At 36.6% G+C, this 72,089-nt stretch overlaps 4 protein-coding genes and 1 pseudogene across 4 annotated transcripts; 2 read left to right on the forward strand and 3 right to left on the reverse strand.

Moving 5' to 3' along the window:
* Positions 1-11,467: 11,467 nt before the first annotated feature.
* Positions 11,468-14,633, reverse strand: LOC102908542 (olfactory receptor 5D13-like). Its single transcript, XM_006997565.3, has 2 exons — positions 14,605-14,633; positions 11,468-12,401 (listed from the first exon to the last, which is right to left on the reverse strand). The coding sequence occupies exons 1-2, from the start codon at positions 14,631-14,633 to the stop codon at positions 11,468-11,470; spliced, it is 963 nt and encodes a 320-aa protein (XP_006997627.3).
* A 2,495-nt stretch (positions 14,634-17,128) lies between these two features.
* LOC102908860 (olfactory receptor 5D13-like) lies at positions 17,129-25,510 on the reverse strand (annotated as a pseudogene).
* Positions 25,511-37,089: 11,579 nt separating this feature from the next.
* Positions 37,090-38,070, forward strand: LOC102904546 (olfactory receptor 1165-like). Its single transcript, XM_006997555.2, has one exon. The coding sequence runs from the start codon at positions 37,090-37,092 to the stop codon at positions 38,068-38,070; it is 981 nt and encodes a 326-aa protein (XP_006997617.2).
* Positions 38,071-44,941: 6,871 nt separating this feature from the next.
* Positions 44,942-45,886, forward strand: LOC102904844 (olfactory receptor 1165-like). The gene has a single exon (XM_006997556.2). It carries the CDS (start codon positions 44,942-44,944, stop codon positions 45,884-45,886), a length of 945 nt encoding a protein of 314 aa, XP_006997618.1.
* A 3,548-nt stretch (positions 45,887-49,434) lies between these two features.
* On the reverse strand, positions 49,435-51,939 carry LOC102909169 (olfactory receptor 5D13-like). Its single transcript, XM_076568679.1, has 2 exons — positions 51,911-51,939; positions 49,435-50,365 (listed from the first exon to the last, which is right to left on the reverse strand). Exons 1-2 carry the CDS (start codon positions 51,937-51,939, stop codon positions 49,435-49,437), a joined length of 960 nt encoding a protein of 319 aa, XP_076424794.1.
* Between the last annotated feature and the right edge of the window lie 20,150 nt (positions 51,940-72,089).

Raw genomic sequence — 72,089 nt, forward strand, 5'->3', positions numbered from 1 at the left:
TATATATTTAAATTCCCTTCATGATGTTTAGTTATGTCCCCTATACCCCAGACTTCGCCAGGACTTTTACAATATGATGAGCATTGAATATTGTGAAAGGCCTTTTCTGTATTTCATCAGATAACCATGGTTGCTTTCTTCAATTTGTTTATGTTTTGGAGTACATTGGTTTTCTTATGTTGAACCATTCCTGCATCTGTGGGATGAAGCCTACTTGAGTATGGTGGATTGCTGGGGAAGTCTTTCTTTATGCTGTGAATGTGTTGCTCTTATTGATTGACAAATAAAAAGCTGATTGTCCAGTAGCCAAGCAGGAAGTATAGTATAGGCGGGACAAGCAGAGAGGAGAAGTCTGGGTACAGAAAAGCTGAGTTAGGAGACAATGCCAGCAGCCACTGCCATCAGAATCAAAATGTAAAATACTGGTAAGCCACAAGCCACATGGCAACTTATAGATTAATAATGGGCTAATTTTAGATATAAGAACTAGATACAGCAGGAAGTCTGCCATGGCCATACAGTTTATAAGTAATATAAGTCTTGGTATGTTTACTTGGGTCTGAGTGGCTGCAGGAGCCTGGTAGACACAAGAAAACTTCAATTGCAGTGGATGATGGTTTTGGTGTGTTATTGGATTCATTTTACATATATTCTATTAAGAATCTTCACACTTATATTCATAAGGGAAAATTGATTGTACTTCTCTTTATTTGTTGAGTCTTCATGTGGTTCGGGTATCCATATAACTGAGTCCAAATAAACTGATGAGGATATTTTGGCAAGTGAATGGAGGAGTATTGGCATTAACTCTTTCTTGAAAATCTGGTGGACTTTTATGCTAAAATCATATTGTCCTGGACTATTTAGGGTTGGAAATCTTATAATGACTGCTTCAATTTCATTGAGGTTATAAGTATATTTAAATTGTTTATTTGATCTTGATTTAACTTTAGTAAGTAATACCTAGTAAGAAAATTATCCATTTCTTTTAGATTTTCTGATTGTGTGGATGAGAGGGGTTTTTGAAGTATGTCCTCATGATTCTCTGGATTTCATTGATATTTGTTGTTATGTCCCTTTTTTTGTTTCTGGTTTTAAGAATTTGAATATTCTCTCTCAGTCTTTTAATTTGTTTGATAAAAGTTTGATATCTTGTGTGTTTCTATTTTCTCTCAAAAAGTCAACTATTTGTTTCATTGATTTTCTGTATTATTCATTTGTTTCTACTTTATTGACTTCATATCTCAGTTTGATTATTTTTTTGCCTTCTACTTCTCTTGGGTGTGCTTATTTCTTTTTGTTCTAGAGCTTTCAGATATGCTGTTATGTTGCTAGTATGAGATGACTCCAATTTCTTTATGTAGGCAAGTAGTGCTATGAACATTCCTCTAAACACCTTTATCACTGTGTAGCATAATTTTGGTTAGGCAGTCTATTCATTGTTCTGAAATTCTAAAGAGCCTTTAGTGTTTTTCTTCATTTATGTCTTGATGCACTTTTTATAGGAGAGAGTTGTTCAGCTTCTGTGAGTTTATAATCTTCTTGTTGTTTCCTTTTTTGATGATGAGCCTGCATTAATCTATGGCAGCCTGATAATATGCAGGGAGTTATTTCAATTTTCTTGTATTTATTGAGACTTACTTCATGTTTGAATATGTGGTCAATATTGGAGAGAGTTTCATAAGGTGTGAAGGTATATTATTTTGTGTTTAGGTGAAATGTTCTGTAAACTTTTAGGATCATTTGCTTTACAGCATCTGTTAACTTCAATATTTCTGTTTAGGATTTGTCTGGAGGACTAGTCCATTGGTGAGAGTAGCATATTAAAGTCTTCTACTATCAGTGTGTGGGGGTCGATTTGTGATTTAAGCTGCAGAAGTGTTTGTTTCACAAACCATGGTGTCCATATGTGTAGGTCGGGTATTTCATCAGGACTGCCAGTCAGCTCTGTCTTGCCAGCTAATGCCCATATACCCACACAGAGACTTATTATTAAATATAAATGCTCAGTCAATAGCTTGGGGTTGTTGCTAACTAGCCCTTACATTTTAAATTAACTCATATTTCTTGTCTAGTCTCTACAACCTGGCAGTACCTTTTTTCAGCACTGCATGTTCATCTCCTGCCTCCTTTGCATCTGCCTGGTGATCCCTCATCTCCAACTTTCTTCTTCCCACAATCCTCTATGCTCCAAAAATCCTTCCTAACTGTTGGCCATTTACAATTTTATTAAACCCATCTGAGTGACAAATCTTCACAGTGTGCAAAAAGTTTATTCCACAGAATATGTTTAGGGAACAGATGTTAAGAATTGAAATGTCATATACTGGATTTTTCCATTGATGCATATGTAGCACCCCACCATATCCTTTGATTAGTTTTGGTCTGAAGTCTGTTTTATTATACATTTAAATGGCTACACTGTTTTGCTTTTAGGTCCATTTATTTGTTATATTTATTCTAATATTTACCCTGAGGTGTACCCTTGATGTGGAGGTGTGTTTTGTGGAAGTAGCAGAAGGATGGAAGCTGGTGTATTTTTACTGGGTAATTGAGACCTTTGACATTGAGAGATCTCAATGACCAAGGATGGCTTATAGCTGCTATTTTGTTGTTGTTGTTGGTTGTGGTTGTGTATGTGTGTGTGTATTAGTTTCTATGTGAGTGTGTGTGTGTGTGTGTGTGTGTGTGTGTGTGTGTGTGTGTTAGTGTCTGTGCTTGATGGCGGCAGGGGGGGGAAGGGAGATGCATTTCTTTTCTTTTGGTTTTGCAGCTATGAGATTACTATGTTTGTGTGGGAGTAATTTAACTCCTTACGTTGGTATTTTCTTCCTAACACTTTCTGGGTGGCTGGATTTATTCAGATATGTAGTGTTTAAATTTGAATTTCTCATGGAATATTATATTTTTCATCTTTGGTTATTAAAATTTTGATGGGTATAGTAGTCTGGCCTTGATTTGATGGTCTCCAAGAGTCTGCAGTACATTTGGCTTTTAGACTCTCCATTGGGAATCCAGAAATAATTCTAATAGGGCTGCCTTTATATGTTACTTGATCTTCTTCCCTTGATGCTGTTTATATTATTTTTCTGTTCTTTATGTTTAGTGTTTTGATTATTGTGTGGCACAATTACTTTCTATTCTAGTTCCATCTATTTGGTGTTCTCTATACTTCTTATATCTGTATAAGCATCTTCTTTTTATTCTTAATTTTTTCAAATTTATTCCCTTATATATTGCATTGAACTGGAATTCCCATCCCCAGTTCCTCCCTCCATGTCCTCTCCTGCCCCCATCTACTCCTTATCCATTTCTCTTCAGAAAAGTTCAGGCCTCCAGTGGATACCAACCAAGCATGACATATCAAGTTGCAGTAAGACTAGGCACTTCTCATATTAAGTCTGGATGAAGCAACCTAGTATAATGAAAAAGGTCCTAAAAGTGTCAAAACAGTCAGAGACAGCCCCTGTTCCCATAGTTAGGAGTCCCACAAGAACAACCTACACAGCTGTAATGCAGAGGACCTAGAGTGGTTCCATGTAGGTTCCCTGGTTGTCCATTCCGTCTCTGTGAGCTCTTAAAGACCCAGGTCTTGTGTGTTTTCTTGTGGTATCCTTGACCTCTCTGTCTCCTACAACACTTTCTGACCCTTTTCCACAGGATTCCCTGAGCTATGTTTATTCTTCTCTCATGTAATACCTCTCAACTGAAGATGGAGAAATGGCTGATCTATTAAAGGCTATACTCACAATCACACTCTTTCTTTAGTTTAGGTAAATTTTTCTATGCATTTGTTGAAAATATTATGGGCTTTTAAGCTTTGATTCTTCTCCTTCCTCTATCTCTACTAGTTTTTGGTTTGGTATTTTAATAAAGTTCCACATTGCCTTGATGTTTTTTGTGTCAGGAATATTTTAAATTTAACATTTTCTTTGACTTGTGTATCCATTTATTCTATCATATTTTCAGTGCCTGAGATTCTCTCATCCATCCCTTTTAATCTGTCAGTGAATATTGGCTTTGTTATTCCTGCTCAAATTGCTAAATTTTGCATTTCTAAAGTTCCTCTAGTTTCTTCTCAGATTCCCATTTCCTCCCTGTATTTTCAGATAGCATAATGGTTGTGTGTTACCTGTTTTCCTGGTTTTCTCAGCTCTTTTGTATACAGGGAATGCTGTTGGTGTTGAAGGCTGGCTTTCTGTCAGACAAGGTCTGTGATGAGCAGGAGGTGCCTGCAGTATATGGAGGCTGAGAGATAGCAATGTGTGAGGGGAGGGAGCTTGGAAGGGGATGGTCTGTGGGATCCACCGGAGATATGGTCATTCTTAAGAATTTTCACTCTGTCCAGAAGGGAAGTCTGGGGCAGGATGGGAGCTCTTGTCCAGAAGGGAAGTCTGGGGCAGAATGGGAGCTCTCTCTGGTCCAGAAAGGAAGTCCGGGGCAGGATGGGAGCTGGGGGTCGGTCTCTAAGTCTCATGAAGTGGCTGAGGTCTCGGGCAGATGGGTGTAAGGGCAGGGCATGGAGATTGCAGTGTCTGCCAGGGGTCTTGGAGAAGAGGATCCTTCCTGGTAGGGCTAGAAGGGAACCTGTCCGGTGGCCAGAACCTGGGGCCAAGTTGGGCAGGGCTTCCCTGGAGTGGCTGGTGCTCAGGGATGGGGCCTAGGTTGACCCCGGACACTCACCTCTGGTCCAGAAGGGAAGTCCAGGGCAGGACACAATGGAATACTACTCAGCAGAGAAAAACAATGAAATCTTGAGGTTTGCAGGCAAATGAATGGATCTAGAAAAAAAAAATCATCCTGAGTGAGGTAACCCAGACTCAGAAAGACAAACATGGTATGTACTCACTCATAGGAGAATACTAGATGTGGAACAAGGATGATTGGACTGCTACTCACATCACCAGGGAGGCTACCTGGAAAACAGGACCCCAAGAAAGACATGGGGATCGCCCAATGACAGAGAAATGGATGAGATCTACATGAACAACCTGGATGTGAGTGGGGGTAATGAAGGGCGAGGGTTAAGGAAAAGAGAGCTTGGGGGAGTGGGAGATCCCAGTTGGATCAAGAACAGAGAGGGAGAACAAGGAATATAGACCATGGTAAATGAAGACCACATGAGAATAGGAAGAAGCAAAGTGTTAGAGAGGCACACAGAAATCCACAAAGATATCCCCACAATAGACTGCTGGCAATGGTCGAGAGAGAAAGCCAGAACTGACCTGCTCTGGTGATGTGATGGCCAAACACCCTAATTGTCATGCTAGAAACCCCATCCAACGATTGAGGAATCTGGATGCAGACATCCATGGCTCGGCCCCGAGTGGAGCGCCGGGAGTCTAATTAGCGAGAAAGAGGAGGGTTTATATGAGCGAGAATTGTTGAAACCAAGGTTGGATAAAGCACAGGGACAAAGAGCCAAACGAATGGAAACACATGAACTATGAACCAATGGCTGAGGTCCCCCCAACTGGATCAAGTCCTTTGAATGGGTGAGATAGTCGATTGGCTTGATCTGTTTGGGAGGCATCCAGGCAGTAGGACAGGGTTCTATGCTCATTGCTTGAGTTGGCTGTTTGAAACCTGGGGCTTTTGCAGGAATGCTTGGCTCAGTCTGGGAGGAGGGAACTGGACCTGCCTGGACTGAGTCTACCAGGTTGATCTCAGTACTCTGGGGAGGCTTTGCCCTAGAGGAGGTGGGAATGCGGGGTGGGCTGAGGGGAAGGGGGTGGGGGCGGGAGTGGGGAGAACAAGGGATCATGGCTGATATGTAGAACTGAATTGTATTGTAAAATTTAAAAAAATGCAAAAAATATTATATAAAAAATAATTAAAGAAAGTTCCCATGAGGGGAAAATAACCAATACAACAACAATAAAACAAATCTTAAAAAAAAAAAGAATTTTCACATACCTTCTTAAAGACTCAAAAGGTGCCAAGCAACTAACCAAAAGCAAGGTTTTTCTACAATGCATTTGAGATTATACAATTTCTTGTTAATAAAGATATACAATGTCCTACAAAATTAAAATATTTTAAGTGTCTCAAATAAAGAAAGTTACTAATCATTTCAAAATGGGATTAAATAAAGGAGGGAAGAGCAAAACTTTCTTGGATGAAACAGAAAATCTAGAAAAGGATTCAGGTTTTCAAACTGTATTCTATGATGGCATTGTTTATGATGAGCCAACATCATGTCTTTGGGAAACATTTCCTAGAGAATCCTCATTGATGAGTTTCTTGGACTACAAACATGTAATTTGAAGAAAATTCTTTTGTTTTTAGAATATACACCATTCCAATAAATTGCTGTGTTCCCCTCAGGGTCTCATACACAGATGTTATGTAAACAAGATTTATATTCCTGAAAAAATATTCAATTAACAATCGTTTAAATATATGACAAAATCAGACCAATATATCAAGAGTACTTTTATTAGCTACGGTTCCTATGTTTGGGAAAAAGCCCCATAGTATGTAGGTAAGGGACAACACTAACTGAATTGGGAGTTTGTAATAAAAAGAGGTGAAGTTTGGAAGTAGTATGTTTAGGGTGCAATGGGAGGTAGATTTGATCTTACTTCATTGTATACATGTATGAAAATCTCAATTATAAAGAGAACTTCAAAAAAGAAAGATCTTAATTCTTGATCACATGTGACCTTGAATCAAATATACTTGTCCAAAAACTTCAACAAATACAATGAAAACTTTGTTTTAAAGAAAGCCATCAAATGATTTCAGTCATAAAACAAAAGAAAATGCATTTGTTTATGTAATTTGTGTTTACTATCACAAGTTTTTAGGGAGAAAACAGAAAATAATGCTGTCACCTAACAAAATAGTTTTGTAAAGATATTTTTTGATTTTTCAGTCCCCAAGTTTAATTTAAAAGCATGTAGAACAAAACATGAAAACATTGTTTTCATTTATTTTAAAGTAAAACATATGTCATGATTTAGGATATGGGTATTGACTATAATTAAAAGGATGTGACTACCAAATAAGAAGTGAATGGCAAATTATGTTGAAAAAAGGAGGGAATCAGTTTGATTGAGAAAGCAAGAAGGGAAGTAATAGGGTGATAATATGATCACAATACGTTATCTACATGCTCAAAATGTCATAAAGAAACCTGTCACTATGTGTGTATTATATGCTAGTAAACATTAAGTGTAAATAATTTAATTTAAAAATTAAAATTAGAAATTATTACCATTATTAATTAGGTAAAATACATTCCTCATTATTCGATATTGTATCTAAATATCGAGAATCTTGTCATATATTCGAAAATACCAATTAACATGTTTTGTTGAAATTTACAATAAGAAACATTTTTTTTGTTGTTGATAAATTTCATGTCTATCTACAAACTGAATCAGACAGGAATCTGGAGGCGAGCACTGAAGCAGAGGCCAAGGAGAAATGCTGCTTACAACCACACTCAGCCTGCTCTCTTATACAAGTCAATACCACATAATCAAGTATGGCTTCATCCATAGTGGGTTGGACTATCCCACATCAATCAATAGTTTAAAGTGCTTTTGGCAAATCGAATGGAAACAACTCTTTAATTGAGATTCCCTCTTCGAATGTGACTTTATGTGTCAAGTTGACAAAAGCTAAAGAGCATGCCTACTAAAAACATGTCCTTAACAAACTCCTACTTGGATTCCCTCCCCCCCCCTTTTTTTTTTTGACTCACTGAGCTAAATTACAGCCAGCTGTGTGAGCAACAGTGAACAATTATTTAGTGGATCATGGGCATTTTATTGTTTTATTGAAGAAAATGACATATCTCACCTCAGTATCCTTTAACTATCTATGATCCTGCACTAAGGGGTGGGTCTCATGAGACTTTCACTCTTGCATACTTAAAGAGTGAAGGTTCAAATCTAATGCTGGTCTTGTCAAATAAACCAGATGCAGTGTGTTCATAAGTACAAATTTTACATTATGTCCAGGAGGCATGGATTCACAGGATTCTTCTCAAAACCTCTCAGCCTTACATTCTTTCTGATTCTTCTTCCAAAATGTTCCTTGAGCCTTGGGAGGGATGATGTCTTGTTTAGTGATGACCAGGCCACAGTTATATTATCTACATTTACACCAACAGTTTCTGCAAAGACTGTTGCCCACCTCCAAAAGACTCTTCACTTATAAAGGCTGAGAGCCACACTAATCTACTGGTATAAGGATAGATATTCAAATGGATACAACATCATGTCTATTTAGCAAAACAACAACAACAAAAAAAAACAGCACTAAATTCTTCTCTCTGGCTCATGATCTCCCCAACCATAGGCTCCTGACTCAGTTTACAAAATTAACCATGAATTTCTTCTGTAAAGCAGTATTTTAAACTAAGCAGAACATTCTTGGTTCACCCCATAAGCACCATGTTTGTGTTGTACTAGTGAACACATCTTGTGAAGAAAGTCATCATTTTGCCTCCTGTGGTCCACAGGTATGTAAGAGCCCTGATGACTTTTCTCCCTATCTGCTTAGAGATTTCCAGCATGTGAAAATCACCCAGTACTGTGGAAAGTGCAAAGTAACAGACAACTTGATTTCTCACTGTCCTAAAACCCACATGTCTGATATCTTTAGCAATAGCATCCTAAGATGTATTTTTGGTGGGAACCAAATGCTGTGCTACTGAGGGGGACCCTGTGTGATCCTTCCTGACCACAAGCTCATACAGAGGTAAACAACATTTGATCCTGAAACTTTCATTTAATAACTATTGGCTTCTGGCAATCATGTTACTTAGCCATTTATTTTGCTTCCATTTAAAATCATTTTAATAAATCAATGTTTTTATTGATGTTTTAATATATTATAAAATAGGTTTCCAAAGCTTTTTCCTATGTTCTTAGCTTTGGTAAATTCTAACTCCACACTTGACCCTTTCCTTCCTGCCCAGACCATGCCCAGCTAAGCCTTCTAAACCTGGTATTCTTCCCCACTATTTTCATATCACATGTGTTTTGCTATTCCCCTACCTTTAAGACAATTTTACCTTTCTTCATCTAGGTACCTCTGTTTCATTTCCTAGACTTTATAGGCACTCCAAATTTTAAAAATTAGTCTAAACATTGGAAGAAAGAAAGGATTTCTATGCTCTGGAGAACACCCTGCATTTGTTAATCTGGACCTATGTCACTTCTCTTAGTATGCCGTTTTGAATTTCGCCAACTTTTCTCTTAGTTCCATAAATTTATTATTCACAGATGAATCAAATTCAATGGTATATATGCACTACAATTTCTTTATCTATATACCTGTTGTTGGACACCTAGTGTGGCTCCATAAACTAGCTCTTTCAACTTGAAAAGCAAAGATAGTTAATGTTCTCTGTAGGGGGGATATGGAATATTTAAAGCATACTCAGTACTGACATATTTGGGTAAGTCCTATTTCTAGTTTTACTATAAAATTCCACATATAAGTGTCTCTACAAGTGTACAGGCACAGAAACAATGAACAATTTTCCACTTTTCCCAGGATCACAGCAGCACTGATTTTCATGATAATATTTAAAAGTGGTTTAATTTCCCTTTTTGTTTCTGATGCCTAAGAGTGTTGACCATGTTAAAAAGTACTTATCAGTAATTTGTATTTATTTTTGAGAACTCTACCTTGAAGTTTTTTTTTTCTCACTTCATTGTATATCTGGATTTTAATCTTCTACCAGATGTCTATTTGTCAAAAACTATTGAACTATTGGTAGGCCTTTAATTCCAGGGGCCCTCCCTTACCAGAGTATAATAGACAGTGAAGGACCAAGCTATCTAAGACCATAATTTCATTTGAAATTTTCTTTTGTTTTTAAAAGTAGAAATAAATCTGGGCATATACATAAAATTTATTAAAATAACAAAGAATATTTGAAAATCTCTGTAGAATCAATTAGTAAATTTAATGATAATTAGCAAGATGCAAATCTCCATTGGGAAAGTTTTACATTAAACCACAGCCACACAAAGGTTTTAAAGCATTCAAATAAATGTCAGTCAGTTAAAAGGTTCAGTAAACTCATGGACCATTGTGAATTCTATGTCATATATTATAAAGTTATGAGATGTTTAGTGAAGAAAACGTTTAAGGAAAAAAGTATTTTATTAATCATAGAAAGTTGTCAGTTTTAGTGATATTCTGCTCACTCTTCTCGGCTGCTTATCAGAATTCCATAATGCTACAAGTTGTAGATAATAAATATTCTTATCCTAACCCAGCAGCACAATTTACTTTGAGTACTAAAATGTTAACTCTCAAAAATCTAACAGGAAATTGGGTATGCTTTTAGAATCTTGTTAATGTGATTCTGCATCCAACAAACACATGGCTCAGGGAAGTCCAAAAACCAAAGAACACTTGATCCAAAGGGCTCCATTTGAAGTCCAAGCATCTCAAAACACAACATCAGAGATACCCCAGCAATCTCAGTGGTTATGAATAACTGCTCTGTTGATGTTATACATAGTTCATTTTAGTGACAAAGAGATGCATGAGACTTTGATATAGCTAAACACTGTTTTTTATATTTTACTGGGATAGAAATGATCTACAATTACCCATATATTTATTATGAACTGTCCAAATAAAAAATTAATAAACAATTACAGATGTAAGGCTACATTAACATATTGGCAAAAACATTATATGCATTTTTACAATAATACATATTTGTTAGTAACTACTAACAAATATGCATTTTTGTAAATTTGAGAGAAAACAAGTACTATAAAATAAATACCCACTTGCTTAGGAACCACATTTTATAATGACAATTGAGAGCTTAATGTCATCCAAACTACATTCTTCACAACCTTGTTTCTTTTGAGATGCTATTCAAAATAGGGAAATTGGAGGGAATGATGAGAATTATATTTTATGTTTATTTAAAAAAGGATTTCCAATGCAAAAAATAGTCCATGTAGAGTTAAATACAAGAAAAAAAAACTATACTCAGCATTTTCTATTTAGTATTTCTCAAGGTGAAACTTCAGAGAAATTTTCTTGATGAAATTATACAGATCATCTAAAAATCCACACAAATTTTGAAATTAAAAAATATTCTAAAGCCTGGCTGTGATGTCACATGCCATTAATCCCAGTCCTAAGGAGGCAGAGGGGTGGATCTCTGTGAGTTCAAGGACAGCTTGGTCTACAAAAGCAAGTTCCAGGATACCCAGGGCTACATAGAAAATCCCTGTTTCAAAAAAACCAAAAATATTAAATAATCCTCAGTACTTATATTTAAACAATTTTATGAAAATGAATCCATGACATTTTAATTTAAATAGTAAAAGTATCAATTTAAAATAATATTTGCAGTTTATAATTTATGATATGAAATATGGGAGTGAGCTGTCATTGAATTGACTTATGAAAAGAAACTAAGGAAGGAGTCTTTCTGTTGTTCAGAAAGAAAGCCTACTTGCTCAGGAACTTCATTTTATGATGACAAATGACAGCTCATTAGCTTCCTAACTGCATCCTTCACATCTTTATTCCTAAGACTGTATATCAATGGGTTCAGCATGGGGATGATGACTGTGTACAATACTGAGGCCACCTTGACCAGAAGCCAGGAACTTTTGGTAGTGGGAACACAGTAAAGACAAATAATAATGCTATGGAAAATGGTGATGGTAGTGAGGTGGGAGGCACAGGTGGAGAAGACTTTGTAGCGTCCCCCTGTTGCAGGCATTTTCATGACAGTGATGACAATGAAGACATAAGAGGTGAGAATAATCATCAGACTGCTTAGCTCATTGAATGTGGCAAAGATGAAAATGACCTTCTGGCTGATGTAGGGGTCAGAGCAGGCTACAGCAACAATGGCATCATGCTCACACACAAAGTTATTTATGAACTTGGTCCCACAGAAGAATAAGGTCAACATAAAGTGTATGAATACGAAGGAACAGGTTATACCCCATGAGTATGATGCAGCGACCAGTGAGCAGCAGAGCTTTGGAGACATAGCCACTGTGTAGAGGAGAGGGTTGCACACTGCCACAAACCTGTCATAGGCCATCACTGCCAACATGAAGGTTTCTGTCACCACAAATATGCATGCAAAGAAGAACTGCATGACACAGCCTGTGAAGGAGATCCTTCTGTCTTCCACAATCAAGTTTTCTAAGAGTTTGGGAGTCACAACAGTAGAGTAACAGAAATCCACAAAGGACAGGTGACTAAGAAAAAAGTACATAGGGGTGTGGAGCTTGGGGTTGAGCCTGATGATGGCAATCATGCCCAGGTTTCCCAGCACAGTGACTGTGTATATGGTCAGGAAGAGGAAGAACAGGGGCAACTGGAGATCTGGGTACTCTGAGAAGCCCACTAGGATGAAGGTCACTGCAGAAGTCTCGTTTTCAGGAATACTATAGAGAAAAGAGGAAAGGTCCATTGGTCAAGTTAAGAACTAGTGTTTGTAATAGAGAAGAATAAGAAAAAATTTTGAACAATTTTATGGTTACTACATACTATGACTAAAAATACAACAGTTTTTTATAATTTTTTCAATATTTTACTTATATAGCAAATGCAATGAACAATTTTTTAGCTCAATGCATTGTAAAGATAATTAAGGCAGTAATAAAGAATTCTAAATTTTCCAAGCTGTATTTTAATACAAAATTGCCACTACTATTATAGACATCTGTGTTCCTGAGAATGGCCCCTCTAACCACTAGCTTGAATTTGAAAGCAGAACACTATCCTTTCGTAGTAAATAGACATTACCATTGTCCACAGTTTGCTTACTGTTGTACTACCCCCAATAATTCAAAGCTTAAAGTAAAAATATGAAAGTGGTTTTCTGGGAATTCAGTTCAAGAGCTTACAAATGCTCAAGGATCATAAGTGGGTATCTAGCCTGGGCTACATATGACTGTTTCTGAGAAAAGTAAAGAACACAGAAAAGTAAATGTTAATCTTTTTTCACAATAATCTAAATTTGTATTTGGAGTCTTTTTCTATATTTACAATTTCAATCTATTTTGAATATCAAGTAACATAATTTCAAAACATATAATTTTACTGTTCTCTGGCTATGTTTAATAAAGTTCTATAAGGTTTATTCTTAGATTACTATTATTCATTATAATGTGATCAAAGAAAAATGTATGCTGGGCATGTTGTGGGAAAATGGTTAAAAGTAATAGTGAATGAATAGGCTAATGGCTTCTCAAGATGCTAAAATAATGTACTGATGAATGCTGAGTTCTAAACATTTTATTGATGTAGCACATCCTGTGGGGATCAGAAAAATTTTTGGAATAGGAAAGACTGTACGAGTTCAAAGGCAGGTATCAGGGGTGGTAATGCTATCTTCTGGGCATGACACTGCTGTGTCAAGCATAGCTACTGTTACTTGTTCTGGCTCTGTACAAACTGAAGCTGTCAATAGGCTTGGGTCCGAGGAGAGTTTATAGGGCTAAACTCTCTGAAAAATTATAAACAAATGTTGGATTCTGGGGTAGAAATAATCAGTTTGTTAACAAACAATGAGCCCATCAGACTCCAATGCATAGTTCCAAACTCTTCGCTATACAAAATGTCTTAAAACCAGAGGGGCAGGAAACAAAATAAGTCAAAACCTTAGAATGAGGACAAGAACTTGTACAAAGAGGTTGATGAGAGGGCTGAAACTGATACCAGAAAGTCAGTGTTGTGGGAATAAACAGAATGCACTACACATGTATGATATTGTCAAAGAAAAACCTTAGCCACTCAAAATAGTTTATGTGACATTTTGAGAGTAATATACATCATCATGCTGGTCTGACCGTCATTACTTTAAGGACTTCAAATGTTTTAGGAATGAGGCATGAAATCTACATTGTTATGACTTCCTGAAACCACCAAACTCTACATATTTAATTATGTTACAACTGGCACAATCTTCTCAAACCTGGGAATATTTGACAAGTTATAATGTACATATTCATCTGAGGAAATTTAGTTTTCTCTTCTGTTCTCAATATTCTCATGCATTATTGAATCTCTCTCTGTGATAGGTATTACCCAGTGCATCCATCTCCTCTGTACATAGTCAAGAAAAAGGTTTCTACTTTTCCATTTTTAAAAATTATTGACTTTTGATTTCTTTTAGTTTTTCTTAGACCAGATCTCATGTAGCTCTGTCTGGCCACAGCTGATGCAACTTCCAGCATAGTTAAAGATGGCTTTGTAATCCTTATCTTCCAGCCTCCACCCTCTGAGTGCTGAGAGTATAACCCATGCTAACATAGAATCCTTGAAATCTTCTTTTAAAGGGTAGGATGTATATTGTTGGTCTCCCTTGCCTCCAGAGAGTTGTTATAAATTGCATTTTATTTATTTTAACTAGTATGTTATAGTTTGTATTTTATTTTATTTTTTTACTAGTATGTTTTTTTCCTTGATTGATGCACAGAAAATATCCACTAGAAAACCATAAAGGAATCAATCAAGAGTACTAAGTATTTTTCTTAGGGAAGAAATTTGAATTTAAAGTTGTTGAGATCCACAAATATGGATTTCCCTTGTAAAACATACTAAGGTTCCTCATTCAAATAAAATAACAGAACTGAATCAACTCACCTAAATACAGAGGGCCCCGAGTGATGCATTTACTTAAGAATTATTTGTTGAGATTAATGAGCTACAAAATTCTTCTTGAGTACAAGTTAATACATAGAAACAGTGCTGAAAGAATTTCTTTCAGCAGTATATTTTAGTGAGTGTTTTAAATGAAGTTTAGCCACTCTCTTAGACAAACTCAAATATACCAGACCAAACACTGTATCTAAAAATTAAATACTGGTTGCAAACTTTGGAACAAATATATGTCATCAAGGCCTTGAGGATCAGGACACTAGGGAATTTCACTGAAAAATTGCCCAGGAGGCTGCAGTTTGAACAATTAGATGTAACACTGTCCCATGTGATTGTGTGTTATATCTCCTAAGCCCTGGGGAATTTGTACTATCAACTGTTCTCTGTAATCATAATGAATATGTATTGACTTTAATGGCTATAAAATGCAGAAAAGCACAGGGAAGAAAAGCTAGTAACCATATTCCTGCAAATCATTTATATATATACACATACATATATATGTATATATTATATACATTATATACACATGTATGTAGTATATAATATATATAAAACAATACATGTGTATTATATATAATACACATAGCATATAATGTCACTAATATATATAATTTTATATATAACTAAAAATATTATATATAAGTAATATATGTCTGCACGTAATATATAATAAAAATTATAAATATACACACACAAACCCTATGACCCTTAGCTGTCTTGGACATGTGCTTTTTGACTTCCGGGATTATTTTTATCGAATTCTCTCACAAATATGTAGATAATATTAGGGCCCATCAAACGTCAAATTTTAAAGACATGATCTTGTTCCTTTTTAAAATTTTATTTATTTGTTTATTTTATGTGTATTAATGTTTTGTCTGCATGTTTGCCTGTGCACAGTATGTATAACTGGTACCCAGGGAGGTCAAAGGAAAGCTTCATATACCTTGGCATAGGTTTTACAGGTGATTGTGAGCTGTCATGTGGGCACTGGGAATTTAACCTGGGTCCTCAGCAAGAGCAGCTAGTGTTCTTAAACACTGAACTATCTCTCCAACCTTCCCTTACTCTTTTGTGTATGTATAAGTGTGTCTGAGGGCAAAGGAAGTTACATGCATGTGAGTTCCAGTGCCCTCATAGATCAGAGTGTCTTATGCTGTAATTCTAGATACAGATAGACAATATTGGGTCTTTTGGAAGGGTAAGATGTGTGATTAACCAATGAGCCATCTTTCTTGCCACATAATCTGATTTTTATATCTCATCAAGTTATATTCTGATGGATTAGTTTGATATATAAATAAGTATAGGTAATAAAGGCCATAATCAGGTGGAGAAACCTATGAAAACACTTGTATTATAATGATCCAAATAATTCTATACATATTAAATGATATCATAAAGATTTGTACACATTGATGAATTTTAAATAATAAGGCAATTTTAAGTCCATAACAGAAATATGTATCCCATTTTATAAAATGTTTGAATTTGATTTTTACTAGTATTTCTGCATTTATGTAGATAAGAACCACAGGCTATAATAACTGAAATGCAAAGAAAAATCATGTCTGGAATATTCCTTTCTCAGATTCACATGTTTAAGGCATTTAAACTTACTATCTTGAGTATTTATCTCAATAAATGAGTAGATCAAAGCCATAATGACCTAACATCTCCCTACAGTAAATATGCATATAACAGAAAAAATGCACCAAAGCTAAAGAAAATGTATAGATTTGTAAAAGTACACAACTTTCATGAAAGTATCAACATTCTAAAGAAACAAAGTAGACTAGTGATAAATGCATATGCATCTATTGTATCCAAATAACAATTTCAAGAAATAACTACAGATATGCAACTACTTTACAATAAATGACATTATAGCTTTGTGAATATATTCAAAGATATTTTTGATATCTTTAAATGTAAGATGTGAGCAGAAGTGATTACTCAGTGGCTAAGACATAAACACACACACACACAGCACACATACATCTAATTAAAAATAAAACAAAAATCCTTTTAAAAGAAACACAATATATAATACCAAGTAAAATATAAATCTACTAATTCAAATATTATAAAGATTATTTATGAGGTTTATATTGTGCATTTGTGTTAAGCAAAATGTCTAGTATAAAAATATACCTTGAAGAATAAATATAAGGGTTTTCTTTATTTTTGTCACTGCTTATTGAATAGCTCTAAATATTTGCATGCAAATTATCACACAAACTTCCTTGATGAGTTGTTTCAGATCTTCTGAAAAGTCCTATATTTGCAACATATAACTTGAGTTAAACATTTTCCTGGGCAGCATTATATTAAACTATACAAACATGGAAACATACAAGAAAATATTGTTCATAAAATATTTATGGATAATAACCTAAGCTTCATTCTCTAATAATATTTACAGTTTGAAGGTTGTAATGTATATTTTTTATGAAGTGATATTGGAATGATTTATAGAAAGAAACTGAACATATAGACTCTTATTGATTTTTGTACCAGACCATAAGACTTTAACATAAAAACCTCATCTTCCTAGAACCGTACTTTACAATGACAAATGAGAGCTAATAAGTTTCTTTACTGCTTCCTTTACATCCTTGTTCCTGAGGCTGTATATCATTGGGTTCAGCATGGGGATGATGACTGTGTAGAATACTGAGGCCACCTTGACCAGAAGCCAGGAACTTTTGTTGGTGGGAACACAGTAGAGAAAGAGAATGGTACCATGAAAAATGCTGATAGCAATGAGATGGGAGGCACAAGTAGAGAAGACTTTGTAACGCCCCCCTGTTGCAGGCATTTTCATGACAGTGATGACAATGAAGACATAAGAGGTGAGAATGATCATCAGACTGCTTAGCTCATTGAATGTGGCAAAGATGAAAATGATCTGCTGGCTAATGTAGGGGTCAGAGCAGGCTACAGCAACAATGGCAGCATGCTCACACACAAAGTTATTTATGAACTTGGTCCCACAGAAGAACAAGGACAGAAGAAAGTATATGAATATAAAAGAACAGAGTATAGCCCATGAGTATGATGCAGCGACCAGTGAGCAGCAGAGCTTTGGAGACATAGCCACTGTGTAGAGGAGGGGGTTGCACACTGCCACAAACCTGTCATAGGCCATCACTGCCAACATGAAGGTTTCTGTCACTACAAATATGCATGCAAAGAAGAACTGCATGACACAGCCTGTGAAGGAGATTCTTCTGTCTTCCACAATCAAGTTTTCTAAGAGTTTGGGAGTCACGACAGTAGAGTAACAGAAATCCACAAAGGACAGGTGACTAAGAAAAAAGTACATGGGGGTGTGGAGCTTGGGGTTGAGCCTGATGATGGCAATCATGCCCAGGTTTCCCAGCACAGTGACTGTGTATATGGTCAGGAAGAGGAAGAACAGGGGCAACTGGAGATCTGGGTACTCTGAGAAGCCCACTAGGATGAAGGTCACTGCAGAAGTCTCGTTTTCAGGTATACTATAGAAAAAAAGAAAGGGGCCATCTGTCAAGGTAAGAACTAATATTTGTAATAGAGAAGAATTAAACAATTACTGAATAGTTTGACAGCTACTATTGAAACTACCAGTGCTTCATCTAATTTTAATACCCTGTTACATAACTCATATTCTATAAACTGATATTATTTTCTGATTTAATTTATTGGAAAGAAAGTATCTTGATGAAAGGAAATATTTGCTAAATATATTTATAGAAATTGATTCAGTACTATCACCTACAGTTAGCTTCCTGAAAAGGTCCATTCTAACCACTCCCATTATTTTAACCAAAAATGAGGTAGGACATGTATTTGAGGAAATATACACCATAAATTCCAAAACATTTCATGTCTTTAATTACTACCATTATTTTAGTGTTAGAAAATACTATATGCTATGATTCTCGGTAGTTGGGATGTAAGAAAGAAATGAGGTGCTTTTGAAACTAGCCTATGGTATAAAGTACGACACTGTTTCAAAAAAATAAAAAGTAAACAAATTTCTTATTACATGCTAACTTTAGTATAATATAAGTCTTTTAAAATTTGCTTTTCGATGTTATTTTTACAATTTGAAACATATTATTTAAGCATATTATGGATATATACTATAGCAATATATAATATATTTAAATCTTGTTGAATTTGAATTCATTGTGTTTTGTGTAGAGCCAAATACAGGCTTTGTCTGTCATGACATAACAGTTAAAAAGAAAGAGTGAATATAATGCTAGTTTTTTTCCCTCAGTTTGATATGTTTCTGAAAACAGGAAATTCAGACACAATAACCACTGAGATATACTAGACATGCAATCATCTTTCAAGACATTGAAGAAAATGCATTCTTGAATTTTAAAGATTTATCAAAATAACTATTGAAACATACCTAATATTCCTGGATGCTTTTAGTTGCATCCTGAACAGTAAGAGGAGGATGCTACTAATATGAAATGAAGTTTATGATGATATACAGGTTATAAAATATACCATGATGGAGAGCAGATAAACATCACTGAGTTCATCAAGCTTTGAGTTATCTTTTTATTGTTTTATTTTTAATGAACTATACAGTTCTCAGAATCAGGCCCACACATGGACAGCTGTCAGTAGTAGCTGCCTTTGGGAATCGATTATACAAAAGCCTCTCTTCCTGAAACTGTGAACCTGATACTACAGAAGCTCATCTGGGAACCTAGCCAAGGAATTCATGTTTTCCTAGCCTCTTTACTCTTGTTTTTCCTTTCTCTGTTTCCTCTAGGCTTCTAATTGTGGTAATAGTATCATCCAAAAGAAAATACCAAACAATTCCTAGATAACACTCATCAGTATTAACTACAATATTTCTAGATTCTAGTCATTTCTCACACATCTCTATGATTTTAGAACAGTCTATGTAACACTGTGAGGATAATTTATATCACCACTATAACCTTATGGTGAAGATTTAATGCATTTAACTGTTTTATTTTTGAAACTTATAATCTACAATCTCCTGACCTTTCTAATACTATCCAGCTAAAAAGTTTGAATCTCGGTACCATCAATGCAGACTTCTATTATCCTTATGGATTTATCAACCTGATATATTAAACATCATATCCATATCAAATGTTAACTTTTCTATCACATTCACAATACTATGATACATTACTGTACCATGATCCATGGCAAACTGCCTCTTCTCTGTATGTAGGCAAACAATAAGGTTTTTAGCTCTCAATTACAAAACCTATATTCTATTTCTTTTCTTTTTTACTTTTTTTCTGATACAAGGTCTCATAAATTTCAGGCTGACCTTAAACTCTCTTCCTAGTCAAAACTGACCTCACATTCACAATTTAGTTGAGGGAGGCCTTGAAATGTGGAAGGTGGCCTTGAAATTCTGATCCTCTCCTGTAACTTCTGCATGCTGGGATCAAAGACCTGAAGAACTATATATTACTCAATGACTCTTTTATTATATGTGTTTTTAGAGTAAACTGTTACTTTCCATTACCTCCTCAGAGACTGTAGTAATTTAAAGTTGCATTTAATAATTTACTGATATTTAAAATGTTAATTCCATTGATTAATACATAGCACATATGAAAGTAGAAAACTAAGTAAGATCAGGATATAGTATACCTTTTTCTTAGTGACAGTTTCCTTATTTCATTTGAGGGTGTTAGGGTCTATTGTTTTTCCCTGAAAACGTAGCATTGGAATGAAACAGCAGAACAGAATCAACTCACCCAAACCTGTGGGCCTCTGAGAAATACATTTACTGAAGATGACTTTGCTAAGAGTTGTGAAAGCCTAAAATGTTCTTGCTTAGTAGTTAATATAAATAGCCAAAAAACAGTGGAATCCACTGGGTATATCAATGAGCATTTCATGTGACTTTGGCCTACAGTACTAGGAAAATTCAGAAATACCAGACCAAACATTGCATCTAAGAATTATATAGGAGTACCAAGTTGCATCATAGATATATGTCATCAAGGCATCAGGGACCTGAAAACTAGGTAGTTACAGAAAAACTGCCAGGAAGGGTACAGTTTGAGCAATTAGGAGCATTGTCCCATGTGATATCTTGATTGTATGTTATATTTCTAAATCCCTGTAGTATTTCTATAATCAACTTCACTAATTCATAATCATAGTAAATGCACATTGCCTCTCAAGGATGTGAAATGTAGAAATACAAGGGGAAAATGAGTTATTTAACAATAGCTCAGAGAGACGTTATTAATTAAAACCTTAACAAATATATATTATTATATTCTAATTATAAATTTGCCCCAAATTTAAATTCTATTGTCATTTTCATTGTAATTTATAAGTATGTGGCAAAATACATTTTCTATTCATGTAATTATTTATCTTAATATATAATAGTTCATTATATATATAAATAAATATAAAATCATATACATAAAGACTACCAATGTCTTAGCAATAAAATTTAAATTCTCATTAGTATGTATTGTACAATGTGGGCAGCAATCATACCTGCATTGATAACAGGGGTCCAGTTTCTTTTTTACCTTCTTTTAATCATAATGCACCTGATTTTATGGTTTCCTTTTTTTTCTTTGATTTTTCAAGACAGGTTTTCTCTGTGTAGCTTTGAGTGTCCTGAAACTCATTCTATAGACCAGGCTCACCTCAAACTCACAGAGTTCTGACTTCCTCTGCCTCCTGAGTGCTGGGATTAAAGGTGCCCACTGATTTTATGGTTTCTTTGTCATGAATGTTTTAGAATACAGATGTACAACTGTAGTTTCTTTAGTGACTACAAATGAGCTTCCCCAAATAAAGATATAATTTTACTTATTTCTTTCATTTTTAGAAGACTTTTATAAGAATTGTTAAGAATATTTAAATGTTTAGACCTATTTGAAGGGAGTCAAACTAGACTTTAAAAATTTCTCTTATTTTTGAGATTATAATATAATTACATCATTTCCCTCTTCCCTCTCCTCACTTCAAACCCTCTCATATATATCTCCTTATTTTCTTTCAAATTCATGGCCTCTTTTTTTCATTAATTGTTGCTTTATGCATATATGTGTATACAAATATATTTCTAAATATGACTGTCTCAGGCTATATAACCTTAGTCATATGTATGTTTCCAGGGCTTACCATGTGATATTAATAACCAACTGATGTTTTCTGCTGATTTTAGTTTTTTTTTATTACCAGTACCTTCTATCTCTTTGTAACTTATTCATGAAAGAGTACAGTTTATACAAACATTCATCTTTTTCTTATACTCTATAGAATTTGTTGGATTCTGTGAGTCTTCTGAGTCACTTCATGTTCTTTTCAATTTCTCAGACATCAGATTATGTGACTACTCTTTTGTTTCTGATTTTGAGTCTTCTCCATTTTTTTCTTACTTTGCATATATCTTGACCAACTAATTTTGTTTAAAAAATAACAGGAATTCAGAAAAATTTTACATTGTTTATCTCTTTTATACCTTATTTATATAAGTTCAAATATTTTTCTCTCTTCAATTTTAAATTTGTGCTTTATGTGTATCTTAGTCAGAGTTCTATTGCTGTGAAGAGACATCAGGACCATGGACACATTTATAAAGGAAAACATTAGTGGAGGCTGGCTTACAGTTTCAGAAATTCAGTCTATTGTCATTATATTGGGGAGCATGGTGACAATGGGTCACCCAGAGTCCGTGGAAGATACTGTCTAGTGTGAGATATATGAGGGAAAAAAATGTATGTACACTATGCTCTTATGTCGGTTAATTTTATTCCTCTAAGACAGAATTCTATCTTTACAGCTACAGCTCCGTCAGGCATTCAGGGCAGGAATAAATCTAGACACACCAAGCTCTTTATCCATCTACTATATTTCTCTGGTATGAAATCCTATCTCCATCGCTTCAGTTCCATCCCGACACTCAGTTCCTCTTTGCCCCCTCATTTACTGCCATCTCATAGTCCTGCTAACAAATAAGCCCTTATACTGCCAGCCTCATCTTTGTCCTGTTTCTTTGCCCTCCATTTCTACTTCTGGCTCTGATGAACTCTACAAGAGTTCTGCCTTACCATCTATAAAACCTCTGTGTTCTTCCCTTCTCCCTGGTCATGCCCTTCTGTCTGCCTCTACAGAAAACACCTGTTTCTTCTTTACCTGGCCACATGGTTCTCTGCCACCTCAGGAATGTTGCTCTACCTTCCACCTGGATATGTAAAAACCTCTTTTGTTCTCAGTCAGTTGTTCTGGAGAGCCACTAGGCCTCAAGGCAAGAGAATGGTCTGAGCTTCATTTCCACAAGAAACAAAGCTATACATCTACTGACTGATTGGCTTTGCCTACATGACCTTATCCAAGTACTGGCCTGAGCAGGAAGTTCATACACACATTTTATGGGAATTGTGAACACAAGAAATTCACAATAAGGCACAGCTGAATATTAAGCTGTATAACACCAAATAGTCCATGCTAGATGGCTTCCCACTTGACTGACCGTTGGCCTGGTCAAGGTATAGCTTTAATATACAGCTGGACTCCTTATAACATATTCTTGTGGCTTACCACAGGCAACCTGCAGGTAGACATGGTTGTAAAAATTTAGTCCTTAATTTCATCATCAGCCTAAAAAGCGGGTGGGCCCTCTGTGTGTCCCTCTCTTTCCTTTCTGCTCCTTCCTTCCATCTGTCCTCTCTCTCTCTCTCTCCCTCTCTCTCTCCCCCACCTCTCCCAATAAAGCTCTAAAAAGGTAACCATGGACATGATTCTTCTGATCAGTACTCTCCTCTGCCCTGGCGTGGCTGCTGCGGGCTGCAGTTTAACCAACAATGGTGTTTGAGAAGTAGCTGAGAATTCTACATCTGGATCAGCAAGCAGCAGGAAAAGAAAGACACTGAGCCTGGCTTAGGCCCTTGAAAACTTAAAGCCTGCTCCCAGTGACACACTTTCTTCATCAAGGCCATACTACCTAATCCTTTCAGATAGTACGAGTCTCTGGTGACCAAGTATTCAAATCTATGAGCCTTTGGGAGCTATTCTTACTAAAGCCAGCATAAGAGATAGTTGTATGGAAGGCTTTTATTTTTATTTTTGATTGGCTCATACTAGCTGTTCATATTTATATTTCACAGTATGATATTTCAAAGCATGTGTATTGTTGTGTGAACTTGTTCTGAAAAAAAAATGTGAACAAAGTATCTTCTCATCCAAGATAGGGTACAAAGAACAGAAGCAATTTCAATCAAGTATAGCATGAACTACTGAGTTTAATCAGGGTTTCTTATAAGAGACAGAATAAGCTGTTCCTCACTAGAGCATGAGCAACTCATTGACATTTGCACCAGTGAAGAAAAAAATCTCTCTCCAGCAATGTTTAACTGTACAGATTTGGGGTAGGGGACAGCCTCACTAGCCCCTTCCCACAGCAACAATTTATTCCTTATAAATCTTAGGACTGCTATAGTAATATCTCTTCCCTATTAACCATTTTTTGGTAATTTTAAAAGTTTTTTTTTTGTTTTTCAAGGAATTATAATTTTCTACAGTGCCTATTGATCATACCCATTGATCATCATCTCCCTCCAAATTCTCCCAAGATCTCCCATCCCACTCCTTCCCAATTTTATTTTCTATCTCTCCTTTTATTTGACTTCTTTGTTTACTTAATATGGCTTACTATTTTCTCTGATCTCCAGGCAAACTTTATTAAAGCACAAATAAAATATCACCACATTTCCTCTTTTTTGTCTAATAAAAATAAAAAATAAAAAATTAATTTATTATTTAATATAAGTAAAACTATATACAATAAGTACAATAACTATATACAATATATGCAAGCAATAAATATATCAACAATGCCTAGTCCATTTGCATTTGACAAATTCAGAGAAAATATTCCATTATCTATCCTATGACCATGGCCATAGTTTTAAAAATAATGTAAGTCTGTGTGTGTTTATTTGGGTCCAATTGGTTGCAGAACTGGCAGGTGAGAGAGATTTGTCCTGACCTTGGGGCAGTCCTGGACACTGGAATTCTTCCAACCACATGAGGTGAATGCTAAAAGATCAGAGAGACATAGGAACAAGACACTTCTTACCTCTAACACTCATCAGGCTGAAAAGCTTTCCTTAGTCAAGCAGGACCACAGGACTCAGCTGGACCAGAGAAACCTTCCAGCTACAGGTCAGACCTAATAAAGAAGACAGGAGAGCTGAATGAGGAGTTCTTGTACAAGCTATGGTTCTTCCAAACAAGTTTATTAAGAAGTATAGCATCTTACATATGATTTTCACAAGAAAACAAAACAGAATCAGCAGAACACTCGTATGTGATGGGACTGAGTCAATAAGAAGCTAATCAAGCAAAGTTGCACAAAGAAAACACAGAACATTTCAAGCACAACACAGACCCAGTTATCAGAGATCTTGCAACTGATAACCATATCCCCATGGGAAGAAGAATTTCTTGATGTATCTGACATCAATGCTCTCCCCAGGTCCTGGACCCAAGCCATTATTGGCTTTGCCAAGTAGGGTAATTTGAAAGAAAATGGCTCTCAGAGAACAGCAGTATTATGAGGTGTGGCTTTGTTGGGGTAGGTATGTTGGAGGAAGTGTGTCACTGTGGAGGTGAGCTTTGAGATATGTTCGAGTCCAGTGTTCAGACAACTTCCTGTTGCCTATGCAAGTTGTAGAACTCTCAGCTTCTTTTCCAGTACCATGTCTGCCTACATACTGCCATGTCCCACTAAGATGAAAATGGACTGAACCTCTGAATTGTAAAGTACACAATTAAATGTTTTCCTTTATAAGAGTAGCCATGGTTATATTGTCTCTTCATAGCAATAGAAACCCTAATTATTTCCCCTTCCTAAAAGAACCATGCATCCCCCCCCTTGGGCCCTCTCTCTTACCTAGCCTCTTTGGATCTGTGGCTTGTAGCATGGTTACCCTTAACTTTATATTTAATATCCACTTATGAGTGAGTACATACCATGTTTGTCTTTCTGGATCTGGGTACCTCACTCAGAAATGACTGTAAAGATGGCAGCAGGAGTGGGGGAGGCTGTGGTGGTATTGTGTTCCCCAAAATATTGTGCACCCTAATAAACTTATCTGGTGTCATAGAACAGAACAGCCACTAGATAGAGAGGCTAGAAAATGGTGACCTTCACACCTTTAATCCTAGCCTTCTGGAGGAATAGATCTCTGTGAGTTCAAGGCCACACTGGAAATAGCCAGGCATGGGGACTCACACCTTTAATCCCAGGAAATGATGGCAGAAAGCAGAAAGATATATAAGGCATTAGGACCAGGAACTAGAGCTGGTTAAGCTTTTAGGCTTCTGAGCAACAGTTCAACTGAGATTCATTCTGGATGAGGACTGAGAGGCATCCAGTCTGAGGAAACAGCATCAGCAGAGGAACTGGCAAGGTCAGGTAGCTGTGGTTTGTTTTGCTTTTCTGATCATTCAGCATTCACCCCAATACCTGGCTCTAAGTTTGTTTTTATTAATAAGACCTGTTAAAATTCATGCTACAGGAGGCATTTCAGGGTCAAGTAGAAACCTGGTATGAGAGAAACTCCCTGGAATCTACAAGGATGACCTCAGGGAAGACTCCTGAACTGGCCATCTCCTGTGATCAGACTGGTGACTACCCAATTGTTATCGTAGAGCCTTAATCCAGTAGCTGATGGAAACAGATGTAGAGACCCATAGCCAAACATTAGGCTGAATTTGAGGAATTCTGCTGAAGAGAGGGGCCAAGGATTGTAGGAGCCAGAGGCATTAAGAACATCACAATAAAATCCACAAAAATAACTAATCTGGGTTCATAGGAATTCACAGAGTTTGAAACAACCAGGGAGCCTACATGAGGCTGACCTAGGTCCTCTACATATATGTGACAATTATGTAGCTTGGTCTACTTATGGGACTCCTAACAGTGGGATCAGGAGCTGTCACTAACACTTTGGCTGGCTCTTGAGAACCTATTCTTATACTGGATTGCCTTTCCCAGCCTTAATAAAAGGGGAGGTGCTTAATCTTACTGAAACATGATATGCCATGTTTTGTTGATATCCATGGAAGGCCTGCCCCATTCTGAACAGAAAAGAAGAGGAGTGGATGTGGATAGAGGAGGAAAGGGGGAGGAAGGAATAGGAGAAGAAGGGGGAGGGAAAATTATGGTCAAGATGTAAAACAAACAAACAAATGAATAAATACATAAATAAAATTTTAAAAGTAATAAATGCTAACTAAGACACAAGCATGTTCTTGGTTTTAGATGAGGAAGTAAGGTTCTTCTCCATACAATCATAAAAAAGCCTTGGATAGACCTAGCTCCCAACAGAGAGGGTCTTAGCCTCATGAGCCCCACCATGCATGACTGAAAGTAAATTGGTTCAAATCAGTGCAAGTCTCCTTTGGGTAATTGCAGTTGCTGATTGTTCTAGAGGGTAATGACCTTGTCATGGCCTTCTGTTCTGTTTAATGTTTGCATGAGTATTCAATAAATGTCATTACAATGTTATTTGCCTCCTATGATAAGTGTATTAACAGGTATTTCACTAATTTGCACCATTTATAATGAGCTTATCTGTTGTTTTGCTGTTGTTAATTCATTTTCTGAATTTAATATCAAGGCTTGCCACCCAACAAAATTAGTTAGGAAGAATAGTCACTAAAGTTATGAATTTTAATTATTACCATAGTTCTTTTCCTAAATTCACACAAATTTGGTAAAAATTAATAGTGAAAACATTTGCTCCTGTGATTTTTTTATGGCAAAATCTCTATTGCTGTTTTCACTTTGTATCTTATGTTTATATATGACTCAATGAGATTAAGTTCTAAGTGTAAAGGCATGTGTACATTTTTTCTATGTTTTCCAATTTGTTGACACAGTACACTCAGAAGAGTCACTGATAGCACACAATAGGCTATCATATAATGTCTCTTTATTTGTTTATATATAAGTGTAATTGAGTTTGGATTAGTTTTCCTTCACCCTGGCAGAGAAATGTTTGTTTTCTCTTCCCCCCACCAAAAAAAAAAAAAACCCAACACATTTTATTACCTTAATGGTATAATTGTGTTGAGAGTGAGGCATCCTCAGATATATTCTTTCACAAATTAAAAACCTCATATTTATATGTACTGTGTCCACAACTTCTAAAGAAGAGTGGTGTATACATTGCATTCTAAAACAATAGCCTACACAATCACTTAATGCAACAATTTATGCCATAATTACTTGTTGGGAGCCATGTGGCCTAGTTTCAGAGCAGCACACAGATGCTTGTCTGACGAGTCTCCATGATGCAAAGCCCTTGGAGATGGTGTCTCACTTGGCAAGGACCAGTGGACCTCAAGACAATGCAGAATTCTGCTGGGACCACAAAGCCTTCATGCTCTCTTCTCTCTAATAATGTTGGTGATTCTCTTGACTGTTTTTAGTTTTGCTTTGTCAGTCATGCTTGGGACAGATACAATCATTCCTGGAAATCCCTTTTTTTTTTCCTCTTAAATATTTCCCCCTAACATTCTTTGGGAACTGATGCTTCTCAGGCTTCTCATTTGGAAATACTAGCTGCTATTCTGACCCTTGGAATTTTTCTGATACAGTGCTGACAGAATCTGAGGCAATAAAAGTTAATGGGCCCATATGAGGAAGCCATACAGAGAACACTAACTACATCTCCCAATTCTGCAGGGGCGGGGGGGGAACAAACATTAAGAATGCTGTGGCATGATTAAAAAAGAAAAAGAGTGCCTTATCTAAGTTTGCCCTTTCTAGAAAGATTTAGGCATGTGGGACTCTTTTATAAGACAAGGGAACAGTTCGAAAACTACAGCGCAAATCACCCCTATTTCTGTGAATATGTTTTGGTAAGTTTTGAATGATGTTGTTGTTTTTGAGAATGTGTGCCTGTGTTTCTGACCTCTTAGCACTGTAAGGACAGGATATACCTGGGTGGATATATAGCCAAACTAGCAAAATTCTGAGTGTTGCATTTGATTTAAAAGTCGTTTTGACGTAAAAGATGGGGGAAAACATTTGTGTGTGTGTGTGTGTGTGTGTGTGTGTGTGTGTGTGTGTGTGTGTGTGTGTGGTTAGTGCTGGAGGGTGGGAGAAACATGTTTGTTTTTGAAGTATACATAAGGACAGCTCAAGTTATTCAGAGATGCTACTTGTGCAAAACTCATCTGGTGGATGTACATTTTTTTGTGACAACTCCCCTTCCCTGTCTCAGGACCTGAACCCAGCTGGGGCAGCACCCTGGGAACTACTGACACAAAAGATTGCATTCAGTTATAGAGTCAATATAGTTTGCATTTTTCTTTTTTGTCCTCTTAACTTTTACTGGTCCCTTCATCCCTGGGGGTGTCCCGATTCTCAGTCTCAGTGCTTCAGAACTCTGGTTTCATTAGTCTTGGCACCAGTTTGCTTTCCAGGATCTTGCAGGTGATTGTCTTCTGGATACTTTGCTTGGAGTTGCTCCTCTCCAGGACACCGTTGAGACATAAGTCCTTTACCATCTTCCTGCAGGCAGGAGTAGGTGGTAATTTCAGCCTAAAGCTTGAGTTTGATGGTCAACTCTATGTGTGTGCATGTTTATGTAAGTGTGTGTGTGTGTGTGTGTGTGTGTGTGTGTGTGTGTGTGTGTGTAGAGTCACTGTAGACACTGATGTCAGTAGTATAACAATCTGAGTGAGGAAAAAAGTAAATTCATTTCAACACGACTTAGCATATGTTGGTACAAAATTCTAAAGCCTGATCCTGAGCAGTTTATTATAAGCATATTTAAGCACAATACAAAAAGAAAAAAAGGCTTCCTGGTGGATTACATTACTCTCAAAGATATATAATTACATCTAAAATCAATTCAAAGTACATGTCACTTCTTCCAAGAAGATAGAGATAGACTACATGTATTATTTTAAGGAATTATGGAAATCTCTGTCGTGGTCTCAACCATGGTGAGAGTGTAGAGGTTGTTTGGGCTATTAGACACTTCTGGTCCTAGTTGTGGAAAATTAATGGGAGTACCATTAATGGTCATACATACAACAAAAAGGTAACCTAGACTGTTAAGTATCTTTGGTCTTAGTTGTGGTAGCTTGGGTGGAGCCCCTGACCATACAGATAATGCTAAGATCACCTAGACTATTAGCCACCTCTCTCCTGCTTGTGGGAGCTTGATGTGGCTTAGCCCTCCAGATTAAATCACCAGGTTATTAAATACTTTCATCTCCAACAATCCTCTATGTGTTTAGCATTCCTGGTTTTCTTAGTACTTAGCTGTAAGAGTTAGGACCTTTGTGTTCTTATCACAAAATGGCTTCATATTCTCTGACCTTGCACTATATCTCTGCCTGGGTATGTGCCATATCTGACTCCTGGGTGGCACAGCACAGTGGTCCTCTGTAGGTAGGAATTTCTGTCCCACAAGAGGCTCCCAAGTAACTACACAGAGGCTCAGTATCAACTGTAAATGACCAGCCAATAGCTCAGGCTTGTTATTAGCTAACTCTTACAGTTAAATTAATCCATATCTTATCTATCCTTTGTCATGTGGCTTGGTACCTTGTCTCAGTACAACATGTCCATCTTGCTTCTCTCTGCTTCTGCTTGAGACTCCTCAGACTCTATCCTTCTTTCCCCCAGCATTCTCAGTCTGGTTCTCCCATCTAATCTTATCCTGTTCAGCTATTGGCTAGTCAGCTTCCTTATTAAACCAATCACGGTGACATATATTCACATAATATTGCTGTGGATATTACTCTATATAAATAAAACACTGATGGCCAGTGACCAGACAGGAAGTATAGGCAGGACAAGGAGAGAGGAGAATTGGGGAAACAGGAAGAAGGATAGAAAGACACTGCAGCCACTGCTAGGAGAAGCAGCATGTAAAGACTTTGGTAAGTCACCAGCCACGTGGCAAGGTATAGATTTATAGAAATGGGTTAATTTAAGATAAAAGAACAGTTAGCAAGAAGCCTGCCACGGCCATACAGTTTATAAGTGATATAAGCGTCTAAATGATTATTTTATAAGTGGATTATGGGACTTCGGGGCTTGGGGAACCTGGAGAGAAGCCCTCCAGCAACATAATATAAAGAAATATTCCACAGTCCTCCAGGTCCCTCAGGCTGCTCTTTAAGCTAACATTCTGTTTTCTTAGAGTCCAGGTCAGTCTCCAAGGCCTGGAAGATAAATTTTATTTTTGTGAGTCTAGTCTCAGCCTCTCAGATCTAGGCTGACTCAGGTTCTTTCCTCAGTCATTTGGACCAGTACTTGGTCCAGTTCATCTCATTTCATCTGAAGCAACTCTTATACTGGGCATGGATGTTTACCATGATCAAGTCTTGAGATTTTGAGGTATCTTCTTATGTGGTCAACCCAGAGGCAATCTGGGGTTCAGACTTTAGACTTCCTTCTCAGGATTCTTTTTCTATTTGTGGGTTTTGTTTAGGTCTCAAGCTACAGCCTCATGATACTGGTGTCATCAATAAACTTTAGATGTCCATGGGTGTCACTCAACACAGTCTGGCATATTGCCAGTTCTATCTCATTTTTTACTCTAAAATCAGCAGCAGCAAGATGAGCATTATTCATCTACAGAATGATCTAGGCTTTGTCCACAGAATTTGCAAAAACCTGAGCCCTCAGCTTCTCCATGGTCTTGAAACAGTGCCCCATTCCCTTTCTCCCAGGACTCATTCCCCTCCATATGTTCCTGGATTCTGCTCTGCAGCCTCTTGTGGTCATTTCCCAGGCTCTTCACTGGGTCCAGAGAATAGGCCAAGCCATCTCTTAGGTCTTGCAATGTCTGTATGTCACTCATTCCCTCCATGAGTAGCACCAGTTGCTTGTATCTCTAACATCTTCACTTATCCAGGGCAATCCAGGCTTGAACTTCAGAGTTTCATGCAACAACCTCTCCAGGCCTCCATTCAGGGACACTTCTGACACATATCTGGCCCCAGTGGTTTTCCTTAGTCACAGAGGCAAATTCCATAGCCCCTTTCTTGTATCCTTAACTCCAGAACCACATGGCCCAAGTAGCCAATTTCTGCTTCTTACTGGGGCTAGAATCTGACCTCATGTTCAATTACATCTTCAGCATCTTTCTGTTTTTGATGATTACCTTCACTGCCTAAGCTTGGTTCTTCTGAAACTTGCTCTGTACACAAGGCTGGCCTCAAACTCACAAATCCACCAGTCTCTGCCTTTTGAGTGCTGTCACTAAAGGCTTTCACAACCATCCCCAGCTCTAAGCTTTAGCTCATTTTCACAAGTTGGAAAGTTAGCAAGGTAGAATGGAATTTGCCCTGAGGTTACTGAAAAACCCCCACCAAAGGCCCAGAAGCAGTTCCCCCAAAACCCAAAAGAGTTGAGGGAAGAGATATCTTAAAAATAAACAGAACTGAGTCAGTTCCCCCTTCCTGGAGAGGGTGAAGTCAGATGTTTTCAAAAGAACAAAGTCAGAATGTCTCGTGGTTACTGATTAACCACGAGATACCCCTCTCCGGAGATAACATGACCAGACCCCACAAATGGGTTGTAAAACTCCTGACAGGGCAAACAGATAAGCTATAATAAGACAAAGTCCAGGCCAGGGAAAAACTGGACCAATCAAGGATGGACCGGTACTAAGCCCCTGCCCCTAAGGAATGTGGATTTTGCCTATAAAAACTAACTTCCCCAAGAAAAAGGAACTCTTCTCCCTGTCTCATGGCATCTGGGCATGGTTGATGAGGGTTCCCTGCTAGCTTGAACTACGCATGTGTGCTGAATCAAATAAACCTTGCTATTGCATTCTGGACATCTTTGGTCTCCAGTGGTCTCTTTGGGGGTCCTAATCTGGGCAGAACAGTTACCACTCTCTTTATTACATTTATCTCCTTGAACAAAGGCTTTTTGTGTATTCTACTTTCTGGTGTTTCTTTTCTCCATAAATACTTTTCCTTCCTCGGCTTGCTTCTTTTCATTATATATCTTCATTAGAGTTTAAACTAGTAACCACACAACAGAGTCTATACTAGGCTGTTTTCAAATTTCCTCTGCCAAAGAAATTAACGCAGAACTATTTACTTTAGTCTTAGGCAAACTATTTGGACAAAGGCAAAAGGCAGCTAAATTCTTCACCAAAATATCACAGGAACAATTTCTAGGCAACATATTAAATTCTTCTCCTTTGAAACCTCTTGAGCCAGCCTCCTACACTTCAGATCATCCTCAGCACCATTGTCTTCCATGCTTCTAGGACCTATGTTGCATTAAACAATGCTTAAAGCTTTCCATTTCTTTCCTAACCTAAAGTACCAAAGTCTAAATTCCTCCAAACAAAAGACATGGTTAGGTCTATCAGAAAAAAATCTTAGTCCCTGATACCAACTTCTGTTTTAGTTAGGGTTTCTATTGCTGTGAAGAGACACCATGACCAAGGCACTCTTACAAAAGAAAATATATAACTGAGGTGGCAACTTACAGTTTCAGAGGTTTAGTCCATTATCATCATGGCAGGGAGTATGGTGGCTGGAATATAGCACTGTACAGGCTGACATGGTGCTGGAGAATTTTATATTTTTGTCCTGAGGCAACAGGAAACGAGCTATCTCACTGGGCATGGCTTGAACATATATGAGACCTCAAAGTCTACCTCCGTAGTGATAAACTTCCTCCAACAAGGCCACACCTACTCCAGCAAGGCCATAGCTCCTAATGGTGCCCCTCCATTTGGGGTCCATTTTCTTTCAAACCACCACACCTCCTATTTCCATTTAAAAATAAAAGTAAAAATTTGAAATTTATTGGGAAATGGGCACTCAGTTTTACAAAGTAACTACCCATAAGTGAACATATACAAAAATGAAATAAGGCCACATATAAAGAGATAGCAGCAATATATTGAATGTCTTGAATGTCTCTCATTTCAGTGAGTGAAAGAAAGCCAATTACATCACAAAAACAAACTAACTTTAACATCAATTTACTAAAACATTTTCCCTAGTCAACTGTAAAAGTTTCAAAGCCTTTTCAATTGCTCCAAAATGGATTCAATTAAGAAACCTGAACTTGACTGAAACAAGCAAGCTCAATAAAGAAAGACAACAGTGGTATTGCCTCTTTCGCTAAGGAAAATGAGTCAGTTTGTAGAGCATGAGAAAGAGCAGTGGTCACCAAGGACAGGGAGTTCAAAAAGGAGGATAGAAATCATTTTAAAAAGTCATATCACTCTATAGATTTAAGATGAGAATGAGAATGTTTTTTATAAAACCAAACCAAACAGATAAACTCCATTCCTATGTATAAAAAGAACAAAATATTTATTGAATTTATTCCAAAAGCTTTATGGTCTCATAATGAAAACAAGATGCTAATAATGCCTGGATGTTTTTTTCTTGACAAAGTTTATTTTCCTAAGGCCAGATTATTAGTGGGTTGAATTTCCTCATATGACTTAATATCTTAAAAGTAATTATTGACTAAATTAGGATGAGGAGACTTGGTTTAATTCTCTTGTTTTTAGTTCATATGTACATCCGAAATACCCAGGGGTTTCATTCCCTCCTGACCATGCAGTTAGTTGTAAAACACACAGCATAGCACTTAAATTTGTCCTCTGAGTCTGGCTTCCTTTCAGTGACACTCTGTGCAACCCAAGGCTTTCTTTTAAAATGGGAAGAAATCAAATTTCTTAGCTTTCTTAGAGCCTAGTAATTGTAAGAAACTTTCACTGACAAGTTAAAGAAGGGCCAAACTGAAAAAAAATATATATCAGGAATAATTTAATAATTTACTTAATAGAATTAAAAAGGCATCAGTAAGTAAACCTGTGAGTTTGTTTAACTTTGGCTAGTTTATGATGAATTATTAGTCAGAAATTATATAATACTGTATTTTTAATGTGGAAGCTTTGACAATATTGCATTTTTGTCATAGAAATATTGTTATGAGAGTACTATCTGCTGTATCCATCTCACCAAGTAGAAAATAAAACGAGGTATTAAACATTATTTCTTATAAGTTTAAAATATTTGAGTGAGTTTCTATAATGTTCTAATTTATTACTTTAAGAGCATCTAATAATTATTTTAGAAAAGTTATTTTTCAATTCTGAATTTTTAAATATATTTAGGAAAAATTTCATTAATGTCTAAAGCAATAAAAAAATTTAATGGAATTGGGTTTTTCTAACATGTGCTAGAAGCAACTGATTGCAGTTTATCATTAATGTCTGTATTAATCCCTGATGTTTACAGGAAGTTTGTTCTGGGATTGGACAGAAAAGTGATAGTGCTCATATTTGACAGAAAAATAAACACATAATTACAGGTGTGAGAGGCAGCCAGATGACAGAAAATGCTTGCTGCCTGGGAGACTGTTTGCTGTGTCACATGTTTGCTGACAGTAGTGTGGATGCACAGACACAGTAACTAGAGTGGGAGGGCAGAAAGCCTTAAAGCACAGGAGTCTGTTTAAAAAGTCGTGGGAGCATATGAAGGGAGGAAGAGATAAATGTTGTAATAAAATTATATTCTCAATTGTTTTTAAAGTTATGTTACAGGTGTGTGCATATTTGCACTGTACCAAAATAACTTTAAAGACAGTTAATGAATCTTAAGGAAATGCACAGACTATGTTGGTATCTACTGTTTCTTGGCTGAGAAGTGTTGTAAAGTAGGAAAAAAGGCAGGGGTGCATTTTGAAAATCTTTTATTTCACCCTAATCTGTGTTTCTTGGAGCCAGAATTGTGTGTGTGCGTGTGTGTGTGTGTGTACACAAATACATAAGCACAAGTTGTTCAGGCTATTTTTGTTCTGTATGTGTGTTTTCAGGGGTGATTATTCTGCATAGACAACCAATAATGAAATAATAGCCATAATGTCAACATGAACAAAAACAAAATAAGTCACATAGAAGAAATCAAAACAAAACAAAAATAAAATCAAGTGTCACAGTGCACATGTTCACAGCTACTTCAACTGCTGGAGATGTGCTAAGTTCTACTATATCCTCAATTTTAGTGAAACTCATGATGAACTTCATCTGTTGTTCTGACAGATTGTTTTAGCTGTCTGTGTAGTAATAGTGCTTTATATATCATAATCTGTAACATTTTCGATTTGAAGCAATTTAAATTCTGCCCTTTATAGAGGGCTCTTCAGTTCATCTCTGGTGTATGGCAGCAGATGTTTACACATGAGCTCCAACCAATGACCTTGCTATTGGCCTGGAGCAATTTATAAGGAAGATCCTCTGAAATGTGCTCTCTTACATAACTGTTTTACCTATAAAGAGTTTATACAATGTTAAGTATTTCAGTTAATATTCAAAGCTGACTTGGATTTCAACTAAGCCTGCAAGTTAAAATTAAATGTGGTAGAAATATTAATATTTTGTGAGAACATACTAATTTTTGAAGCTTGATAAGTCTTAGGTGTTATAATATAGTAATATAATATCCTTCAAGGACTATTACCAACATCATGATAAATGGTTGTCATTATAAATCTCTGTTTTCATAATATTTGTATATTTTATGCTTCATAATTCCTGATGATTATAATTTTATTGTCCCTTATAAGATGCATTTTTTGGATAGACAAGAAAGTAGTTAGCCCCACAGACAGATAGATGCAAAGAATTAAATCTATGTGCTTTATCAACACAATCAAGATCATACAACTTTAAAAATTCAGCAAAATGTCTGATACTCTTCATTAGGAGCCATGATGTAGAGACTTCTGGATGCTTTCTGGATGGCACAATATTAAAAAAAAATGTTGAAAACTAAAGATCAATTTTATTAGAAAATATGAAGTTATATGTGGGCTTATCCATATGAAGAATTTTATGCAGTGTTGAGTACAGGAAGGATATTAGTAGAGTGCCTAATTACAGTAATTATGAGTATGTGTAATGACTTTTCAGTCGATACATAACAGAACTGTGCTGCAGCAATTGTTTTCTGATAGTATAAAAAATAAGAAATTCCTAGGTGAGACACTCTCAGTGGTTTTAACTTCAGGCTCAATGGTATAATATATTCTATTGCTGGGAACTCCAGTGTTACCCCATTTTTATTTTATTTTTCCTATTCTTCTTCAACCTTATTTAAATTTTGTGTTATAATTACTTGAGAGAGATTTAATGAGCATCAAAGACAAGTTTATCATTTAGCTTTTACATACATATATAATACAAGTATATAATTCGCAAATGAAATAATTTTATTTCTTTTTCTATAGCTGAGGAAATGAATACCTAAAACATATGGGAGCATTACAGCTTCAAACAGCAAGTGTGCAAAGATTTCAAGTCACACAAAAGCGACACCAAAGCTGAGAACAATACTCACTTGTTACTGCATATTGGAAAGAACAATCTCAGCAGCCTGCCTGTATCTGTTCATAGGCACTCTCTTGACTCAACACAATTACTCAGGATGAACTCTCTGATCTCTTCCAACAGGAGCCTGATGCAAGATGAGAGAAACCACAGTGAGAGAGTGATTTTTATCTTGTTGGGCTTCCCAGAATATCCAAACCTTCAGATGCCTTTGTTTCTGGTGTTCTTGACCATCTACACCATTTCTGTGTTAGAAAATCTGGGTCTGATTTTAATCATCAGGATTAATCCCAAACTGCACAATCCCATGTACTTTTTTGTCAGCCACCTATCCTTTGTAGATTTTTGTTATACTTGTGTAAATACCCCAAAACTCCTAGAAATTATGCTTACAGAAGACAAGACGATCTCCAAGGAAGGATGCCTAACACAGTTTTTCTTTGGGTGTACCTTTGTGGTAGCACAAACATTTATGTTGGCAGTGATGGCCTATGACCGGTTTGTGGCTGTCTGTAACCCTCTGCTCTACACAACTTCCATGTCTCCTAAACTCTGTGCTCTCCTGGTAGCTGGAAGTTACCTCTGGGGTGGACTATGTTCCTCCACTCTCACGCATTTTCTTTCACAACATTCCTACTGTGGGCCTAACATTATAAATCATTTCTGCTGTGAGCACTCTGCCATTCTCTCCATATCCTGTTCTGATACTACAATTAGCCAGTTTGCATGCTTAATCATATGCACATTCAATGAGGCTTTCAGCCTCCTGATCATCATTGTCTCCTACGTTGTCATCTTTGTCACTGTCATCAAAATTCCTACCAAAGGAGCACTCCAAAAAGCCTTCTCCACCTGCGCCCCCCACCTGACGGCCATCTCCTTCTGTCATGGTGTCATTCTCCTTCTGTACTGTGTCCTCAAGTCTAAAAGCTCACTGCTCCTGGTTAAGACAGCCACCGTGTTTTACAGCATGGTCATCCCCATGCTGAACCCTCTCATTTACAGCCTAAGAAATAAGGATGTGAAGGACACCATCAAGAAATTGATTCACATGAAACTGGTATCTCATTCAGTATAGATACACACATGCACACACACATACACACTCACACACACACAGAGAAATGCACACACAACTTTCCTAATCATATTCATAAATATGTTTATTGCATTGAAACTGCAGCACAGATTTTTTTATTTTCATTCTAAGCATCTTATAAAACATTCAGAGAATTGAGAATTGTTTTGATAATGTTAATACATTCACATTGACTTAACTGCAATTTGCCTTAAAATTGTTTGGTGATGCATATGTGTATCGAGACATTCTTTGATGCACAATGCTATGAATAATATTAATGTTTAACTGTATAATAAAAGATTGAAGTAACTGTTATTTTGAACATAAATTTAAAATCTGTTTGATAAATAAATGAATTAATTTTTTAGTTATTTTTAAATATATTTTAATTATATTTTCCCTCCCCAACTCCTCTCAGGTCCTTGACACCTTGACCTATTCAACTTCCATTTTACTATGGCTGTAGCTAAAGTAAAGTATCATGCATATTGTCTATCTATGCTCACTTTGAGACAGTTTGTCAGTTTTCTCCAGCAATGTTATTTAACGCCATGTAGTTGGGTGTTTTTTAAGCTCTTCGGGAGAACATTTGACTACAATTTGTCTTTTTTAGTCTAAGACATTGAGTAATTCTTGACAGAACTTTTGACATTTTGTTATTCTGTTTTGATTAGCACTGATATAGAATATTTGCCCTTTTCTCTCTTGGATTTTACTTGGTATTATTCATTTAAGAATTTGCCTTTAATTATGGCAATAAGTTGTTTGTCTGTTATGTGTTTTAAAGGTATCTTTTCCTTTGGCATTGTTTGCTTTATACTTGATTGAACAATGTCTTTGATGAAAAGAAATTTAATATTAGCTATACAGATTATAATTTATTTAAATCATCTTTCAGAAAAGAGGGAATATCCACATACAAATTAGTAAGAGAGTACAGCAAACCAATTGCTTTTTAGTGGGATTATAATGGTACAGACAAGCACAACAGTACTCTGCAGAGACACTGCCACTCCTTCTTCCTCTATTAGACTATTGAAGGAAGACACCTCAATGAATAGGAAGCTCCTCCAGGAGTCTCATGCTGGCAAAAGCTAATGGCTGACTCTTTGGCTAGCAGGGGATGGGGAAAGTTTGTCTTCTAGAAAGAGATTAAACACTTGTCAGACCTGCTCCCAGGAGATGCTGGAGACAAGAAAATGACAAGTCAATAATGGTTGGGACCACACCTTAAACAGGATGTTTAATTTGGCATACTATTGAAAGCTGCACCTCATGCTAGTATTCTGAAGTTTGACTTGGGGCTGAGCCACTGGATCTCTTCTCACTCTTCCAATGTAACCCTCTTGAATAAATCTCCTTTGAATGGTCTCACTACCACATATTTCTTTCACTTTATGTGCTTGATAGACTCATTAGAGTAGGATAGTTGAAACTTGGTTATTGGGGCTGTCATGACAAAGGTCTGACCCTTAGAAACTCCAGTCACAGTGTTCACATTTACCTAAGGAATGTACGCATGTAACACTTTTTAAAAAAAATTTTCAGATATGTTTTACACTCTCTGAATGTTTTGTACTTCCGCCTGCCCCTCTCTCTCTGCTCTCCTCTCCTATCCTCCTCCTCCATTGTCCCTTCTCTCTCTCTCTCTCTCTCTCTCTCTCTCTCTCTCTCTCTCTCTCTCTCTCTCTCTCTCTCTCTCTCCATTCTTCATTCTCCAAGGAAAAGCCTAAATATTACATTTTCAAAGTCCTCACTTGTACATCAGCCCCTTTAGAAGGAATATGTCTTCACATAATGAACTCCATAGCAAAAAATAAAATCTCTCCATGGATAGAAGACACTGGCCCTTAATGCTCAAGAAACTAATGCAACTCATAAGACTTCGGTATCCCACATAGCAGGATACTCAGGAAGACAATGAAAATAAAGAGGTTCAGTCATTTTAGGAAGTTTGACAATCCCGTTTCCAAGGTTATGTAACTCGTAGAAATTTCTGGAAAAGAAAAAACTCTTCATGGGGAGCTGCCTGGAAGTTCATTAGGTAGCGCCAAGAAAGCAGGTTTTGTGAACCATCATCAGTTCCCATGTGAGGCTTCTGGTTATGATTTCAAGCCACCCATTCTTCATAACCTTTCTTTTAAGTAAGGACTGATAATTCACTGGGTCACCAACCTAGATATGAGTGGAATTTTTTCTTTATTTTTTCTGTTGTCAGGTATGAATTTGGGCTGAATAGACACTATTGATCTCTTCCCAGGAAATTGTACTTAGCATCTACATATTTAAAAATCCATGATGCCATAAATAATATCATATATTAAAAATAAATCCCAACACTAAAATCTGTAATAAGTATATGTCATAAAGACTTCAGGGACTTGAAAATTAAAGATGGTTACTGAATTCTAATCTTGAAAGACACAGTTTAAACAATTAAATGTGAAGCTATTGCACGTAATTTTTGGTTGTATATAATTATTGAAAAACTCTAAAACATTTTATTAGTATCTCTATTGAATCTTGATAATGAACATATTATTTTAAGAATGTAGACTATATAGATACTCAATAGGAAAATCAAGTTTAGAAAAGAAATAATTGTCCAGTGGACCTCTAGTATAGTTAGATATGTAGAGTCTATCTGCACATCCTTCATTTCACTTCTCAGGATACAAAAGAGATTGTAGAGAGTGACCAGGAAAAAAATGCAAAGAATCAATTAAAATTGTTTTTCAATCATAAACATGATTGACAAATCCTTAAAAAAACTAACTAAAAGAGAGAGACAACAAAATTATTAAAACTAGAGATGAGCCGGGCGGTGGTGGCGCACGCCTTTAATCCCTGCACTCGGGAGGCAGAGCCAGGCGGATCGCTGTGAGTTCGAGGCCAGCCTGGGCTACCAAGTGAGCTCCAGGAAAGGCGCAAAACTACGCAGAGAAACCCTGTCTCGAAAAACCAAAAAAAAAAAAAAAAAAAAAAAAAAAAAAAAAAAAAAAAAAAAAAAAAACTAGAGATGAAAAATGAAATATTGCAAAATATCTGAATGAAATCCAGAGACTTGTTAGGGAATAACTGGAAACCTATGTTTAAGTAAAATTAAAGTAACAAATACATTTCTCAATGTTTATAATCTTCCAAATGTAAAACAAAATGAATTCAGCCTCGATATGAGGGCTTTTTGCCTTGTCTTACTGTATCTTGTTTTGTCTTGTTTGGCTGTTGTTCTCTTGGAGGCCTGCTCTTTCCTGAAGAGGTAAGGAGGAGGAGTGGATCTAGGGAAAAGGGGAGACTCCACCAGAAATAGGAAAAGGGGAAGGCACTGGGAAGAGAGAGGAGGAAGGGGAAACTGTGGTCACAATGTAAAATAAGTAAGTAATAAATAAATAAGAAAGAAAAAGAAAGAAAGAAAGAAAGAAAGAAAGAAAGAAAGAGAGAGAGAGAGAGAGAGAGAGAGAGAGAAAGAAAGAAAGAGAGAAAGAAAGACAAGACTCCACCAGAAATCTTATATAACTAAATGCCACATTAAATGGAGCAAAATAAATGAAAAAAAAAATCTTCAAGTATATGATAAATTGATGTACAATTTTCTTCCTTTTGGCAAAGTTAGTAGATAGGTAATAAAAATCTCCCTTTCAGTCTGCTGAAATTTCTTAACTTCAAGTTGTAATTCTGGTAAAAGTGTAATACAAGACGCAAAGTATGGTAATATTTTAATAAAATAAGATTTGGGATATTATGTTTAAAATATATTATAAATAACAGCAAACTTTAAGGATATACACTTAAATTATCTTCTAGTGTTTCTGTAACACAACCCAGCATAACCCCCCAATATTATTTTTCAACACATCTAACTAACAATTGACAAATAAATATGTACGTGCATAATCAGCTTTTTTATAAGATAAACAATTAGCTTGAAATGACAATTTAAAAGACAAATAATGCTACAGAAAGTTTGTTATTAGCTTATTTAAGAAAATAAATCAAGCTGATAAACAAGATGTAAATTTTTTGGAGACATCATATTTTTAACAATAAAATTATTTTGTTTTGAACTACACATTGGTTGCTGTGAGTTGGTTGTATTTTTCTACTAAAGATTATCAACCTATTTAAGCGTCCCATATGAGTTGGTGATTTGGATTAATTATGCTCATAATTGGGAAGCATTTTTCTTAGTCATCTTATTTCTAGTTTGTGGTAAATATTTGCTTGAGATTTCTGTGTTTTGATTCCCTGGGGCCATGCTTTGAGACTTTAAACACACTCTTTGATCTCCTAATTTGGTTTCAGTCTTACATTGTGAGAGATTTTATGCTCACAATTATTGCTTTAATAATGAATAATTTTTTTGCTCTTCCAGTGACATATTTTAAAAATTAAACATAATTTAAAAATTAAACAATTAATTCCAAATTAGATTCATGTAATTAGTCAAACTTTTTTATTTTTTATGATTTACTGAATTGCTCAAAGAAACCTTTGATAAATGACCCTATAGAGGGTGCTGGGTTTCAGATGGATGGTTAAATAATGCATCATAATTCAGACATGAAAGAATGTAAGTTGCAAGTGTATTTTTATTAGGGAAGAAGATCTATGAACCTAGTGGCAGTGACAACATATGATTCACCCAAGATTCATAATATAAGGTACTGAACCACTTATTACATTAGTTGAAATCTTGACTTGATTTTGTCTTTGAGTTTTACTAGTGTACCAAATGTATAATAAACCTGGTGAAATTAAAATAACATTAAGCATTTTCAATTTTAAAAATAATTTGGCCGCATATACAAATAAAGGCTTCTCACTGAGCCACTGTTAATTTGATAAGACTGTGAAGCTAGAATCCACATATGAGTGCAAGTTGAGTAATTACTCTATTTCATCTTAACTGGAACAAAAAGAGATGATGAAAATAATTTGTGCTAGTTTAAGATACTCCAGGAACCTGTAGCTGAAATCTTAGGAGTAATCATAAGATCAAGGAAGAACATTGCTGCTAGTGTGTCTTTGCCAGTGTTTCCATTTATAGTTTATTTGCACCAGTCATAATTATAAAATAATAACTGCTATTAATTCTATACTTGTTTCTCATGTATTATAAATTCTAAGTAAACTCAAGAAACCATGACAGAGAAAAAAAGCCTTAGCTTTGTGGGCATGCACTGAAATATGTAGTACAGTATTTATTGTTCTAACATTAACTTATTTAAAACAGATGATAACATTATAACAGTAACACCAATACCACTGAATTAATAATTACTCATTATATTTTTATGTGCAAGGAAACAGGCAACAGACCTTAAACAACTTATTGGAGCCATGTGTGAATAGTTTACTTAAGCAGAATTTCAACCTGTGCTGACCCAACCCAGTTGACAATCTTAGCGAAGTCCCATCTGTACTTTCAAAAAGACTCAGTAAGTGGACTATTATTAAGACTTGAGTAGTAAGCCATGTCCTATACAGTACTGGGACATGGTTATTGAATGGGAGGATGTTAGGTCTAGAACAAGTCAATTAAATTGTCAAATTAGTGCAGAGAGAAAAGAGAGACAGTTAAGATGTTTGTAAAGACAAAAGTGTATTACATCTGAAACAGGAATGAGGGTAAAACACATATTGAAAAAGTATATTGTGTACTACTGAAAATGTAGTGGTTTTTTTTTTACCCAAGTTTCAGTTATCAGAAGTACAAAGAAAAGCTTATATATGGCAGAGAACAGAACACTACTGTGTCTCATACTTCTATGAGGAAGTATATATTTACTTCTGAATGTCAAATTCCAAACCAAACATTGTAAACTTTTGAGATTTTAAAGCCAATCAAGTAGAGTCAGTAGTCTAATATTAGAAATTTAGACTTGCTAGGAAATGTTCAATAATCTAAGGATTCTAAGATTATCAATGACTGGACAATGAGAATTTGTGCTTGAAGATAAAACACTGTATGAGGTAGCACAGTCAGGGGTGGACCTTTGTTTCGGCAGTCTCAACAGAGAGAATCCAGACCAAGTAGAATCTTGCAGAATGGAATTTTAACATAAGATATAAGGAATGGAAAAACCACTGCAGATGGCTTGATATAGAAAAGATAAAACAAGAACCTCTGGTTTTCATTATAAAAAGGGTGATTTATATTATACCTCTGTCTTGCAAAACAGCAAGTTTTCCCTAAATACTATAAATTAAATTTCTGTATTTAAAACCAAGATTTTGTTCAAGGAGACAAGCAATGTAAGAGACACAAAACATGGCTCTCGTGGCTCTCTACCCTTTGTATTGATGTGTTATGGGCAAGATGAATGAGTACTGGGAAAGAACTAACCTTACCAATAAGCATAGAAATAGACACTAAAACTCAATCACCATGCAATCTAATAAGAGAATGTTTTATTTTATTTTTGTGAAAATACCAAACATTCTTTAAGAAGAGTTATTTGGCATTCTAAAGCTATTATACCTATCCGTACATTAACGCACTTGTTTGAAGCCCAATTCCAGTACCAGTATTATCAGAGAAGGTGGCCTGAAGACGTAGATGGCAAAATGAAATTTCTATCTAGTTTGGAGTGTGGGCTATCCCTGAGTGATAACATTAAAATACACAGAATTGTTCATGACTTCACAGTGCATACTAAGTGAGGTGACATTTCCTTGATCTGATCTAAGAAGCATATGTGTAGAAACAATCTGTGATTCAAAGCCATGCCACTTTCTTTTGAAATACCTCTTGTGTATGCCATATTGTAAATTAAGATATGTTCTTCTGTCTCCCTTCATACTATCCACATCTTCCACTGTATCCTGCTACCTGGGATGGACTCTGATTCTCTCCAATAGAATCCAAATGCAGCATTCAAGGAATCAGAGTACTGGAATCTTATTTTTCTTCTTGGGATTCTCAGAGTATCCGAACATGCAGGTGCCTTTGTTCCTGATGTTTTTGATCATATACACCATCACTGTTTTGGAAAATATAGGTATGATTTTGGTCATCAGGATTAATGCTAAACTTCATACTCCCATGTATTTTTTCCTCAGCCATTTATCCTTCATTGATCTTTGTTACACCACCGTGATTGCACCAAAACTGTTAGATCTTCTGATAACAGAGGACAGATCTATGTCCTTGAAAGGATGCATAATCCAGTTTTACTTTGGCTGCACTTGTGTGGTGGCCCAAACCTTCATGTTAGCAGTCATGGCCTATGATCGATTTGTAGCCATCTGTAACCCTCTGCTCTACACTGTGGCTATGTCTCGTCGGCTCTGTGCTCTTCTAGTAACTGGAACTTACCTATGGAGTGGGCTTTGTGCCACCACACTCACATATTTCCTTTTGGCACTATCTTACTGTAAATCTACCATCATCAACCACTTTTGCTGTGAGTACTCTGCCATTCTCTCTGCAGCCTGTTCAGATTCTTCCTTCAGCCAGTTGGCATGCTTGCTAGTTTGTATGTTCAATGAGATTTGCAGCCTCCTGATCATCATTGTCTCCTACGTTGTCATCTTTGTCACTGTCATCAAGATTCCTACTAAAGGAGCACTCCAAAAAGCCTTGTCCACCTGTGCCCCCCACCTGACGGCCATCTCCTTCTGCCATGGTATCATTCTCCTTCTGTACTGTGTGCTCAAGTCAAAGAGCTCACTTCTCCTGGTTAAGATAGTCACTGTGTTTTACAGCATGGTCATCCCCATGCTGAATCCTCTTATTTACAGCCTAAGAAATAAGGATGTAAAGGAGACTTTGAGAAAGTTGATCCATGTAAAAATCCTTTCTCACTCATAGCCACACACACACACACACACACACACATACACACACACACACACACACACGCACGCATGCATGTGTGCACACACAAAGGGAGAGAGAGAGAGGGAGAGGGAGAGGGAGAGGGAGAGGGAGAGGGAGAGGGAGAGGGAGAGGGAGAGAGAGAGAGAGAGAGAGAGAGAGAGAGAGAGAGAGAGAGAGAGAGACATACCTAAAGTATTTTTTCTTTTATTCATTGATTTCCTAATAGTCAAATATGAAACAAAAATAAAATATTTTGAGAAACCGTGGGGATAATGTGTTTGTGCATGTGTAACATTTACATTATTCACTGCAAATAACTTTATAGAGAATGGAAATTATGGTCTTTTTCTTAGACTAGAGAGAGCTAAATCATAGTTCTCTAATGATGTCCAAATGTAAGTTTTATTATATTTTGTATTTCTCTTTTCTTTTCATTCTTCCTTTCCTTTTCTTTTTCATGTTATTCACCCATCCTTTGTCCTTTTCTTTTTCTGTCCTTTATGTTCCTCCTCTTGTATGCATATTTGCATTTGTGGGTGAGAATCCTCACATTCATATGTGAGTACACATGAATGATAATTCTCATGGTTTGTTTCTCCAGCAAACAATAAGAATGCATATTATATTATACACATTCTGCAAACTTCACATGAGCACTTTTGGAATCAGTTTTCTTGCCTTGCCTCACTAAGAAAGAACTACACTGTGGGAATTATAATGTTTATTACTTTCTTTCCAACCACAGTATCTAACTGCTGGTTCTGAGATACAGACTTACTTCTACCTACACATCTAAAACTTTTTTTTTTTTTGGTTTTTCGAGACAGGGTTTCTCTTGTGTAGCTTTGTGCCTTTCCTGGGACTCACTTGGTAGCCCAGGCTGGCCTCGAACTCACAGAGATCCACCTGGCTCTGCCTCCCGAGTGCTGGGATTAAAGGCGTGCGCCACCACCGCCCGGCCACATCTAAAACTTATACATGTAAAATTTTAATAATTATAACCTACAAAGGGTAGATAAAATTTTAAAGATTTTGTTCAGAGCAGTATTTATGTTATTATTTGAAATATTTACTTTTATATGGCCTTTAAATGTCTGCTTATCTGTACTACAGCTGGCTTCTTACACTATTTCCTTTTGGCAGTCCTGCAGTGATATCCAAGTGCCTCTCTTGATTTCTTTGCTCTGCTGTTTTAATTCACAAACTGTGAGGAAACTGAATTTTAATGACAGATGCATTCCATTCACAGGAAACTTCAGGCATTTCTTCTTTGTGTGCATCTTATCAGAGAACATTTTATCTTTAATTATTATGTGTATGTTGGAGTGTGGATTTATGCACTTAAGTACAGTGCCCATTAAAGTCACAAGAGGATCTTGGATCCTTAGGAACTGGAGTTACAGTTAGTTATGGGCTTCTCAATATAGATGTGAAATTTTATATACTTGCATAGGACATGAACTCACATTCTCTGTAAGAGTAGTATGTGTTATTGACCACTGTGACATTTTTCTAGACCTTGCTGCTAGCTGCATCCATGTTGGCAGGAGTTGGACTATGGCTAATTTGTGGTGACCCATAATCATGTTTTCTAAAAGGCTATAGTCTTCCGGAGGCTTCTTCCTTGTCGATGTCTATTTACACTCTTGATCCCGCATTGATTCTTTAATATTAATGTGCTATTTGCTGACCTGATCCGCTCACAGGACTAAGTTCACAAATAACTACCTGTGAGCTTGTTCACACTGTTGCAGCATGCTATTCTGAATAAGGCATCAGCCAGAAGATGATGCTTTCATTTTCATCACCATTGAGTGATTTCCTTGGTGGATGATACACAGCTGTCTGCATGTGTCTGCTATCTGTCACTTAGATTTTCATGGCACCTGTCTGATTTGTCACGTTTTTCCTCTAAAATATGAAGGCTTGTAGAAAGTGTCTTCTGTCTGTGTTTGACAGATCATGCCTGAACTATGGTCTAAGCAACAAAGCTGTGATGGAGAGAGATAATAAATAACTGGTCTATTACAGCATATCATTTTTAGAAATTTTATTTGGTTTTGAAACTGTGCTATTGCTCAATGTCAAATCAACTCATGAATATAAGGTAACCCACTGATGAACATATCATTATCACATTATTTTTCATTACACAAATTATCAAGACTAAAATCACAGACAATTTAAAATGTATCACTGAATTAGATATTGTAGCATGAAGATTTGAGTATTAGTAAACTCTTCCATCTCTAGCCAGATTAACATTCATTTTACTTTATGTCTAATAAACTGCAATTATTTTGAGATTTTCTCAAGTGCATGTAACTTTAGTGCTAAATACCCAACCACCACATATTTCAGAAATTTGTGTAGCTCTAAGATGGCTTTCACTGAAGTTTGCTAGATAAACTTCACCAATTAAGACTGGTAGTGATGGATACAAACATGTATTTATAGAAAGTGGTTTTATGCTACTCGTCAGAATTAAATCTCCCCCTAGGTCCAGTACCCGGCCATGCCATAGGCTTTGGAATTGGTTTACATTACAAGTTATGAGTTCCTTCCTATACCCTATAGTGGGTCCAAAATCTAATTCTAGAATGTTTGGTTACCCTACATTTTTTAATAGTTTTTATAGTTTTGTTTCCTTCTACAAATCAGGAAAGCCAATTACAATGTCAAAATTATAATTTAATGTATATCTACCAACTATGGTTTTTATAATGTTGGAATTCAAAATACAAATTCTTATATGATAAATACAGTTATTGTTATTGCATTCCCCAATATGTTATTTTTGTTGAAAATATTATTTTCTTTAAAGGTATACATTACTTGACAGAGCATTTGATTAAATGCATATCATATCTGATTTACAAACTACCAGATATTAAATAAATGAGGTATCTCTATAGCTAAACTAAATGGCTTGTTGATATATTACTGTTTATGTTTAAGCACTTAGAAAGCTTTGGTTGCATAGACTTATTATTATAATAAAGGAAACCACAATATTTCTTTTAGCCATAAAACAAAACAATTCAAAAGAAGAAAAGACTGTATAAAGCTTGTAATTTATAGTCCAATGGTCATTGCACTGCATTGAATTTTACCAAGATTTTGATATTCCAAAAGATATCAGTCATGATTAGCAAATTTGAGTAGCAAGGATATAATCATTTAATTAAGTTAATTAAGCAGCCTACTAATTACAAAAAAATCTGTCAATTTCATGTATCTAAATTTCCATTCTCCAATGACTGAAACAAGAAATTATGCTTCATCATGATTGTGTGCTAATTATAAATTATGCACACAAAATTTCAAGTGTGAAATCTTCATTTAAATAGAAAAGTCATTGCTGCTTTGCTTGTTATTTTATAGCTGAATACTCAACCTCAATTTAAATAGATTTTGAATAATCAGCTAACTTAGAGTTAAACTTGCTGTCCTTTTGTTGTTTGATTTTAGTTTTGTCAATTATTGTAGAAATCTTGGTAAATTCTGTGCAATATTCCTGAAAATGAATGAATATGGCACTATAGGTTTTTACTAATCAGTTTCCTAACTGTCTCTTTGACATCTTTGTTCCTGAGACTATAGATCAGGGGATTTAACATAGGGATGAAGACTGTATAGAATACTGAGGCCACCTTGACCATGAGCCATGAACTCTTGGTGTTTGGTACACAGTAAAGAAAAAGAATTGTTCCGTGGAAAATAGTAATGGCAGTCAGGTGAGAGGCACATGTAGAGAAGGCTTTACTACGGCCCCCGATGGAAGGCATCTTCATGACAGTGATAAAGATGAAAACATAGGAAGTGAGAATGATGACCAGGCTGCTTATTTCATTAAACGTAGCAGAGACAAAAATAATCTCCTGGTTAATGTAAGAGTCAGAGCAGGATACAGCCACAATAGCAGCATGCTCACACACAAAGTTATTTATAACATTAACACCTTGAAAAGATAATCTCAGCAAAAAGTAAGTAAGTGTCAGGGAACAGATTAGACCCCAAGAGTATGATGCACCCACTAAAAAGGAACACAACTTTGGGGACATGGCAACCATGTAGAGGAGAGGATTACACACTGCAACAAACCGGTCATAGGCCATCACTGCCAACATATAGGTTTCTGTCACCACAAATGTACATGCAAAAAAGAACTGCATGATGCAGCCTGAGAAGGAGATGGTTCTGTCTTCTAAAATCAAGTTTTCCAACAGTTTGGGTGTCACAACAGTAGAGTAACAGAAATCCACAAAGGACAGGTGACTAAGAAAATAGTACATGGGGGTACTGCGGAGCTTTGTGTTGACTCTGATGATGGCAATCATGCCCAGGTTTCCCAGCACAGTGACTGTGTATATGGTCAGGAACACAAGGAAAAGGGGCACCTGGAGGTCCGGGTATTCAGAGAAGCCCAAGAGGATGAAAGTCACTGAAGTAGTCTGGTTTTCTTGGTTCCTGAGATAAAATAGAAAAGTTGAAACACAGAAGCAATTAAATAAAACAGTGAAGAAAAAAGTTTGGAGGTTTAAGGATTACCCATAAAGAGCTACACAGAATTTGATTTCAGTAGTTACATTAATTGAAATTCAAAACACAAGTTAACATATTATAATATATGTTTTTATCCTTTGCAGTTTACTATTGTGTACTCTTTAATAAAATACAGTTCATAAGGTCAAAGATGGATCACTCATTCATAGGACAAAATCTCATCATAATATTATAGAAGGTGCTGTTGTCTGCTGTAGCAGGCATAATGTGAACTCTAGATGTATCTAGACACATCTTAGTTATAAAAAACAGCAGCTACAGTGAAACCGCAGATCTTCTAATTTCCTAATTATTCAAAGCAATTAAAATTATTGAAAAATGGAAGGGTGTTATTCCTATATGTGCTATGTTCTTCAAAAATGTCTCAACTACTCCTTTCTACAATTTAATTATATTTTTCTTAGAACCACATTATGACCACTTACTGACCCTAACAGAACACTCAGCATAAAATATAAAACTGTTGCACATAAGAATGACCCGTCTTTATGCCAAAATTAAAAGGCCTATATATTTCACTACATCATGATTTTATTCTTTGAAATAATATTAGACTTGTGTCCTCCATATAAAAATATCATTGACATATACATGCAGTTTTTTCAACTATTACTTTGGATTTTATTAAATATACAGCATTTAATAATCTGAATACATTTACAAATCTCATAAAAATTATAGAGTCCAAATTCTATAACTAGACTTTTTAAAACTTTATGAAAATCTCTATTCTTTCTCTGATCCTATTTTAATAAAGTGTGAGCAACTTAGGGTTGAAAGAATAATCTTTTCCAATGATAAAAAATATGATTTCAACAAGTTCTATAAATTTTTTCAATGTGTATAGCTTTTGGGTCCACTTCTTATATTCTGTGTTTATCTTGCTACACTTGATGCTCAACTTCAAAGTCACCCATTTTGCTCCAGGAAGTGCCAAGTCTATTGAATTGTTTGATGGCTTAGTGTGCTGTGTACACATTGTACATATGTGTCTGTAAAGAGCAAATCCATTCCTTCCTTTCTGTGAGATCCATTTTGGGTTTCTCATTATATTTCTTTTATTACTGAATATAATATTGAGAGTTTTAGGAACTACAGAATTATCAAATATAATTCATATCCTCAGTTTTTCTTTTGAGAATTAATATGAATTGAGATATATAGTTAAAACTAAGCATACCATACATGCATTATAATTGATTAAAACTAAAATGTTTGTATATATAAAGAAAAATTATATGCAAATATAATGAACAAGTAGAAATGGTTTAGAAATATTGGTCACATAATAATAACACAAAAACACAACTTGATAAATCCATCTACTTAGCAAAACTATGTGGTTATCATAGGAGGTAGATTTACACATGAATTTTAATGGCTGAGAAGATTAGGATTATACAGCACTTTGTTTTCAGATAAAATAAAATGAGAGTTGGATAAACTCACCACAAAGCAGAAGAATTTGATGTATGCATTTATTTAAGACCCCTAACAAAAAATAATAGGCTCCAGGGCTGTCTTGCTAGGAATCAATTTATTTTATTTTATTAATTTATTTATTTTAATTAATTTATTTTAAGGAATATAATACAAACCATGAAAAATGCAAGTTTTATTCTTTAGAAAAATGGCTTCTATCACATAAACTTTACAAAAAGAAATCTCATTGATAACTGAGAGAAAGGGACAAGGAAAAAGCAGAAACCCAGCACCAAACTGTGTCCTACATATATGTCACAGAGACCTTGGGGATGTGAACCCTAGAGAATGCTACTGAAGAATTTCCCTAGAGGCACAAATCAAACTATTGGATGAAACAAAGCCCCATGTGATATTTTGTTTGTAATTTTATCTAAAATTAGTAACATGTTCATTAACAGTTTTAATGATTTGAATATCTTACAACGCATTTATTAGATGCAAATATTCTTTAAACTTAAATACCTATAAATAGCTATAAAACATCTGTAAATTAATACATAAATGGAGAACTAGCTTTCAGGGGATCAGCACCATGCAAGTTTCCAAAGGAGGGGAGAAACCCATAGTCCTATGTAGTGATATTTTATCTGTGTCCCCAAATAAAGTTTACCTGGGGATCAGAGAAAAAAGCGAGCCACTATGGTAAACATAGAAATCAGGCAATGGGAACACATGCCTTTAATCCTATCACTCGGAAGGCAGGGATCCATCTGGATCTCTATGAGTTCAAGGCCACACTGGGAACAGAACCAGGTATGGTGGCATACACCTTAAATTCCAACACTAGTTAGCCATAAAGGTCTGGAGTTCTGTACAGACAGACAGGAAGTGACAGATCTGGACAGGAGGAGGACATGATGTAGCTGGGCAGAGAGGAAATGAGATGGCAGAACAGAATGACATTTAGGCATGGGTATACAGGAAGTAGGTCTCTTTGGTAGAGGATCTCCAAGTGATGAGAATATGGCTGGCTTCTTTCTGCTTTTCTGATCTCTTAGGTTTTAACCCCAATATCTGGCTCTGTTTTTTTTTCCTTTATTAATAAGACCATTTAGCAATTTGTCTACAGAATTGAATCCCAACAATAATCAACATAACATGAATACCCTCAGAGTAGGGTAATAGCATACATACATTGGCAATAATCAACAGCTCTCTAATTGTACTAAAGATCCACTCATCAAGAGGGAAGACATACCTAGTACTGGATACCTAGATAATTACTCAATTCTAGTAGTCATAGAGCTTGTAGTAGAACCTAACCACCACCACTTCACTAAACCAGCATAATCTGTAACTACATTCTAAATATTTGTCCTTATACACACAGATAAATATAGTCCTCATCCCTCATTAAAAGAACTCGTGCTGCTGTCAGAGATGACTACAGAAAATCACAACCAATTAATACAGAGTTAAGGATATATATATATATATATATATATATATATATATATAACAACTCCTACAACTCAAGCTCAGCGAATATTTCAGAAGAGGGGTCAAAGCCACAGCATCTTGAAATTTGTGTGAGATCATGTCTCCTAGTAATGTACACCCATAAAGTCTCACTAACAGGACTGCCTAAACATAAACCTAACAAAGACAATAGCCATGGCAAAATGGACACTGGAAAGATCATGAGTCCTCTACCTTATACAAAGAACTACAAGCAAGTAATGAATTCTGAGAGTGGGAGAAATAGTGTTCCCCAGGGAAGAACACAATAATTGATTATTCACTACCAAATTGTGAGCCTTGAAAACATAATATGAATAACATATATAGACTAAGAAGATATATTTAGGAATATGTATGTGTATATATGAATACATAATTTCATGTAAGAGAAATTAATGGGAAAAAGGTCATGTATTTGGAAGAGAGTAAGGAGTGATATATGGGACAAGGGAAAGAAAAGGAAGAAGAAAATGAGGTAATTATATTATAATAAAAAAACTAAGAGAAACTTTTAAAAAGCAAGCCTTTAACTCCAGTTTCAGAAGATCCAAAGCCCTCTTCTGGCTTCCTTGACACTGCATACATATATGCATAGAAAGTTGTCATTTGCTTAAAATAAAAATTTAAATCTATTAGAAACATTTTCCATTTTAAATACAACATAGTGTAGATTCACACATGGATTTACACACTGAGAGGATTAGGGTCGTTCATTACTTTTCTTCTAAAATAGAGAAAAATATGATTTATTCATTTATAAAGATTATTAGTACTCTAGTGTTATTCTTGTTAGGAAGCCATAAAAATAGTACAATTATAACAAACTCAACACAACATATTGCACAGGACCATGGCAGTCACATCTCCAGAGTACAGCAGGTCAGCATCACTAATGATTAGGGAAAGGACAAAACCACAGCAAGAACAACTCACTTACTGATTTTAAGCAAAAAACAGATTTCTTCCTTCCTTCCTTCCTTCCTTCCTTCCTTCCTTCCTTCCTTCCTTCCTTCCTTCCTTCCTTCCTTCCTCCCTCCCTCCCTCCCTCTCTCTTTCTCTCTTTCTCTCTCTTTCTTTCTGCCTTTCTTCCTTCCTTTCTTTATATTTGTTTGTTTTTATTTGAGTTTTTGAGACAGGGTTTCTCTGTGCAGCCATGACAGTCTGGGAACTCCTGTAGACCAGGCTGGCCCCGAATTCGGAGATCCTCCTGTCTTGGCTTCCTGAGTGCTGGATTAAAGGTTTGAGCTGTCACCACCCTTTTTAGCCAGGTGTGGTAGCATATGCCTTTAATAGCTGTACTTGAAAGGCAAAGCCAGACAGATCTTTGTGAGTTCAAGGGCATCCTGGTCTGCAAAATGAGTTGTGGGACAGCTAAGGCTATTACACAGAGAAGCCCTGTCTACGTTAAAAAAAAAATGAATTTTACATTCTATTGATGCTTTTGTAGTTTAACATAAAATGTGCTGAATATAGAATAAAGGGAGAGCTTGTGTGTTTGTATCTTAGGACAATAATGCAACAAAATCAACCAACCAACTACTTCCAAAAAAAATGATTGATGTATAATATACTACCGCATTCTTATTATGAGGGCTGGTACAAAATTAAGAAAATAAGAGGAAAATAAAGGAGAAGGATGGAAGGAGGCAGGGAAAGAAGGGAAGTGGGTAAAAAATAAAAAATACAGAGATCAGGGTGTCCTTTGCGTATCATTGAAGAAGATGTAAAAATGTCATATGCCTATGAAAACAAATTCCACATGACCCAGCAGTTCTACCTCTAGGTTGCAGATTAATTAATACCAGACCCACATATTTCTTTCCAGATCATCTTTATTCACAAGAGACAAATGATAGAACCCAAACCGATAGCCATCAACAGGTATGCATCCTTCAATGTGGACAATTTATATAGACATTAAAATAAATTAAATCAGTAACATGGAGAACACATAGTGTATAATTCCAACCATGTGTGCTACTGATCAGGGTCAAGTTCATGGATGGAGACAGTATTCATACATCTTACCAGGCACTGAATCTGGGAAGGAATCATTCAGTATGTACACAGCTCCAGTTTGGGATGGTGAAAATATTCTGGAGACAGTGGACACAGCAGCACAAGACTGTGAATGCATTTGATGACACAAAATTGTCCACTCTCAAGTGTTCATGTGATAAATCTATGTCCAGGACATTTTAAATTAAGATATTAAAAAGCAATAAAACACAGTTACGGAGAAATTAAATGGCAAAATATGTGGGTAGCTAATAATGACTAAAATATAAACACATTAGTGTCCGTGTGATGATTTTAAATTATAGTCCTAATAATACAAACTTAAAGTATCCATTCATGAGGCTAAGCTATCACACATGTCTATATTTTTGTTTTTGAGCTTAGCCTTGAATAGCTAAGCCATCTCTCCACTGCGACACAGGTTTATATAATTGTCTCAACTATTGGAAATTCTTGAAACTGTGTGCTAAATTAGTTGATATTTTAATCTCAAGGTTTGAAACTCATAATGAGTTTAGTATTAAAGGGGTTAATTAGAAATCTTATATCATTTATGGGAAGGAGAGCTGACTGTCAAAGTTTCCTCCTTTTGTGTTGTCTTTAAATAAACGATATTTGAGTCATAGTATCTAAGTCACAATTGATGACATTCCTCATTTTGCCTTTATGTTTCAAAAAGGTGGGTTAAAATTAGCATTAACACATGATTTTTGATTGACAGTTGGTGGTAGAAGACGTTATTTGTGGATAAATATAGTCTAGTACTAAGAGATATCTGCATGCATTAACTGCATGTATATATTTAAACATATTTATTAAGTCTCGTGCTTTTTGTGTTTACACTTACATCTTATGAAATTATATACTTATAAATCAATGAAAACATAAATATTACCACGAGTGTCATTAATCTCTAACAGATGGTATATCTTTTTTTTCTTTTATTTATTTTATTTTACAATACAATTCAGTTCTACATAACAGCCACAGATTTCCTTGTTCTCCCCCTCCCTGCCCCCCTCCCCTTTCCCCCAGCCCACCCCCCCTTCCCACCACCTCCAGATCAACCCCCCCCCCCAGGACTGAGATCGACCTGATAGACTCAGTCCAGGCAGGTCCAGTCCCCTCCTCCCAGACTGAGCCAAGCGTCCCTGCATAAGTCCCAGGTTTCAAACAGCTATCTCATGCAGCGAGCCCAGGACCTGGTACCACTGCCTAGATGCCTCCCAAACAGATCAAGCCAATCAACTGTCCCACCCATTCAGAGGGCCTGATCCAGTTGGGGGCCCCTCAGCCCCTTGCTCTAATCATACTAAAAACCTCTTCAGAAGAATAGCTTTGAGAGTTTGGTTTTGCTTACAAATAAACTCCACTAGGTGGCAGAATTACACCATAATTCTAGTTAACAGGAAAAAGAATATTGTTTTAAGGACATTGTTTTAATATCATTCATATTTTTATTGGAGCCTGGCTATCCATTCCACAGCTTTCTCTATTAATGGGTGATAAACAAATCTTCAGAAGTAATAAAAGACATGGTTGGATTCAGATGTTCATATGCATTTTCCCTCTACCTTTGTTAATTTTTATTAGAATTAATGCTTTGGCTCACTACTACTAGTTTTAAAAAGACAGGGTATAGCTGCCTACAAAATAACAACTACTATATGACTAGAATCTTAATTTGAAGCTGTAATATTTACTAGATTTAATGTCAATGTTAAACACATCCATATAATATACAGGTGAGCACTTTCTCAACAACAACAGAAACAGCATTCTACATGTATTTTATTGCTACCATAAAAGTATTCTGAATTATAATAGAGTTCTTTAAGATTTATAAATAAGATGAATGAAAGTGGAATCACTAAATTTCTTTAAATAATTCTAATTATGAATGACCTTAAAAAAATACAGAGCCCTATACAAACTTAAATGACATTTTTGTACAATGTCCATGATAATCCTTTCTTAATTGTTTCAGTTTTAGTTCACTTGCTGCTGAAGTGAGCACTATAAATGGTCTTGACACTTTAATTTAAGAAAAAAAACAGACTAATTTAATGCACCCTTTTTACAAAAGGCTTGGTCAGTGTTTAGTAATAACTTGCTGATGTATGCCACAAGTTGCTTCTCTTCTTTAGACAATGCCAAAGACTACACACATTAAGGAGAAAATCACATTTTACTATGTGTAGTGGTTTGAATAAGAATGGCTGGTGGGGCAGTGGTACACACGCCTTTAATCCCAGCACTCAGGAGGCAGAGCCAGGCAAGATCGAGAACAGAAACCAAAACTCCACAAAGAAACCCTACCCCCAAAACAAAACAAAACAAAACAAAAAAATGACCCCCATAGGCTCATGTACTTGAATACTTTGTCCTTAAGGACTAGCATTCTTAGGAGGTGTGTTCATGTTGGGGTAGGTGTAGCTTTGTTGGACAAAGTTTGTCGCTGGTATGGGCTTTGAGATTTCAAGTGCTCAAGCTAGGTCCAGTGCCTGTTTTTCTCTTCCTGCTGCCTACTGATACAGAAGTAGAATTCTCAGCTCCTTCTCCAGCACCATGTCTGCCTGTACACCAACATGCTTCACACCATAATGATAATGGATGCATGTTCTGAATTTGTAAGTCAGCTCCAATTAAATGTTGTCTTTTATAAGTGTTTCCATGGTCATGGTATCTATTCACAGAAATATAAACCTTAACTAAGACACTATGTTTAAAAGAAAATGCTAAAAAAAAAGAAAGGCAAAAGACTAGGTCCATGAGAATCAAGGAAAGATGAAAATATGGTGCTAACTTGCAATGGACTACTACTTAGATATTATAAGAAATAATTAGTCATCCTTTGTTTTACATCTAGTATCATCCTATGAGTGATTACATACCATGTTTGTCTTTCTGAGTCTGGGTTAGTTCACTCAGGATGCTTTTTTTCTAGATTCATCCATTTGCCTGCAAACCTCATGATGTTATTGTTTTTCTCTTCTGAGTATTACTCCATTGTGTCCATTCTTCAGTTGAAGGGCATCTAGGTTGTTTCCTGGTTCTGGCTATTACAAATAATGCTGCTATGAACATAGCTGAGCATGTGCCCTTGTGGTATGATTGAGCATTCCTTGGGAATATGACCAAGTGGTATATGTGGGTCTTCAGGGAGATTGATTCCCAATTTTCTAAGAAAGCGCCATATTGATTTCCAAAGTGGCTGTACAAGTTTGCATTCTGACAAAGGATGACTAGACTGCTACTCACAACTCCAGGAAGCCTACCTAGTAAAGAGGACCCTAAGAAAGACACAGGGATCACCCAACAACAGAGAAATGGATGAGATCCGCATGAGCAAACTGGACATGAGGGAGAGGGAGTTATGAAGAGCAAGATTCGAAGGAAAGAGAGCTTAGGGGAGCGGGAGATCCCAGCTGGATCAAGAACAGAGAGGGAGAACAAGGAAAGAGAGACCATAGTAAATGAAGACCACATGGGAATAGGAAGAAGCAAAGTGCTACAGAGGTCCCCAGAAATCCACAAAGATACCTCCATAATGGACTACAGGCAATGGTCAAGAGAAAGCCTGAACTGACCTACTCTTGTGATCAGATGGCCAAACACCCTAACTGTCCTGGTAGAACTCTTATCCAATGGCTGATGGAAGCAGATGCAGAGATCCATAGCCAGGCCCCAGGAGGAGCTCCAGGAGTCCAATTGGTGAGAAAGAGGTGGGATTGTATGAGCGAGAGATGTTGAGACCATGATTGGAAAAAGCACAGGGACAAATAGCCAAACTAGTGGAAACACATGAATTATAAACCAATAGCTGAGGACCCCCCAACTGAATCAGGCCCTCTGGATAAGTGAGATAGTTGATTAGCTTAATCTGTTTGGGAGGTCCCCAGGCAGTGGGACTGGGACCTGTCCTTAGTGCATGAGCTGGATTTTTGGAGCCTGGGGCCTATTCTGGGACACTTTTCTCAGCCTGTGTGAAGGGAGTAGGGGACTGGACCTGCCTAGACTGAATCTACCAGGCTGAGCTTAATTCCCAGGGGAGTCCTTGCCCTGGAGGAGGTGGGAATGGGGGGTGGTTTGGGGAGAGGGCAGTCGGCCCAGGAGGAGGGAGGACAGAGGATTCTCTGGCTGATATGTAAAATTAAATTAAATTATAAAATTAAAAAAAAGAAATAATTAAATCATTTTGTTCGCCAGAAGTTGGATGGAAATAGCAATCATCCTGCTAAGTAAACAAAACTTAAAAAAATATTGCTTGTTTTATGTCTTATATATGTAGCATTAAGATTTCAATAACAGACATGAAATCACAAGGATCTTATAACCAAAGCTAGAGAAAAGAAGGAGACAAAAGCCTGGATTATAGAAGAGTAAATGACCTACAGGATTGTATGTTAATATAAAAATGTTAGGATGAAATTCAACCATTTGACTGCTACTATATACTCATGAAATATATAAAGGAAATAATTGAAACATTGTATGACAAAAACCAATAATTAATTATGAAACTTGATCATATTATGCTAAATATTGGAGAGGAAAAACACATAACATAATAAATATATAGAGAAAGAGAAACATTCTAACCTAAAACCAAAGTAAGACAACAAACATTTAGCAATTTAGAACACAATTAATCAAACAGACTATAATTGCAAAACAGAAATACCTGTAGAAAACATTATAACAAAAATACATCTTATATAATTAATGATGAATACTAATCAAAATATAATACATAAAAAGAAAAGATCACAATATCACCCAACTAAAACTCCTGTGACCTATAATAGTGGAATATTTATAAGACATTTTGATACAATAGTGACAATAATGTTATGGGAATAACTAACCAACTTCTGAATGTATGTAGGGTTCACTCCATGAGACAGAACCCATACCTACATGCTCTAGTGGCTGCAGAGCTGGGCTGAAGCTAAGAAGTGGTTGAAATTGCCTAAAACCTGGATTTTTCTCATCCTAAGAGCAGCAAGAGTTTGGCTCCTCCCAGACCTTACCCAGGCAAACCCCAGTAGTTACACTTCCCTGAGTGCAGACTTGCTCCCATATACATAGCTTCTCACATCTCTAACGAGGAATTGGTTCCTGCTTATCTGACAGCTGAAACATCCCAAGCTGGACTTTCTATATGACCTTATAAGATTCCTTCCCCTGTCCCAAGTATGCAAATGAAGAAAGCCCTTGATGTTCTTGCCCCAGCCAATGACATATCACTGCATGGACCCAATCGGTCATTCTTCCTAGAGTATATATGTCCCTTGCCCCCTCCAAATAAATGAGTTGTCTACTGACACAGCCTCCCAGATGTCTTTTTCCTGTCATTCTTGTGACCACTCAGGATTCAAATAAGGCCCCCAGCTCTGCTTGGCCCATTTTCCATCCCTGGGTTGTGATAGTGCTCAATAGAACATGCCAGGACAAAGTGGTACTCAAGCCCAGCAAGTGGTCAAGAACCTGAAACTAGATAGTACACAGGGCTAGGGTACAACTGCTGTGGATATAACTCTATGTAAATAAAACACTGGCCAGTGACCAGGCAGGAAGTATAGGCAGGACAAGGAGAGAGGAGAATTGAGTGAACAGAAAGAAGGGGGGGAGAGACACTGCAGCCACCGCCAGGACAAGCAGCGAGTAAAGACACCGGTAAGCCACAAGCAACGTGGCAAGGTATAGATTTATAGAAATGGGTTAATTTAAGATATAAGAACAGTTAGCAAGAAGCCTGCCATGGCCATACAGTTTATAAGTAATATAAGCATCTGAGTGATTATTTTATACGTGGATTGTGGGACTGCGGGGCTTGGTGGAACCTGGAGAGAAGCCCTCCAGCAACATACAACCTACTAGTATAATTCTGCTAAAGCAATATAGCCATAAAATGACTCATATTGCCATATTGTAATAGCCATTGATTAGTGTCTTACTCAACACACATAAGAGAAGCTTCTACTTGCAGTAGATGACAATTAACCCAGAGACCTGCAAGTAGACAATGTACAAAGAGTAAGAGTACTCAGTTTTAAATGGGATGTCTTCATCACCCCCTTCCCCTCAAGGCTCAGGGATTAATGCAAAAGAGGAGATAGGAAGATTATAAGAGCCGGAGGTGATGGATGACTTCAAGAAAACAGTGTTTTCAAGACACAACTGGGCTGGTGCACATATTAACTCCCAGATACTATAGTAGCATGCACAGGACCTGAAAAGATTCAAATCAGCCATAGTCTAAGCACTGAGAGGGAGATGTGGAGTCCCAACCATAAACAAGACGATATCTGCAGTTGATACCCACTGACAAAGTCGATGTCAGTTTTCTCCAGTGGAATGGGTATGTCAACAACACTTGCAGGCACAAAATTTTCTTTAATTTGGTTTAGCTTTTGGGATTTTTTTTTTTTTTTGGTTTTTCGAGACAGGGTTTCTCTGTGTAGCTTTGCGCCTTTCCTGGAGCTCACTTGGTAGCCCAGGCTGGCCTCGAACTCACAGAGATCCACCTGGCTCTGCCTCCCGAGTGCTGGGATTAAAGGCGTGCGCCACCAACGCCCGGCCAACTTTTGGGATTTTTATCTTATTGTGTTTTTTTATTTGTTGTAATTTTCATTTTTGTGGCTTTTTTGTTTGTCCCTCATATTGTTTTAGAGCAGAGAGACAAAGACAGAGAATAAAGGTGGGTGGGAGGATCTGGGAAATTGTGTATAGTATAAAAATAGTTAAAAAAGGAAAAGACTGAAATGTATATTTGTGGTAAATCCTCTAAATTATAATGAATTTAGTTTTACCAATTACTAAGACACATTACATGGCATTGGGTTTCTGTGTCAATAAATCAAACATTCTATAGAAAAGCCCAACATAAAGTCTTTAAGTAAAGCAACACTAATTAAGGAGTGATATCTACTATACACAAAAATATTTAAATGAAAGAATGAATGGCAGAAATACAGAAGGAAATAAAGATATGAAGAAAGAAAAAAGAAAGAAAGGAAGGAAGAAATAGAGAGAGAGAGAGAGAGAGAGAGAGAGAGAGAGAGAGAGAGAGAGAGAGAGAGAGAGAGAGAGAGAACTATGCCTACTGCATTGTGTGAGACATCTGGCCCTATGAAAGTGTGAATTGCCCAATATGTATTGTCCAAGTATTCTTGCATGTTCTACCTGCTTTGGAGCATGGTTAATACACCACTAATCAAGGCATTAAAGAAAATTCTCTCTCTCTCTCTCTCTCTCTCTCTCTCTCTCTCTCTCTCTCTCTCTCTCTCTCTCTCTCTCTCTCACACACACACACACACAACATCTATCAGTCCCCCAAGAGCTCCTCAGCTAGGAGAGAGACTGTATGCCTACAACCTGATTCTTCATGTCTACATCACTGCTTCTTGCTGAGATTTTTTATTTTTCTGACTTGAGCTTCTGTTCTTGCACACTCTGTCACATCTGCTGTGAGGTCTGTGTCCAGTTGCTCTGATGATTTCATTAAACACTGTTTCCTTGTAGTCATCTACTACCTCACTACCTCTGGCTCTTATAAACTTTCTTCCCCTTGAACCTTGTGGTGAGGGAGGTGTTACAATGCTCCATTTAGGATTGAGCCCTTCATAATCGTTTATTCACTGCACCTTGACAAATTGTGACTGTCTGTTAATTGCCAAAAGCAAGCTCCTCTGAAGTGGCTTAAGGAGTGCACTATTCTAAGAATATAATGATAGATCATTATGAGTTATTTTAATATCATCTCCATTTAACAGAACTATAGTAGCAGCCTCCACTCTTGGTTCTATGTGAAGGTTTGAATGAGAATAGCCTCTATAGCCTCATATATTTGAATGCTTGGTTCCCAGTTGGTGGGTCTATTTGGGAAGGATAAGGAAGTGTATCACTGTACATGGGCTTCAAAGTTTCAAATGTCCATGACATTCTTAGTGCTTGTGCTTATGGAGTAGGATGTAGGATCTCATCTAACTCTCTAATGTCATGCCTGCATACCTGCTGCCAAGTTCCCTGCAATAATGGTCACGAACTGTAACTAACCATGTGAAAGAGTAAGTCCCAATAAACTCTTTCATTTATAAGTTTTCTTGGGCATGGTTTCTCTTCACAGTGACATAAAAGTAACCAAAACAACCTATTATCTCTCTAGCCACAGGTTCTTGGTCATGGGATAATGGTGCTACGTAGAGGTTCCATCTCATGAAATGGTCCTGAAATCACATCAGAGTGATTATTTCATTCCATAAAATTCATGCCATCATCATACTAATTGGCATGTCTTACCAGGTAATGAATTGTAGTTCTCAGGGCATATATCTAGATAACATGGTTGATTACTTTCCATCTCCAGAAGTATACATAACACCTTCTATCTCTGTTAAATATAACTAGTTGGGATGAGACTTCTACATCAAAACTTGATTTCTCCATGTTTATGATTTGTGTAATGTGTATTCACTAACAGAGACTTACTTTAAAGTTTTAGAGGGTAGCAAAGAGCAATGGCAATATCTGTGATGTTTGAGATTCTGTGGGATCCCTTGGCTAACAACTCAAGAAGGGAGTAACCTATTCCTTTTATTGGGGTATTTAACTATTTATTTATTTATTGTTTACTTTATGTATGAGTGTTTTGGCTGCATGCATGCATGTGCACTATGTGTGTCTGGCTCCCATGAAAACTAGAAGAGAGTAGTGGCTCCCCACTATTGAAATTATGAACAGATAGAGACTACCATGTAGGTATTGAGGGCTGAAGTCAGGTCCTTGGCAAAAAGAGCAGGTCTTCTTAACCACTGAATCATCTCTCTGGCCCTTAACATATGTTTTTTACTTGTTATCATGTGATGTCTAGCTGGGGCATTGTCCCCATAAGTGTCCAAATGTCATGCCTGGACAGTGAGGGGAACAGAGAAGGGATGTTCAGTTGGGTCTCTGTAGCCCCTGTTATTTGGTGATTTCAGTTAGATTGCTTTCATATATGCATATGTTTTAGATAGCATCTACTGTATTAGGTTTCCATATGACCTCTCAAATGGCCATATACATATGCAAAGTATATACACATGTATAATATATACATATGCAAAAGTACATGTGCATACACATAAATAAACACATATGTGTACATACATGACCAAAACCTGGAGGAATAAGGGTCATAAGTGGTGAGGTGTTTATTGGGATGATGGAGATTAAGTAATCAGGAAGACAAGAAATAAATAAGAGAAAAGCAATTATTAGAACTGGGAAGTCTTACATAAGCTAAAGTAATATGCCAGGCAAATATATTATGAAGTACAGTATCCTATATACTATTAGCAGGGAAAAAATGGCCAAGGTCAGAAGAGCGGTAATGTTGGCAAAGAGAACACAGGATACCTCAGATACAGATACCTTAGGACTGATAGTAACTGGCCACAGGGAAGTTCCAGTACACAGAAACTGAAATCTTGATTCTTTTGAGGCACTGGCTCTATTCCCAAACCAGCCTTGTCAAGTCAACATCTGGCCAGTGACACAGAACTAATGTTCCTTTTTTCCTTTCATCTAGTACTCTGAAAAAGTTTTGGGTCAGTCTGACTCCCAACACATATATAACTATATATAGATGTATATATATTATACATAGATATACATATATGTTTAAATGCAGTTAGAAGATTCATTTTGAATAAATAAATGGATCCCTCATATCTTTAGAATTGCAGAGTAGTTTACAAAATATGTTTAAAATAGAAACAAATTTGTAAGATTTGTAATATCCACATTTTAAAAAGTGTAGTACAAAGCTTACTGTTAAAACATAAAAGTTATCCTTCTGGTACAGGAGAATCAAACAGAGAGGAGAAGAAAAGGAGAGGGAAGGAAGGAATACAGGGAGAGATAGCTAAAACTAAGGGCCATTTGAGAGGTCATATGGAAACCTAATACAGTAGATGCTATCTAAAACATATGCATATATGAAAGCAACCTAACTGAAATCACCAAATAACAGGGGATACAGAGCTCCAACTGAATATCCCTTCTCAGTCCCCCCACACACATCCAGATCTACTTGCTTTCTGTCTCTCAATAGAAAAGAACAGGTTTCTATGAAATAACAACAACAACAACAAAAAAATAAAATATAAGAAGTTAAGACAAAAACCATTACATCAAGTTGGACAAGGCAAGCCAACAGAAAGAAAAGACCCCATGAGAGGCCACAATGCTGTGGAATGTTAATGTATGTCCTGTGGGAGCCCTTCTTGGGTTCCTTGTGGCCTTACCCAGCAGGTTTGCATAGAGGATGATTAGGACCATGGGCCTGAGTGCAGGTGTCTGAGATGGTCTGCACTTGGCTGTACTGGGGGATGGTCTGTATGTCAAGTTGCTCTGATTGGTCAATAAATAAAATCTGATTGGTCATGGCTAGGCAGGAAGTATAGGCGGGACTAACAGAGGAGAAATAAAAGAACAGGAAGGCAGAAGGAGACGCTGCCAGCCACTGCCAGGACAAGCAGCATGTGAAGATGCTGGTAAGCCACGAGCCATGTGGCAAGGTATAGATTTGTAGAAATGCATTACTTTAAGATATAATAACAGTTAACAAGAAGCCTGCTGCGGTCATACAGTTTGTAAGCAATATAAGTCTCTGTGTTTACTTGGTTGGGTCTGAGCGGCTGTGGGACTGGCGGGTGACAGAGATTTGTCCTGACTGTGGGCAAGGCCGGAAAACTCTAGCTACACCACAATAATTAGAGACCTGCTTGTTCACACACTCAGGAGTACCATAAAAATACTAAATTGATAGGTATTATATATATATATATATATATATATATATATATATATATATATATATGTATGTATGGAGGGTCCTGTGCTTGCTTCTTCACCCTCTTTAAGTTCCTATGAGATTTACAAAGTTAACTTAGGGGGCCTGTTCTCCTGGCGTCCTTCATCCTCTCTAGCTCTTACACTCTGCCCACCTCCTCTTCTGTGGTTTCCCTAAACACAGAGGAAAGGGGTTTGATGGAGACATCTTATTTAGATTTATATGTTCCAAGGTCTCTCTCTCTCTCTCTCTCTCTCTCTCTCTCTCTCTCTCTCTCTCTCTCTCTCTCTCTCTCTGTCTCTCTCTCTCTCTCTCTGTCTCTCTCTCTCTCTGAAATGTCTTCTTGTAGGTCTCTGTATTTTTTACCATCTTCTGTAGGAAGAGTGTAAGTGGATGCTTCTTGTCCTGACTAGCTGTTCCCAATTATCCAGTAGCCACAGAAGCGTATATGAATAATAAATGATTGGCCAATAGCTCAGGCTTATTATTAACTAGCTCTTACATTTTAAGTTAACCCATATTCCTTATTTATGCTCTGCCATGTGGTAGTGCCTTTATTAACATGGCATATTCATCTCCTACTCCTTCTGCATCTGGCTGGTGACTCCTGACTTCACCCTTCCTCTTCCCATCATCATTAGTTTGGTCACCCTGCCTATACTTCCTGTCTGGCTACTGGCTAATCAGTGTTTTATTAAACCAATTCAATTGGCAAATCTTTACAGTGTAAAAGAGGATTATTTCATGACAGAGGTGGCTTCTCTGATGATGACTGAATAAGGCACTGGCCTATGAGTATAGCAGAGTATCATTAGGAGTCATTTTATTTTTACTTTCTTTTTTTTCTGTGTTGACATACTGAATTTATTTATTTATTTTTTATTATTATTTTATAATACTATTCAGTTCTACATAACAGCCACAGATTCCCTTTTTCTCCCCCTTCCTGGCCCCCTCCGCTTGTTACATTCTTTTTTATTGACCAGTAGTATTGGATTTTACCCTAAGACTCTGGGATATCTAGTCTTTGGTTCTTGGTGACACGAGCAGTGTTGGGTATAGGTTCCATCTTGCAGAGTGGGTCTTAAGTCAAATCAGACGTTAGTCGGTTAGCCCCACAAGTTTTGTGCCACTATTGCTCTAGCACATTTTGTGGGCCAGAGAGCATTGTAGATCAAAGGTGTTGTGGGTGGATTGGTATTTACATTTCTCTTTTGTTATCCTGCAGAGAACCTTTCTATACCAACGGCACTAGGACATAGTGGTGAAGGTTCAGTGTATGAAACAGCTTGACCAACTTGACCTTTCTATGTTCAGTGAGCTGGGTGGGTGTTATCTTTAGCAATGGGGTATTGCTTTTCATGTGCGGAGAGCAACCTATTATCTTGGTGACAGCCTAGGTGTTTGAGGTTTTCCATGGAACCCCTTTGGCCAGCCACCCAATTGGATGCAACCCAGTCCCGACACTAGAACTTTCCTTTAGTGACAAGATATGGTCATTTGGAACTCTGTCTACCCCACTATTTAGAGACTTCATTAAGGTCACCTTCATATCTTTTAGTACATTTCTACTGCACTGGGGTTTACATATCACCTCTTAAATGCTCTCTTTCCCCATATTTCCTAACTCAGCCCCATCTCCCCTCCCCTCCCGACCCGATCCTCCCTTTTCCATGTCCTATGCCCCAGTCTACAAAAAGTGGAGTCTATTTCCTCCTTCAAGAGATAATCATGTGTTCCCCCAGTCCCTTCCTCTATACTTAATCTCTGCAGGTCTATGGATGGTAGCTTCTATAACATTTATTTAATGGTTAATATTCACATATAAATGAATACATTCCATATTTTTCCTTTTGGGTATCAGTTACCTCTCTTGGGATGATTTTTTTTCTAGATCCATCCATTTGCCTGCAAATTTCATGATTTCAATTTTTGAACAATTATGTAAATGTACCTCACTTTCTTTATCCACTCTTCTGTTGAGGGACATTTAAGCTGTTTACAGTTTCTAGCTATTATGAATAGAGCAGCAATGAATAAGACTGGGCAAGTGTTCTTCCGTTAAGATGAAGCATCCTTTGTGTATATGCCCAAGAGTGGTATAGCTGGATCTTGAGGTAGATTGATTTCTAACTTTCTGAGGAACAACCATACTGATTTCGATAATGGCTATACAACTCTGCACTCCCATTAGCCATAAATGAGTGTTTCTATTATTCCACATCCTTTCCTGTACGAGGTGTCACTTGTATTATTGTTCTTAACTATTCTAACAGGTTTAAGATGTAATTTTTATTTGCCTGATGGCTGAAGATATTAAACAAAAATATTAAACACAAAATTTCATAGCCATTTGTATTTCCTCTATAGAGAATTTTCTGTTTACATCTGTACTCAGTTTTTAACTTGGTTATTTGGTTTATTGAAATCTAGAATTGATTTCTTTATATATTTTGCATATGAGTCATCTGTAAAAGGTGAAGTTGGTAGAAATCTTTTCCCAGTCTGTAGGCTACCACACTGCCCCAATGATAGTATCCTTTGCAGTTTACTGAAAGCCTATAGCCAGTGTCACCTTAAATAGAAACACAAAAAAATTCCACTAAATTCAGAAACAAGATAAGCTTTTCCTCTCTCTCCATATGACTGGATTAACAACATAACTGATAAAGATAACGGGCATACAAATGGGAAAATAAGAAGTCAAAGTATCTTAATTAGCAGATGATACATTAGTATACATAAGACTATGGTAGTATTTTATTTGTACTGAAATGTGATTTTAATTGTATTTTAATAAATAAAGTTGCCCTGGGGGTCAGAGCTATTAGAGCCATAGCAAAAGCTGGGAGTTGCTGGTGCACACCTTTAATCCCAGCACTTGGTAGGCAGAGCTAGGTAGATCTCTGTGTGTTCAAGGATACAGCCAACATTGGAAACTCACAACTTTAATCTCAATACCATAAAAGACATGGAGGGCTGTACATACAGGCAGTGACGAGGCAGTCAAGTGTTTGAGTTTACAACCAATGAGAAGGCAGAACAGAAATTCTATATAATATATAAAGACAAACAGACAGGAAGTAGGTCTTAGATATTGTAAAGGAAACTATTTAAAAGAGAAATTTTTTTCCACATTAAAAAAAATGGGTTTTATGTGTATCCTGGAAGAAAATTGGGCTTTGTTTGAAATTTTAGGCAGTCTGACAATGGAACAACTATATGAGAAGATTAATGTTGATCGAATTATGCAGTTTATTACTATGCTTATCCTGATTTTACTATTTAAAAGGATAGTCAATTTAAGTGCCAGGATAACAGTTTTAGAAAAACTTGTTAAACCTGTAAAAATGAATCATAGAGAAATTCAAATTCAGACAGAAGAAATTAACAATGATGTTGTTTCAAGATTGGATTATAAGGTTACAGAAAAAAAGCCCGTTTTCACACAGTCACCCTTAATTTATCTGGTAACCATGCAGCAGTTGCCTAATCAAATGACTACACAAAATATTTGGGCTCCAATTGAAATGTTAGATCTATGAAGGTTTACAGAGGCAATAATATCTTATGGCATGCATTCCCCATATGTAAAGCAAATGTTAAACTCTTGGTCAACATATAATAGGATTATAACACAGGACTGGCTGGAGCTGGCACAGGGTGTTCTGGAACCCAGTCAAAGGCTTCAGTGGCTAACTTGGTTCAAGGATTAGGCTAAAAATATATAAAAACAATGGAGGGATAAAAGAATACAAGTCTGCCAGGATCAGCTTTTGGAGAAGGCCAATATGCTTCAGTACAAACACAATGTTTATATGATGTCCAAACCCTAATTTTATGTGGAACAGCAGCCTTGAATGCATGGGACAGACTTGAGGAAACAGGAAAAAAAAACTGAGTCATTTACAAAGGTTATGCAAGGACCAAAAGAATCTTTCACAGATTTTTTACAAAGACTGGCTTCAGCAGTAAAGAGAATGGTTTTAGATTCAGAAGCTAGTAAGATAATAACTGAATCTTTGGCCCTTTAGAATGCGAAAGCAGCATGCAAAAGAATAATCAGGCCTTTAAAGGCAAGATCTGCACCTTTGGAAGATTGGATTAGAGACACGGTTAATGTTGAGGCTCAAGAGCATGATGATATGTGGGTAGGAGAAGCAATTTCAAAAGGTTTGAGGAATGTTAGATGTTTTGGATGTGGAAAGCAAGGACATTTGAAATGGGATTATAAACAGGTCAGTCCTAGAAAAAATGTTTCTTCAAGGAACAATGGCAACAGAATGGCCCTTCCTTCTGGAGTCTGCAGAAGGTGTGGTAAGGGAAAACACTGGACCAATGGATGTAGATCAACAAGGGACAGACAGGGTAATCCTTTGCCTCAGTCTTCGGGAAACTCCCAGAGGGGCCTCATGCAGGCCCCTATAGCAAATCCAGTTCAAACCTTTCCTGCAGCCGTAGAGGAAACTCCTACTCAGAGCAATTAAATAACCAAATGCCTATTGGAATAAATCATGCTGGTCAGCATGATGAAACAGAGAGAATAGAAAATTCAGGAGAAAACATGAAGAAAAAATTTTGGCAAACTTCTATTAATGAACAAAGACCAAAATTAATGATAAAAATAAATGGTGGTTTGTTGTCTAGTCTGATAGACACAGGTTCAGACATTACCATAATTGCACCAGAATTTTGGCATCCAACTTGGCCTCTTCAGGAGGTAAATGTTCAACTGTTAGGAATTGGGACATTATCTCAGGTGAAACAGAGTGCAAGATGGCTCGAATGTATAGGTCCAGAAGGACAGAGAGGAAAATTAAAACCATATGTGGCTAACATAGCTATGAACCTGTGGGGTCGAGACTTGTTGCAACAATGGAATACTCAGATTAACATCCCTCCAATCTCAGAAACAAATTATAAACTAGCACATGTTTCTGAGAGAAATATTAGAAGATATTATTCTAATGAGTGGTCACCAGCCATCCATATTATACAAGAACAGGGCACAACAACTGATGATCTTCCAAAGACACCAACAGCTCTACCTTTAAAATGGTTAACAGACAAGCCTGGATGGGTTCAGCAATGGCCTTTAACAACAGAGAAACTCCAGGCTTTAGAAGAGCTGGTAGAAGAACAGTTAAATGTTCAGCATATTGAAGAATCAACCAGCCCTTGTAATTCTCCTGTATTTGTTATTAAAAAGAAATCTGGTAAATGGAGAATGGTAAAAGACCTTAGAACAATTAACAAAGTAATTCAGCCAATGGGCTCTCTACAATCTGGAATTCCTTTGCCTACTCTGTTACCAAAAGGATGGCCTCTCATAGTTATTGATTTAAGACTGTTCTTTTCAATACCCTTACAAGACAAAGACAGAAAGATTTGTTTTAACAGTGCCTGCTTATAATGATTCTCAACCTTTTAAAAGATTTCAATGGAGGGTTCTCCCACAGGGAATGTTGAATAGCCCAACTCTGTGCCAATATTTTGTACAACAGCCATTGGAAGCGATACGTAAAAAATTTCCTAAATCTATAATTTATCATTATATGGATGATGTTTTACTAGCTGACTCAAATGCAGATACTTTAGAAAGAATGTTTGAAGAAGTAAAGAAATTTTGCCTTGCTGGGGATTACAAATTGCTCCTGAAAAGATACAAACAGGAGATTCTATTAATTATTTAGGATATAACCTGGCAACAAGCCAAAGAAATAGTAAAGAAATATCCTACTTGTTCCTTCTACAATCAAACACCATTACCAGCAGGATGTAACCCAAAGGGTACTCCAAGGAATGAAATCTGGCAGATGGATG

This window comes from Peromyscus maniculatus, chromosome 4 (assembly GCF_049852395.1).
Source record: "Peromyscus maniculatus bairdii isolate BWxNUB_F1_BW_parent chromosome 4, HU_Pman_BW_mat_3.1, whole genome shotgun sequence".
NCBI lineage: Eukaryota > Metazoa > Chordata > Mammalia > Rodentia > Cricetidae > Peromyscus > Peromyscus maniculatus.

Bases quoted from the DNA above. Each gene is read 5' to 3' on its own strand.
- LOC102904546 (XM_006997555.2), top strand. From the start codon at position 37,090: ATGAACTCTCTGATCTCTTCCAACAGGAGCCTGATGCAAGATGAGAGA.
- LOC102908542 (XM_006997565.3), bottom strand. From the start codon at position 14,633: ATGCATCACTCGGGGCCCTCTGTATTTAG. The intron at 12,402-14,604 runs GTGAGTTGATTC...TTTTCTCTATAG, and splicing joins TCGGGGCCCTCTGTATTTAG to TATTCCTGAAAACGAGACTT.
- LOC102909169 (XM_076568679.1), bottom strand. From the start codon at position 51,939: ATGCATACATCAAATTCTTCTGCTTTGTG. The intron at 50,366-51,910 runs GTGAGTTTATCC...ATTTTATCTCAG, and splicing joins TCAAATTCTTCTGCTTTGTG to GAACCAAGAAAACCAGACTA.
- LOC102904844 (XM_006997556.2), top strand. From the start codon at position 44,942: ATGCAGCATTCAAGGAATCAGAGTACTGGAATCTTATTTTTCTTCTTG.